The sequence below is a fragment of the Pristis pectinata genome, chromosome 3, assembly GCF_009764475.1.
Source record: "Pristis pectinata isolate sPriPec2 chromosome 3, sPriPec2.1.pri, whole genome shotgun sequence".
NCBI classification, from domain to species: Eukaryota; Metazoa; Chordata; class Chondrichthyes; order Rhinopristiformes; family Pristidae; genus Pristis; species Pristis pectinata.
Window position 1 is genome coordinate 22,192,656 of NC_067407.1, and position 72,089 is coordinate 22,264,744.

The window sequence follows — 72,089 nt, forward strand, 5'->3', positions numbered from 1 at the left end:
AAGACACGTCCAAGTACAGTTTAAATGTGATGTGGATTTATGCCTTTACCTCCTCTTCAGGCTGCCAGTTCCAAATGACTGCCCTACGAGTGAAATGTTTTTCCTCATCTCCTCCCCGGTCCTTCCAACGATTAACATAAATTTAGAGACACAAGAAACTGCAGATACTGGAATCTGGAGCAAAAAAACAATCTGCTGGAGAAACTCAGCAGGTCGAGCAGCATCAGTGGGTGTGGTGGAGGAGGAATTGTCAATGTTTTGGGTTGATACATTGCATTCAGGACTGATACAGGGTCTTGACCTGAAATGTCAACAATTCCTTTCCCCGCCACAGATGCTGCTCGAGCTGCTGAGTTCCTCCAGCAGATTGCTTTTTTACTTTAAATTTATGCTGCCTGGCTTTTGATAGCATTTCTTTTTACTCCATGTGGGCTCTCATAACTTTATACACATCAATTTTAGTCTCCCCTCCCATGTTCCAAAGCAAGTAGCTGGAGCCTACCCAAACCTTTCTTATTGCTACAATTTTTCAGACTTGGCACAAACTGGATCCAAAGGTTGTGATTTACAACCTGTGGAATTAATGAGAACTACAAAAGGGGACTTTGCTGGGATTTCATTTTTATTTTTATAAACCATTTTTTGCCCCTGATTTTAACCACAATATAAACAGGGTGCAATTGCAGCAGCCACCTTGGCCCCAGCCCAATTGCAGACCCCAGCACACTGTGGCCCCAAGCTCACCCAGGCTTGATTCCAACTTCTGGCTCATCCCCAGCCAATTTGCAGCCTGAGACTTGCTCTCAGCCCAATCTTGGCCCACACTCATCACCAGCCCAGCCCATGGAACTCAACTCAAATGTACTCCAGGTTCACTCCAGCTTGGTTCCAGCCCCAGGCCCATTACTGGCTTGTTTGCAACCCCAGGCTCATTGCTAGCCCAGCCCCATCCCCTGCCCCAGTCACCTCCAGCACAATAGTGGCCCTGGATTCACCTCAGCCCTAGGCTCAACTCCAGCCTGATCCTAGTTCCAACTTCATTTGCTTGGTGCATAGTGCAAACATTGTGCAATCATCTGCAAACATCCCCGCTTCTGACCTCATGATGGAAGGAAGTAGCTGAAGGTGGTTGACTCTAGGACATTGTACAACTCTTGTACTGATGCACTAGAGCTGGGATGATTGACTTCTGCCAACCATAACCATCTTCTTTTGTGCATGACTCCAACCACTGGAGTGCTTTCTCCTTGATGCACCATTAATTACAGTTTTACCACACAGTCAAGTGCAATGACTCTCATCTTATCTCCTTTCAAAATCACAGGGAAACCTCTTAAACACTGCCAAGCTATTTGCTAGACATTAGCATACAAATGCACTCATATGCATAGAATTCACAGTCAGTTTTTACTATCTTTTAAAGAAAGGATGTCAAAATATTAATTTTTTTGTGACTTCACATTTTGTACACTCATTTAGCACACCAAAAAATATGCACAGACCAATTTCTAGCATTAATATTGTATTTTGAAGTAAAGCCAATTTGAGCAGAGCTCTCATTCTGCTATAACTTGCAACAATAAAATAGAATGGACTAGAATGAAATAGAATGTAGACTGAGCATTTCAGCATTCTCTGTTTATATCCGATAGAAAGGTTTTGAGCTTCTGCTCAGTGTTGGCCCTTGGTGAACCACACACCCACTCACTCACCCCAGGAAATATTGTATTTACTAGGTTAACGTTGTGGCAGTAAAGCTACCACTGGCGTCTGAGTAAAGTATTGATTGTGATGTTAGGATTTATTTCAACATTTTCAGTGTTTATCATATTAAAAAAAACAATCTTGCGTGGAATTCCCTGGAGCTCCTAGTAATCTGAGGGTTAAGTCATACCTATGAGGTCAAGTGTAATGAAAATAACGTGTGGTGTAAACTTGTCACAAAAGCTTCGAGTGATTACACAATTTGATCACAGGAGAAACAATGGTGGAAAAGATGTTGGAAAATGAGTGGCAATTAATTTGGGAAGATGTTAATAAAATGATTGCAATTTCTCTTCATTAAGTGGCATCTATCATGACTTGTTGGGCGTTATGTTATGGCAGAGTTATCATTCAGTCAGTACTTGCAACAATAAAATGGAATGAAGTAGAATATAAACTGGAATAGAATACAATAGGAAGTCCTGTCTGAAGATTACTAAAGTGAAATGGTAACTCTGTTTCTACCTCCACATTTTCTGCTTGGCCTACCAAGCATTTCAGCATTTTCTGTTTATATTTAATTAGCTTTATGGTTACCATTACTGAGACCACCTTTAAAATAAAACAGATTTATTTAAATAGATGAGTCTAAATTCCCCATGGCATGGTGGGATTTGAACTGTACCTTAGACTATGAGTCCAGTGATCTAACCACTATGCTACCAAACCCCAAATTCACTCTCAAACACATGTCCAATTGCTTTCTGAGACTTCCTACATCACTGGACTTCTCAACCCTTTAATAATTTTGAGCATTTGCTCCTTCGTAGATATTGATTATGAAATATTCATGAAAGGAAAGCCTGATGTGAGCAACTTACTCAAGCTAGCCAATTCCCTGAGTCTGAGGATTTGCATTTCCTATTCAAAAAACTGAAAACAAAATGCTGCTTTTGTTTGCATATATAAGTGTGTATTCAGTTGCAATACTCCCCAGTGAATTGGGTTTTCCTAGTTACTATGTAGCTGTAAGCTGTCTAGCATTGTTTGCTTTTCATTCTTAGGAATAAATTGCATAAAATTGTGATTTATTCATTAGTGATTTTACAAGTTCACATATTTAGCAATTTTGACATTTAATTCTGCACTTTGTTTAATGCTCCTCTGGGAGCATGGCAAAGATTGCCTCAAAGGTATTCTGTTTAATAGTCATTCGTAATTAAATCATCTAAATAATATGATTCAAAGCCACTTAATAGTTTACAGAATAAATAGATGGGTAGCTTTCTTCTGACAAATAGGTCAGTAAACAGGTCAAAGATTTAAAATAATGAGAACTAGAAAAAAATGAAGAGAAAATACTTCACACAGAGAGCTGATAAAGTCAGACTTGCAATACTTGGAAGGATAGGGGAGTCCAGTTACACAGGAAGTCTCGGAAGTCAATTGGACATGTATTTGAGAGTGAATTTGGGGTTTGGTAACGTAGTGATTAAGTCACTGGGCTGATAGTCAAAGACACAGTTCAAATCTCATCATGCCATGTGGAATTTAAACCCAACTACTTAAATAAATCTGGCTTACTTTCTAAAAAAAAGTGGTGGTCTCAGTAATGGTAACCATAAAGCTACTGCATTGGCATTACATTCCACTGGGTTCATTAACAATGTTCAGAGAAGAAGTCTGCTATCCTGACCCAATCTGGACTATATTTGACTGCAGAACCAGCATTGTGGTGAACACTTAACTGCTTCTTCAGTTTAGGGGGGGAATTAGGGATGGTCAATAAATGTCAGCAAAACCAACATCCCTTGAACTAATAAGTAAAATATAAATTTTCAGTGTTATGGGGGAATATGTTCTAACTTAAATTGGACAGCTCTTTCGAAGACCTGTTAGTTTGAATGATTTCTTTCTAGGTTGTAAAATTCTATCACAAGGATTAATACTTCATACTTTTGCTCCTGAGTCAAAGCTTATGAGTCAGAGAAACTGAGAGCAGAACTTGAATGGACAGAAAACCTTAGGGAGCCTGCAGGCCACGATTTCTGATTTTCTGACCAATATTCCAGGGAGTGAGCAGGAAGGTCCACAGCAGTGAACATTGAAAAAAATTTGCACAGTAGTGTTTAAACTTATCCCAAAATATGAGACCTGAATCAGAGTGCAAAAACAATGTTCACCCTTTCTGGGCTGCAGTCAGACTTGCCATAATGCAACTCCTCACCCCAGAACGCAGGGACTTTCATTGCCCATTGCAATAGCTGGACTTTGTCCAGGAGGTAAAGAATCAATATTTAAACCAACTGTAACATGTACTTCAAAAAATTGCCCTACATTTAGTATATTTGTGTAGCCAACTGTTAAAAGTAGTTTGTGTTTGTATAGCAACTTTCTTAACCTCTGGACCTCTCAAAATATTTTGAAGCACATGAATAACAGGAACAGGAAGAGGCCATTTGTTTCTTTATGCCTGCTTTGCCATTCAATAGGATCAAGGCTGATATTTCACTTTAACATCACGTCCCTGAACTAACCCCATGGACTCAATAGTCTGAATCCCCTTTTTTTGTTGTTATATTAGAAATATCCCTCTATTCCCTAACTATTCCAAAACCTATTGATTTCTGCTTTGAATACACTCAGCAATTGAGCCTCTTTGGTAGAGAATTCCAAAGATTCATTGTCCTTTGGATGAAGAAATTTAGTCTCATCCCAGCCCTGAATGACCAGCTGGCATTACAGCCAATGAGGTACTTTTTAAATGCAAGATCTGTTATACAGAAGAATTTTAATGTGCTGATATGTGCTGGGGGCCCATGAGCTGGGGAAAGTGCTGTTTGCATTAGGGTGTACTATATTAACATAATTCTCAAATGAGATAGTACAGATGTATTATATTTAAATGATCGAACTTTTAGAGCACCTGAACAACAATTGGAACACTTGTTTTTTACGTGAGACATGTGTTCCTTTGGTAGTGTTTTCCAGAACTAAGAGCGTAGAGGGTGGAGAGCTAGTATATAGAAGTGAGAGGGAGGGGTGATACAGAGGCTGATAGATGGAACCAGATAAGGAAGGGATGATGGGCAGATGGAACCAGGTACAGGTGGAGGAGGAGATAGGAAAGGTGAACTAAGGAGGAAGAAACCTAGATGGATAGGTATGTAGGTGATGGGCAGGTGGGCAGTGTAATTAGTCCTTGGTAACAAGGGGGGTGGGCGGAAGGATGGAAAAGGTAAACAAAGGGAGAGAGAACAAGGGATGAACTGGTGGGAAAGGAACACAAGGGCTGTAGGTTACCTGCAGATGGAAAATTTAATGTTCATATCATTGAATTGTAGGCTAGCCATGTGGAATATAAGGTGTTCTACTTAGTGTTTGGCCTCATCGTGGCAGTGGAAAAGGCCAAGGACAGCCAGGTTGATGTGGAAATAGGAGGGACTGAAGTGACCTGCAGCTGAAAACTCAAGATGGCTGGTGCAGACAGAGTGCAGGTGCTCTGCACAATGGTTGCCTAGTTTATGCTTGGTCGCAGAATTCCTGCTCCACAAATACAGGTTTTGTATCGTACCTTACTCTAGAAATGTATATGAAGATGTTTTCAAGAGTCATGAAGGAAAAAGTGGAAGGTATTCATGATATTCTTTGGTCTGTCACCTTAATAGGGCCATTGGCCCATCAAAGGCAGGCAGAGAATACTCACATGCATAGGATGACTGCCTATAAATTGCCTCCAATTGTTACTCTGCATCCAACTTCCATGATATTAATTTTATGACTGGCATTCAACAGGTCAGATTTTCTAATTACAACACCATTGAATTGGCTGATTAGGGATGTTGTTTTGAATGACAAAAGAACTGGAGCTACTAATTAGTGGAGGCTGGCGCTACATTTGCTGATTAGTATAGATAAGATCAAGTTGCTAAATAATATATGTTGGTCCTGGATTTGCAATTAGAGTGGATGATTGAGTGGGTGCAGTGTGATGACTGATTAGAGTAGTGAAGCAGTGGCTCCACAGGTTAGAGTGGGTGGGTAGGGCAGTATTGTTGATTGGTAGTAAAAAGTTCAGTGGAATAGCCCTTCAGATAAAAGTGGCTTGCATTATTTATAAGGTACAGATTGAATAGTTCTGCCATGATCTGTCAAGCTAGACATTTCTTGGATGTAACAAGCATATGCTATTACATTAGCTATGTCTAACATGAAGACACTTTACTCTGTACTGTTATTGTTTTTACCTGTACTCCCTCAATGCACTCTGTACTAACTCAATGTAACTGCACTGTGTAATTAGTTGATCTGTACGAAGGGTATGCAAGACAAGTTTTTCACTGTACCTCGGTACAAGTGACAATAATAAACTAATACCAATACCAATACATTTCCAGAGGAGCTATATCTGCAACAATATTTACAATCTTTGAGAATATTGAAATGATTAGTTAACATGCTCTTGTAGCAGCCCGTACACACAGGACTCGAACTGTCATCGGCAGCCGCGGGCAGACGCGCAGGAGCGCATTGCAGACCAACCGCGGGGGGGGCCTTCCGGCAGGAATCTTACGTCACGTCCGCCAGAGAGGCTCTCGGGTACTTCTGCGCACGCGCGCGTTTTGCTTGTTACAGTAAAGTGTGCTGCGGTTCAGCCTCCATGTCTCTGAGTTTTCCTTTCAGCAACGTGTCGCGTTCTGCTATACTCTCCTATTTGTCCTGCTCAGTCAGTTTCCATTTGTTTCCTGGAGGAGAAAGGATTCTAATTACTTGCTTTAAAAGGGAAAATGAAAATTATGTATTTTTGTAGCACTCTTTCACAACTGCAGGGCATCTAAAAGCATTTTACAGCCAACAAACCACTTTTTGAGGCAAAGTCACTGTCCTAAGGAAGGAAACTTGGCAGCCAATGTGTGTGTGGCAAATTCCCATAAACAGTGATGTGACAATGAGCAGATAAGTTTTTGATAGTGAGGTGTCTGGTGTTAACTCCTCTGCTTTTCTTCAACATGATGCCTTAGGGTCTTTTACTGCTACCTGCAAAGGCAGACAGGGCTCCATTAACCGCCCCATCAATTCAAAAGGATGACAAAAATAGTCAAAATTCCACAGATTCAGCAGAGATCCTGTATTTTTATTTATCTTCCTCTTAAGCAGATCCTTGGGATGAAGGACTACTGTTGTTTCCATGCCTACATAGCTGACTGATGTAGTTAATATGAGAACCACAGATGTGGAAGGAGGTGCTTGATAGGGTGGATAGGTGGGTAGTTTGTGAGGTAGTACACTCCTTCCACAGTTTATGCAAGGTTTCTGTGTGTTCCAATGCATGGAGCATCCTGAATGCTCCTTATCCATTATGAGCAGTCATGGGCCAAATATTCCCAGGAAACTGTGGGGATGTTGCATTGTTTCCAAAGAGCTTTGAGCATGTTCTTGAATCCGTTGCTCTGTCTACCTGGCAATCTCTTCCTGAGACAGAGTTTGGTAGTTTGGTGTTGGTCATGTGAATGACGTGGTCCGTACAATAGAACTGACTGCATGTAACTAAGGTCTCAATACTGAAGATGTTGGGCTGAGAAAGGACACTGACATTGGTTCCTGTCCTTCCAGACAGTCTGAAGAATGTTGCAGGGCCAGCAATGGTGGTATCTTTCCAGATCCTTGAGGTGCCTACTGTCATATCTGAGAAGCATACAGGAGGGCAGAGATCACTGCTCCCCTGAAGACCATGAGTTTTGTGCCAGCTCTAATGTCTTGATCTTCAGATACCTTTTTCCTCAATTAACCCAAAGGCTGTGCTGATGCATTGAAGTGTTGAATTTTAGGGGCCACGCCTTGGCAAAGGCAGACGTTGAATTTGTTCTACAGCTCCAGTAAATTGTCTGATCTGAATGTTTCAAACAGATGAAATCCAAGCATGAACTCCATGGGAAATGAAGTTGCAGTAATGATGTGGCAGAGAGATTGAGGGAATAAGAGACAGTTGGAGAAAGGGCAAAAAGACCCTAATGCATTTACCTGTTCCTGCAGTTAACTAAAACTCTTTGCAGCATCACCCTTCACCAATATTGTTTGCAAGTGAAGTAAAATTCAACCGATATCCTGTGGCACAAAGAACATATATGAGCAATGGGCAATGTTTCAGGGATACCTTTTGTTAGATTTATAAGGCTTGCTCAAGCTAATTACAAGCTCACACTTTTTAAATTAGCTAACTCAATCTAACAATGTCTTTATTCTCCAGGTTTGATCATTTCCATATTTCCCTTTATCCGGACATGGATGGAATACAATCGTGTTCTACCGTTTCTGGGTAAGACTTGTAGAACAGCTACAGTATCATATTCTCATGTGCTCATTCATTATCCTTCTTAATTCTACTGACAGTAGGTGCACTGTGACAGGAATTTTTGTTTACGACTATATTGTTGGTGTTACGGCATCTTGTGTGATGTAACACACACAAAATGCTGGAGGAACTCAGCAGGTCAGGCAGCATCTATGGTGGGAAATAAACAGTCGACGATCCTGATGAAGGGTCTTGACCCAAAATGTTGACTGATATATAGACGCTGCCTGACCTGCTGAGTCCTCCAGCATTTTGTGTGTGTTGCTCCAGATTTCCAGCATCTGCAGGATCTCGTGTATCTCCATCTTGTGTGGTGCACCAGGTTTGAAAAACAAACTCATTGATATCATCATTTCTGCTCCAAAATGTTTCTTTCTAGATTTTATTTAACAATGTATATGATTGTAAAGAATTAACTAAATGTAAACGGCTGTACTTTCTTAGATATGACGAGATATCAGTTTGCACAAAATTGTAAATCTCAAACCGGTGCAATGAAGTTCATTATTAAATGAACAGCTTGAAATTGCTTTTAATTGATGTTCATGGCAAGAAGCTGATTTGCTTCTGAACTCTGCCTGCTTTGGATGAGGTTTTGAAAATAGAAATAAGATTAGTTGCCTTTGAAGACAGTATGGTGCTGCAGTACTTAGTGCTGCTGCCTCACACCTCCAGAGTGCTGGATTCGATCCGGACCTCAGGGGTTGTTTGTGTGAAGGTTGCATGTTCTCCCCATGAGTCCCTATCTGGGCTTCTGCCAGACTTCCTTCCACATCCCAACATGTGCTCGTAGGTTAATTAGCAACTGTTAATTATTCCTTAGTGTAGGTAAGAGGCAGAAGAGTCAAAGGAGGGTTTATGGATACATGAGAGTCAATGATGATTGATACTGAACAAAGCTAAGATCAACAGGATTCAAAGGGAAGGACTGAGTCACACCTGATGAAGGGAGCCATGGTTATTGGAAACCAGTCACGAATCTTCACAAATTTCTCAGGGAAGAGTTTTCATGTTAACCTTCATGAGCTTTTCTTTCAATGGCCTTCCCTCCAACATAAATTGGAGGGATTGGACTGAGGATATCTTCAAACATTTCTGCCATAGTTGGCTCGAGCTCCTGTAGAAGCTTGGTTTACATGTGGGATGTGACATTAATGTCACATAAGTATCAACTAAAGGCTATCTCCCCTTGATGTTTAATAATATCAGCAGCAAGTTTTGCATCATTAGCACCTTAGGAGTCAACATCTTGAACAGAAGTTTAACTGGAGCAACCATATTATCACAATGGCCAACTGTACATCAGCTGTGTTCCACAATAAGTGGCTCATCCTTCAAAGCATTCCCATCAACTTTAATAGTCAAGTGATGAGTTTAATGCAATGCTCAGTGTTTCCTTGAATGGGTACAGCTAAAGAACCATAACATCATTTGGATAAGGTAATATGTTTGACTGGCAATCCTGTAACCAAACTCAAAGTCTTCCACCTTTGGCACATCTGCTTCAATACTTGCTGTCTAAAAGTTGCCACTTACCAAGCTTACCAGCACAGTATCTCTCTGCATTGTGACCTCTATCACTGACAAGAACAAGGGCATCAAAGCTGGAGGAATACAGTCATCTCAAAATTCCCCCCAAAATCATACACCATCTTAATTTTTACATATCACCATTCCTTCATTGTTTCTGGGTCAGCATCCTGAATTTCCATACCTTGCATCAATGTGGAATCAGCCTCCATATGTAGAATGCACTGGTAGAGAAAACTAGTTCATCAGCATCTTCTCAAGGCAGCTAGGAATACATAATAAATGTGATTACTTTCTAGAACACGTTCAAAAAATAAATCATTCAAAACTCAAAGTAAAGCCCAAGGAGTTATTGGAACCCTAACTATAAGTTTGGCTTGGAAACAGAAAGCAGAGGAGTGGTGAATAGTTGTGTCTCTGGATGAAGGGCAATAAACTGGATTGTGCCAAGGTCATTGTAGGATCCACTGGTGCAATCAGTAACATTTTATCCCAGAAGCTGGCCTTCTCGTGTGGTGCTTTCTTGGATGGTTGAGGTATTTACCTGATTTCGTCAGTGCTCTTAAGAACATATGGTAATTAGATATTGTATACTGAAGATATTGTAGAAGAACTTTGGGTTTGCTCAGTTGAACCTACTAGGCGAGAAGAGGAGGTTATCTAGCGATTAGTATCTAAAATTAATTTTGTGAGAGTACACAGCCAAGAAAGCTGACCAGCGCCTCTACTTCCTCAGGAGTCTAAAAAAATTTGGTATGTCCCCTTTGACACTTACCAGCTTTTACCAATGCACCATAGAAAGCATCCTATCTGGATGCTTCACAGCTTGGTATAGCAACAGCTCTGCCCAGGACCGCAAGAAACTGCAGAGATTTGTGGACACAGCCCAGCGCATCATGGAAACCAGCTTCCCCTCCTTGGATTCTGTCTTTACCTCTCGCTGCCTTGGTGTAGTAGCCAGCATAATCAAAGACCCCACCCACCTGGGTCATTCTCTCTTTTCTCCTCTCCATTCAGGTAGAAGATATAGGAGCCTGAGGGCACATACCACCAGGCTTAAGGACAGCTTCTATCCCACTGTGATAAGACTATTGAACAGTTCGCTTATACAATGAGATGGACTCTGACCTAATGATCTACCTTGTGACCTTGCACCTTATTGTCTATCTGCACTGCACTTTCTCTGCAGCTGTGACACTTTACTCTGTACTGTTATTGTTTTTACCTGTACTACCTCAATGCACTCTATACAAATTCAGTGTAACTGCAATGTGTAATGAATTGACCTGTACAATTGGTATGCTAGACAAGTTTTTCACTTTACCTTGGTACAAGTGACAATAATAAACCAATACCAATACCAATGCACCTTGGCAAATTACGAACACATGCTTTACAACCATTCAAATTAATTTAAAATGACCACTTTTTGAAATTAAAACTGGATAAAACAATGCTGAATTCTGTCACTTAATTAGAATGAATTACATATCAGTTACCATAGCAAAACTTCAAGGCTAAATTTTGGAAAACAAACATTTTTTCTGCTTTTCATCATTTCACAAGTGACGTTTGGTCAAATTAAACCAATGCCAATTTAAAATGCAATTCAACTTTTTTTCCTGTTCCTAGATGCACAGTCTTGAATTGAAATGAACATTCTCAACAACCATTTTCACACTTCTGCTTAGAATTATTAATCCCTGCATTGAATTCAAAGTGCCAATGTTTTCACATGAATACAAAAGCAATTCACGGTTTAAATCATATGAAAGCCTCAAAATTGGCTCAAATCAACTTAGAAATAATGCCTATTGTGTTTGTACAAACAAACATTAAACAGTAAGGGCTTGTAGAAAAGACATACATTAAAATGGTTAAGATAAATTCAGCATGAAAGATATATGTACAGTAATTTAAACTCCTTGTAGGTTTGCAGACAGAACATTAAAAATCAAAATTTTAAAGAAAATCTTTCAAGCAAAGGAAATCATATGAGATGTTAAATGTTTGCAGGTCAGACATAATTCAGTCTATTATACATGCTTTTAAACTGAAATTAACAGACCTGGTCTGATCTAATTTTTCCCTAAGTCACTTGGCTTTGGACCCATATATAGACATCTTCTCATGTGATTTCCCATTTCTGTTTCATTTAGCTTCACAAATATCTTAGTTTGATATCATTTGTATTTGCTATTGTTAATGAGCAATTAGTATTCTATTAGGATGTCACAAATTCCCTCACAGTCCTCAAGGTTCTCTTCTTTAATGAGCTGGATGATTAGCAACAGTAGTCTTGGGATCTGAAGCAATGCACTTCCATGTGTCTCCAGTCTTGGGATCTCACTTTCACCAATATATATCAATATATATGGGGCGGCATGGTAGCATAGAGGTTAACACGATGCTATTACAGCGCCAGCGATCGGGGTTCGATTCCCGTCACTGTCTGTGAGGAGTTTGTATGTTCTCCCGTGTCTGCGTGGGTTTCCGCCGGGTGCTCCGGTTTCCTCCCACATTCTAAAGATGTACGGGTAGGTTAATTTGGGGTTTAAAATGGGCGACGCGGACTCGTTGGGCCGGAAGGGCCTGTTACCACGCTGTAAATAAAATTTTAAAAAAACTCTTTGTGGATTAGAACAGAAAATGATGGAAATACATAGCAGGCCAGGCAGCATCCATGAAGAGAGAAACGGAGATAGCATTTCAAGTCAGTCAGAATTCATAATTTTCTGATGAAAGGTGATCATCTTGAAGTGTTAACAATCATTCAGTATTTCTAGCAGTTTTTTCAGACTTTATTTCAGATTTCTGCCATCTGCAGTATTTTGCTTTTGGCTAACTATTTGTTAATGTTCTATTCTCGGTGCTAAATTGTAGTCTACTGGGACTCCTTGTTCAATTGTTTATTGGTGATATTATATCGGTTATTACAAGTTTAAGCAAATAAACTCACAACTATAATCAAAATGGTATCAACAAGATTAAGCTATAAAAAGTAGTTTAAATCTAACAAATTAGAAAGAATTCTTTATTAAAGGTGGAACAAGAGAATACATGACAAGATAACAGATTTCATGTCTGTATTCCTTTCGAAGTTTGTGAATCTTGAGCCTTGCAGTAAGTGAGGCAAAAACAGTTTACTTATAATATAAGATATCTTTATTCGTCACATGTACATCGAAACACACAGTGAAATGCATCTTTTTGCGTAGAGTGTTCTGGGGGCAGCCCGCAAGTGTCGCCACGCAAGTTCTGAGTGTAGTAGTGTAGTAGGTATAATTATAGGTTTTATTTGTGATCACTTTTCAAAATGTACGTTCACTTTCAGAATTCAATCCCCGAGCTTTAAATTACATTCTGGAGTCTCATCTGTCTGGCTACATGATGCTAGAAGTTTCAAATACCTTTTTGTAATTGAATGCTATGACCCGAATTTGAAACATTTTTTTATTATTGCAGGAAACCTGAGAATCCATCCACAGCAAACCAACGATAATCCAGAGTTGGCATCTGTCAGTTATGCAAGAGAAGGTGATTTTACTATTCTGGTGTAGCCTTTTACTGTTGTTGCTGTTAACAATGCTCTATAACTTACATTTATAAGAGGAACAGTTCTTCGTGTTGGCTTTTGCAGAGGTGTCCTTAGACTATTAAATGAAGATTTTTTTTGTTCACTATTTTTAATGTCATTTTTGAACATACCTTGTTTGGGGACACATTTACAAATTACTGTATTTATTAGTCAGTGGGATTTGCATTTAAGTGGTGAATGAATTGTTGTGGAGATGGGATGTTATTATATTTGGTGAAGTGAAGATGGACACCTGATACAAACGTCTTAAAACTAATAAGCAGAAAGTCTCATGTCTACTGACGTGAGCAGCCCATTTACATCTGATATTGAGACATCCTTTAAACAAAATATGCCAAAGAATACAATTTGGAGAAGGTCAAGAAATGAAAGAAATGGGTGTCCTCCGCACAAATCCCTGAGGGAGGTAACGGTTTAGCAAAGCAGTTAATAAGCTGTTTTTTTTAAAATCCTGAATCAATAAAGACACAGAATTCAAAGTGAGGCAATTATCCTAAACCATTACAAAATACTAGATTGGCCCCAGATGGAATAAGGTGTCCAATACTGGCCACAATCCTTTCGGAAGGACACAGGAGGCTGAGAGGAGACTGAATGAAGTATACAAAATTATAAGGAGCATTCACAGAGTAGGTGTTAGGAAACTTCTCCCTTTGGCAGAAGTATCCAAGACTGAGAAGCATAGGTTTACAGTAAGGAATAAGAAGTTTAGAGTGAAACTTTTGAAGATTTTTTTCTCAGAGGGTGGTTGGGAACTGGAAGGCACTACCAGAGAGGGTGATGGAGGCAAGTATTCTCACAATATTTAAGAAGTATCTAGTTGACCACTTGAATCGCCAAGGCAAAGAAGGTTATGAGTCAAGTGTTGGATAATGGGATTAGTGCAGGTGGGTAATTGATGGTGACTTGTCAGGACAGTGAGGTAAACAATCTCTTGCAGATGAGGGTGAGGAGAAACAACAGGAAACCCATCAAGAACTGTGGCTGTAGCTCAAAAACCAGAGAGAGCAATAAAAATAAACGCAGCCTTCATCATCTTCCAAACATACAGAAGAAAGTTTATTAATTTTCGGAAGATAGACAGGGAAGCTTTGCTTTGGGATTCTGTGCTGATGATACACTATGGGTATCTGCAACTTTATCTGGTCAATGGCAGAAGCGATTCCCTTGACATGTCTCCAGGCAGATTTATTTCATTGATATCCATGCATTTTCTGTCCACAGAAACTTCAAAACAAAACCTGTCAAAAAAAGTTAAACATTCAGAGAAGAAGATGGCAGATACCAGTTCACCATATGAAGGGTAATCAAAAGATTGGTATCTTAATGTGGCCACATAAGAATGTTTTAGGTAGCAGTGCCACTTGTCCATTGAGGTTACTCTTCCAGACTCCCTATCTGGTTCTGTATTGTGACTCACCACCAATGGAGGAGATATTTTACTTCCATGCAGGAAACCGAATGGTATGTGGTTGGTAGTGCAACTGGAATGCTCACCTGATTTTAGTAGCCAGGCCTCACTAGCATGCTGCAGACTAGCTTCCTAATGTTGAAGGAAGATATATATTCTGCACAGACAATACTAGCTGAACTCGAGATGCTTTCAGAGGGGGGAGGGGTTTCAAAATTCGGTGCTTGGGAGGAGAGGAAGGACGTGAAAATTTTGGAGCAATGCACACAAAATGCTGGAGGAACTCAGCAGGTCAGGCACCGTCTATGGAGGGAAATAAACAGTCGATGTTTCAGGTCGAGACCCTTCATCAGGACTGGAAAAGAAGAGGGCAGAAGCCAGAGTAAGAAATTTTGAGGCAGTCAAAGCTGGTGCTTTACATGTGACAATCAGAGAGAACATTCCTCCTCTGCCAGTCCTCACAAAATAGATCCAATTCTGCCCTGTTCCTGTTCTGAGCTCTCTTTGCTGAGCCTCTTCCACTATTTTAATGAAGTTCAAGGAGCAACACTTCTTCCTTCAATTAGGTGCTTTACAGCCATAAGGGCTCAACAACAAGTTCAACAAGTTCAGAATGTAATCACTCCATTCACTTTTTTTTCTGAGAGCAGGTGTTGATAATGTTACTGCTGTTGTTGTTTACACCTTCTCTAATCCCATCTTAGTTTCTATTTTTTCTCCAATACTGCCTATTTCTGCCTTGCATGCACAAAACCTTTTCTCATTTAATATCTCTTGTCTTCTTCTGGGTCATGCTCCTGTTTTTCATTCTTTCCTCCTCCCCCTCATGCTTTGTCTGCCTGCCTGATTGCTTGAAACACATTACATCTCTTTTCTCTCACCACAAATGCTGTATGAACTGCTGAGGATTTCCATCAGTTTCTATGTTTAAATATATTTGCCTCGAAGCAGCCTCTGGTTGCTCACTGGGAAAAGTGCTGGTGTTTTCACATCCAGGTTAATAGTAACTTGGCAGTCCTTCTGCTGATAGTGTCTTTGGGACCTGATTTACATAGTTAATGAAGGGCCCATGATTTTGGTTGGCATCCTTGTTGCCTGCCATTTAAAATTGCAGTTGGCAGAGCTGATGCAAGAGTAGCATTCTGTTTCATTTTTATCAGCCATTTCATCTGTTTTCCATCAGGTGGGGTGATATACAATTCTATCCCAAATCCTGAATTTTATTTCTTCTTTATATTTATTTAGTTTTTTTAAACAATGACGTGATTTTCTGTCTCACCATCCACTTGCTTTTCCAATAATCAGTTGGATAACTCTACCACTCTTTCACTAACAGACTTTCTACATATCTGTTTCACATCCTTGACTTCAAACCTTAGGTTCTGTCCCCAACAAAGAAAGTTTTGTGAATCTAATTTAAACTGTTTATTTATTGTTGAGATGTCTAAGTTCAGCAAAATCTCCTCTGGACTTTCTCCAAAAATTCTAAAACTCTTCTGGAACATAATATTCCACATAAGGTTTTACCAGGGCCAGGTACAATCTCAAACTTTGATAGACCCTTACCCATAGCTGCACATCCCAACTTTTCATTTGCTTTTTTGACTATGTTACGCTAAACTTAAGTTTTAAGACTAACTTGAAATTAATTGTATTTTCCAACAAAACATTTTTCTATGCATTTGTTCCTTGTGACTAAATTAAGTATTTTTGCAGAATGTCTAATTATGATGCCTATTTATTTCTCAGACAACTTTGATCCTTTATGATTAGGAATATTATGATCCATTGTTCTGTTAAGTTTCTACTCTAGGTTTATTTAGCTCTGGGACTGATACTATGTCTTGTTAATTGTCTCCTCTCCTTTTGTCTTCCCTCTGAAAAAATTAGTACTAGAGTATGAATTCACATTACAGAAAATGCCCATTCTTGACATCTGTGAGTGTTGTCACTCTCTCAAATTAACTGCCAACACAATGAAATACTGATTGACTTTCAGTGGCTGCACTGTGATAGGGGCTGGAGCACAGTGCAGGAACGCTAACTGGATCGTACCTCCATTTGGTCCAGGTTACGAAGTTTTTCTGTATTGAGCCTCTGCATGATGCAGTTACACCCTGTGCATGAGAAAGCAGGCAGTATTGTTATGATTATTCAGGTCACTGGCTATGCTATTGGAGCATCAGTCAATTTGTTTTAAATTCTGGATATGGCCCAGATAATCAATTAAGTTGTTAGCAACTTTCTGTGGTGTTGTGAGACTTTCATATGTCTGGATGTATGTTGCATTCAAAGTAACATTTAAACCAACAGAAACTGAACTGAACAGAAACTTTTGGAAAAATTGCAAAACAAGACACCTGAGAATAAACTGTCCTTTTTTTATGGAACCTGCCCAATTTAAAGAGATGATGGACATTCTGTGTGACTAGGTCACCACCTGGGGTGAAGATAGAAGTCTACTTCAACAATGGCTGAGCATTGGAATTCATAAGCAGTTAAGATAAGATAAGACAAGATAAGATATCTTTATTAGTCACATGTACATCAAAACACACAGTGAAATGCATCTTTTGCGTAGAGTGTTCTGGGGGCAGCCCACAAGTGTCACCATGCTTCCGGCACCAACATAGCATGTCCACAACTTCCTAACCTGTATGTCTTTGGAATGTGGGAGGAAACCAGAGCACCCAGAGGAGACCCATGCAGACACGGGGAGAACGTACAAACTCCTTACTGACAGTGGCCGGATTTGATCCTGGGTCACAAGCGCAGTAAAGTATTACGCTAACCGCTACACTACCATGGTACTAGAACTGTGGATATCTTTAGAGCACAGTCAGTGCTAAGTGACCTGAATCTTGTAGAGGAAGTCTAATTCCCTTCAGAATTAGTTCAGGCTTTCGCAGACAATTTGCACTTTATTAGGGCTGCATGAACCTGAAAGCATTTTGTCATTACGCTAACCTTATGGAGTGTGAATGCACCATTTAATGCCTATTATAATAAGGAAAAGGATATTAGACAAATTGTAAATGGCAGCAAGAAGAATCAAAAGGAAACTTTTAGCTCTACATCAGATACCTGTCAATCTGTCAGGGAACAATTGATATACAAAAACGTTAGGAATAATTTGAGTGTTAAATTTGTTCATTATGCTTGACATTACATTGTCTATATATCTCTTTTTATTTCTTGCAGCACTTCATCTGAGGATCAACAACCAGATGTCATTCGGAAAGCAAAATTTACTCAGCCATCTGGAGAGTAGACTGAATCCAAAATATAGGGAAAAATAAGCACAAATTGTGTGTGTGTGTCTATGTGTCTGTGTCCATCTCTCCTGGTATGTATGCAAGTGTAAGGATCTGTAAATGTATAGAATTTTTGATCAATGTAAGTCTGTAAATGGGACTAAGTTCTCTGAAGTTTAGAAGAATAAAAGGTGATCTCATTGAAATGCATATATTTCTTAAGAGGATCTATCAGGGTAGAGATTGGGAGGCTTTTTCTCCTAGCTTTAGAACTAAGAACTTAAGGTCATAGACTCTGAATAAGGAGTCAACCATTTAAGTCAAGGTGAAGAGAAATTTCTTCCCTTAGTGGGTTGTAAAGCATTGGAATTCTCAGTCCCAGATGACTAATGTTCTGGATTGTAGTTGATCAAATTGTTTCTGGACAGTAAAGGAATGGGGATAAGACAAGAAAATGGAGGTGATGTGAAAGTTTAGTCAAGGTCCTATTAAATGGTGGAGCCAGTTTGAGGGCTGGTCTCACTTCTATTTTCTATCTTCCTGAACCTACTACAGACACACTTATCTTTTCCGTTGGCACTTTTTATTAAATATTTATGTCAGGCCTATTAGACCTAAGGAGATGTGTTTAATGTAAGGATTATATTCAAATTACGAAGTCTGAGACTGATTAATAAAATATCTTCTTTTCAATATTGCTCTAAAGGCAAACTTGCAATTTAATGTCTAGCCAGTGCCAGGAGTCAGGGAGTCTTGCACATTTTTTTTCACTGCAGTTTAGTCACGCATAGGTACAAACACTTGGAGAAATATTTTAAAACTGTCAGGAGGACCATGGGTGTGCTACATATAAATGGCAGGTCTCGAAACAGTAAACACGAGTTTTACTGTGGTACACTCACTATGGTTTTTGAGTTGTGGTGCAGTCTGGCAGCAGGTCGTAAGGTAATAAGACTACAAACCACAACAAAACACAGGACAAATCGCTTCAGAAAATACAAGTTGCAGGGGTCCCGACAACAACAATTTGTGGATGGACCAAAACATAAATATTCATTACAAGTTCAGGTGACATGTATTGCAATGTGTACATCAGTTGAATTATGTCAAATGACATTACTATAAACCTGATATAATAAATTGATACTCTTACTCAGCTGGCTTTTAATTATACTGACTGTTGGAATTTACATATGCAGAAGTGAAAGTGTTATGGTGATCTATTCCCAACTGACTGCCAGTGTGTAGCCAAACAGAAAACTGCTTTAGTCAGATTTGGCATGCCTGTCAAAGTATGGGAACAAATAACTAAAAGCACCAAACATCAAGCCTTTCACTGCTTCCATGGCCAGGCTACTTGCAAGCCATGTTATAAAAGTCACTCTTTACAATGTCTTCCTCTTCCTGAATGATCCTTCTCCACTTTAAGTTGTCATAGGCCAGAGATTCTCAGCAGTTAGTGGTGATGTTCCATATCTTCGAGGAGGCAATGATCACTTATCTTCTCATTTACCCACCTTGTAATCTCTTCCTATGACAGAGTTTGAAATGAAGTGTTCGTTTCAAGGATCTGGTGTCAAGAATGTGAATGATTTATCCTGCCTGATGTTTCCAAATGATTGTAACCAGGACTTCATTGCTGGAAATGTTGAACTGGGGGAGGACACTGACATTGGTTTGCATATCCCGCCAGTGGACTTGGAGGAGTTTGCAGAGGTAGCATTGGTGTTATCTTTCCAGTGCCTTGAAGGTATCTGTTGTAGGTAGCCTGGGACTCAGAAGCATATTGGAGGACAGGGATCACTGCTTCCTGGTAGACAATGAATCTTGTGCCAGGTTTGAGATCCTGATTTTCAAACCTCCTTTTCCTCAATTAACAAAAGACTGTGCTGGTGCATTGAAGTTGTTGGTGAATTTCATTTACTGATGTTTGCCTTTGCTGAGAAATGGCTCCTGAGATATGAGAGCTGGTCCATGTTTTCCAAGGTCTTATGGTGAACCTTTATTGTGGGAGGGCAGTGTTGTACAGCAGAGACAGGTTAGTAGGTTACCTTTGCTTTGTGAATTTTGAGTCTGTGGTGTATCCTCTCATGAGCTTGAGTGAATGAGTTGACAATGACTTGTAACCAGCCTTTGAGCATGTGCAAACACAAACACCATCTGTCTGAGTTCTGAAGATTAGCTCCAGTCCCACAGGAAGTTTTTTTGGAGGTGAGATGCAGCACTGAAGCAAGGAAGTTTGAAGATATGCCAGTACACATTGTTTGACACCTGCCTTTGCTGAGATTGGCTCCGTTGTACACCCGTTTGTTAGGATCATGGCTTGTATGCAGTTATGGAGCAAACCTTAACACCATAATGAAGGACTGTGGGATCTCTCTCCTCATATTCAGCCTTCCTCAGACCTTTACAATCTATGCTGTACTTTGTGTGTTATGACTGACTATCGTGTTTGACAATGTGTTGCAACCAAATAGAAAATGTAAAAGATCGCACTGAAAGACCTGGGCCTTTGGCACTGGTGTAAAGGTATAAGTGTACAGTGGTTACACTGAATGACCTTATCTACAACAAACAGTTAAAGCAAAATAAATACATAGAGACTGTCCTCAGAATTTCTACTTATTGTTTGACTGGAACTGAAACTGATAACAGTTGTAATATTTAAATCCCTTTTATATGTACTCAAAACATCAGCTGATGAGAAATCCTCTCAAATTATTACTTCATTGTCTTTCTCATACATATATTGGGGGTGGGGGTGGGTGGGTGGGTTGAAATCTTAACCTGCATCCTTTCATTATATATCTGTTGAAAATTTGAATAATTACAAAGGGCATAAAAGAATGATGTTGTTGTCATGCTGTGCAGCATCTGTTAATTGAGCCCCTCATGTGAAAACACTATAATTTTCTACTGAATATATTCATGGAAAAATATAGACTTAGAAATGTAGAAAGATGCATTAAATTAGTGGCACATGGTGTGGCCATGAACAATGCTTTTGGTGGCCCACCACTGCTACACAGTAATCTGATAAGCCAAGACATTGTGGACAACGGATCGAGCCTTGCACATGTTGTGCTCTCAAGGGTCTTTCCAACCAGCCGTTCACCGATGGTGACTCTGTGGAAGAGGTCTAGTGGGTAGGAGGATGGGGGCCTGGGGACAGGACTGGGTAAAGAAAATGTAAGAGGTAAGAGCAGAAGTAGGCCATTTGGCTCCTCATTTCTGCTCCTCTGTTCAATAAGATAATGCCTGCTGTTTTACTTCAGCTTCACCCTCCTGCTCTAACCTCGTATCCCTTGGTTCCCTTAATTGGGGGAGAAATGCCTGGAAGGCGGAAGATCTAGGCAACAGTCAGGGGTGAGATCAGGACTGAGGATCATGTTGGATGAGCAATCATACTGTGATGGATTCAGGCTCATGACTGGGTGGGGTAAAGGGTTAGGCTTGAGGTGGAGGTCCTCCACAGTATACTTCATCCACCAATTTCTTGCTCACTCACATAAGCTATTTATATTGTTTTGCAGGCATTTTTCATCTTCTTCACAACTTGCTAACCCAGCTATTTTTGCAGCATCAGCAAATGTGGCTACAGTACACTCAGTCCCTTCGTCCAAGTCTTTAATATATGTTATAAATTATTAAGGCTCCAGCACTGATCCTTGTGGCACCCACAAGATAATAATTGCCAATCTGAAAATGAAATATTTATCCTAATTCTTTGTTTTCTGTTAGTTAGCCAAGCCACTGCTGAAATATAGGAAACATAGCAAACAGTTTTTGCAAAACAAGTTTCCACAAAGAGTAATGAGGTTGTGTTTTAATGATATTGGTTGAGGGAGGAATATTGGTCAAGACACCAAGGAGAACATCTCTGCTTTCTTCAAGTGGTGCCATCAGATCTCTGTTTAACATTCCATTTAATGAAAGACACCACAGGCAGTGCAGCCTCCCTTCACACCAGCCTAGGTTTTGTGCTTAAGTGTCTGGAGAAGGACTTGAACACATGACTGTTTGGAGTCTGAGGTGACAGTGCAATCATAAAGTCATAGAGACACAGAGCACCACAAACAGGCCCTTTGGCACACCATGTCTATATATATAGGGTTATCAGTACTACTTCTATGCAGAAGACTGTGTTTATCAGTTATATCTATTGATAATTGTAGAATCCATTATTTAATGGAAAATGAAGTGATGAGGGCCATATGCCCAGGAGTCTAGAGGATGAAATGTGGTATCACTTCATTCACTTGGTTGTAATATTAAAAAATAACATTTAGAGATTTGTGGTCTCTTTTCAAGTGGAGTCAGACATGTGATCACTATAGAAAATATCTTTGTTCATTTTTTTTCCCCTAGAACTTTCTAGTTGAGCTATGAAAACTCTACCCCCATACCCACCCTAAATTGGGATATACCTATTTTCAGTATCCTTACAGTGACTCAACACTCCCTCTGCTGGCCTTGAGGAACAAAGCTACAGGGGCCAAAACCTCTCCAGTGAAAACCTATTCCTATTTACTCCAAGCCTTCCCTGATATCAAATGGGTTCCGTTTTCACAGATGTCAAAAAGTTAATTTGTCCATAAGTAGGAAAGTACACAAAAATCACTTGATATGGTAAACATACCTCCATGGCATTGTAATGAATGGCATCGAAAGCACATAAGACTGATAAGAAAGAGAAAGAGAGGAAACTCTTTCCAGCCATGGAACATGCAGTCAGAAACACCAGCATTTGAAACTTCAGCATGTCCCAGAATCTTTCATTCTGACATGGGCACATCCGAGACTTTCTGAGACATCAGTACCAGTGGGCAGTAATCGGCCCAATGAATGTTTCAATCCAACAAAGGGCAGGAGATATCACAAATAAGGACAAATTCCTTCATAATAGGTGAGGAATGAATGTATGTATGCCTGCTGGATTTTTGAATTTAATAATATTATAGGAGGTCATTTGTATGTACAGGTATCCATAAGTTGGACGATTGTAACCCAGGGATAACCTGTAATTAGTATCTGTTTATAACACTGGCAATGGGATTCTAATTGGAAAAATATTAGTGGCTTATTGTTGAAGAATTTGCTGCTGGTTAACAATTGCTTTGCAACATTACTCATCCATTATGAAGGAATTTATCCTTATTAGTGGTTTCTCCTGTCCTTTTTTGCATTAAATAATGTGATGCTCTTCATGAAACATTCATTGGGATGATTACTGCCTACTGATACTCATGCCTTAGAAAGTCTCAGATGTGCCCGTGTCAAATGGAAGATTCTGGGACGTGCGGAAGTTTCAGATGCCGGTGTTTCTGACTACGTGTCCCATTGGTGGACGCAATACCAAGCCCAGTGATGGAGCAGTAATTCACTGAGGATGGGGTCTGGATGCATTTAGCTGGCAGACAGATGGCAACTCCACTCATTTGCTCACTCTCTGGAAATAGATAAGTGCTTTACTTTAACTAATTGTTAGAGCTTTAATGTGCTTTTAATTAACTGCATATTTTCCAGGGGCTCATTGTGGGGCTCCATTGTTAGAGTGCAGTGTTTTACAATGGGGAGGAGGGCAGGTTGGTTGAGGACCTTTCTTTTGTGGATGTTGAGCATATGGATCATCCTCTCATTTGCTTGAGTCAATAGTGACTTGTAGCCAGGCCTCTGAACACATGCCTATGTAAACATCATCTGCCCACTGCAGCTCACCTGCTCATGTCGGGGAGACCTCAAGTCTAAAGTGGAGACAAATTTGGTCAAAGGGTTTCCTATTAGGAAAGTTCGGATTAGTTTCACTCCAGTGGGAAACAATAAGGTTGAGCCATGAGGTTGAGCATTGCAGCAAGAAAAATTAAAAGGTTGTCAGGGTAATGACTCAGCCTTGCTTGACACCAGTCTGCACAAGCCTGTTGTGGGCCTGTTGTGGGCCTGTTGGTTAGGATCACAGCTTGCATCCCATCATGAAGCAAATGTAGCATGGAGGTGAATTTTTGTGAACAGGCAAATTTCAGGAGGGTGTTTCATAGTCCCTCCCAATTGAGTGAATCAAAGGCTTAAGTGAAGTTGAAAAAGGCCATGTATAGTAGTTGGTGCTGTTTCCTGCATTTCTCATAGAAGCATTGACTGGTGAATATGAAGTTCACTGTGCTTCATATTGGACAGAATCCACACAGTGACTGGGGAACAACTCTGCAGCCACTGGGTGAGGTAACGAGGAGGGCCCTAAGGATGGTTTTCCCTGTGGCAGACAGCAGGAAGACCCCTCTGTAGTTAATGCAGTTAGATTGACCTCCTTTCTTGAATGTGGTCATGATTATAATGTCCCTATGATTCCTTGGTGTACCTCCTCTTCCCAGAAATGCATGGTGAGGTTGTGGATTTGTGAATTAAATTCCTCTCTCCCAAGTTTTAGAACTTCAGAAGGGATATTGTTTGCTTCTAAGGTCTTGTTGTTTCTTTGTTAGCATACAGTATAGCCATTTGACTTCATGTTTATTGTGGCAACAAGACTGGATAATCTGCTGTAGAATGTAGTCAAGGACATTCACATCCAGGACAGAGACAAGCTTTTAAAGTCTTTGGTCTTCTTACGGTGGACACCAATTGCCTCTCTGTCCTTGATAACCTTTCCTTCTTCTCGGCTCCCAGCAAAGTTGGCCCTTTGGTGTTGGGCTGTAAGTGGCCTTAACAATGCTGAAGGATGTCATGGGTGTCAGTGAGTTGCTGGACTTCCCTGCTCTCTTTCCACCCATCGGCTGCTCTTTAGCTCATTGGTTTTCTGCTGGACTTTGCCTTCTGTAGAGTTGCTCCTTTCTTGTTGAGGCAATCAGGAATATCTTCTATTTGTCATTAGTTAGTTCCTGGATCTCCTGGTTATTCTCATTAAACCAATCCTGTTTCTTTCTGGCAGAGAGTCAAATCTATGTACATTTACTAATTATGGTGGGCTTCACGGCAGTCCAGATGCTATAGACACTCTGTGGCTCCCATTGGCTGGGAGTCATCAGGTTGTCTGTGAGACACTGTCTAAGAAATGTTATCTTTGTGGAGTCCTTGAGAATTTCACCATTATTTTTTTCCAGCAATGTTTCTGTTGTCACAGTTGTATTGAAGCCATCACACATTAAAACAAGTCATGCATGGTATCCATCCATATGAAGTTTGGTATCTGAAACATCAGAAATATCATGGATAGCCCCAGTAGTGGCAGAACTAAATATTGCTCTGCTATCAACATTGACATCCTGAATGAGACACAATGGGCAGGAGACGGCCAGCTCAATGTTCGCCTTCCTCAGGAAGGGCAAACTGGACAAGGAAGACAGTCTTAATGGAGTGTGCTTCAGCATCAGGAATGAGGTAGTTTGGAGTCTCTGCGACTTCCCTGTGGAAATTGTAAAAGCCTCATGTCCCACTGGCTTACTCTAATGTGAAACCAACACATTTGAGACACCTGTGCCTTTGTTCCAACCACGGATGCTACACATGAGGTCAAGGAAGACTTTAACTCTGACCTTGAAAAATCCATAGCCTATGTCCAAAGGGAAACAAATTAATCCTCCTGGGTATTTTCCAATGACTGGGGACCACAATACCAACACTTCCCCCCCCACCCCCCTATCCCATATTATGAACCTCTCCACTTAGCGTATCTTAAGAAAAGAGGCAAGTATGACATGAAATGTATTCAATGTCATTCATTTCAGAACCAGGGGTCAGTATCTCAAGATAAAGGATAAGCACCTTAAGAATAAGAAGAGAAGTAATTTATTTCTCAGTAGGTAATGGATCTTCAAAATTTTTATCCCAAAGAGACATGAATGGTGAGACATTAAATATCCTGTCTGAGGACGATAGACTTCTTGACTACAGGGCACTGAATGTTATTGAAATCTGGCAGGAAAGTAGATTTGAAGCTAAATATCAGATCAGCCTTATTGAGGGGCGGAGCAGGCTCTAGTGGCTGCATGACTTTCTCCTAAAATCTTCTTGATACACAACCTCAAAAAATTATTACATGACAAGAAGCAAGTGAGACTCAGCTGTGTTTACAAAGTTGTTTAATAACCTTAGAACAGTGTCTGCTGTACAGCTTCTCCATGGAAAACACTTATAAAGCATAGCATAACAATAAAGGCTATTCAGCCTTTCAAACTTATTTGATGGCTCATCAGTACACCATTTAACCACCTCTGAACTAAATTTCTCACCTAATAAATTTTTAAGGACTTCTATCTCAATTTGGCCCTGTATCCATGGTTTAACAGGGTACAGAGGTTTAATCATTTCAATTAGCTTTTAAGTGGAAAACATATATCGTGATTTTGCTCTCTAACAACTTGACATAATTATAAGATCTGGCCCCTTGCTCTGAATTCCTTCATCAAGAGGAAGCAATTTTTCTGTATTTTCTCTATGTTTTCCCTTCATCGCTCTAAGCATACAGAGTCACTGAAGAAAACAACAATAATACTGGAAGAAAAAATTGCAGTCTTTTCCATCTCATGACATCTAACAAATCATCCGACTGTGGTGCGTAATGTTCAGTCACTTGTAATTCAGCATAAAATAGGAATGCCAGGAGCACTTTACAAAGCATTTTAAACAACACCATTGATACAAAACAAAATGACTAATGGAAGACAGTAGGTTTTATTCAGCAGGAGTTTCCTTGCCCAGGTGTGATCTAAAATGAGACTTCTGGCTTTAGTGGGCTTTGTTACACCATCTTATAAGTCATATTCACTGAACTGCATAATTCATAATATTATTTCTTAAATCGAATGTGATGTGTGACTGGATGCATTGGTAACTTAACTGGACCGCAAAGTGAAAAATTGCTGTCCAGTGATTGAGTGGTAAGTACACATAATTGCTACATGGTCACAATCAAACTACTCTTAATAACTGGAGGGAGGAAAACCTGTTCTTGATGTTAAATGAAAGGCTTCAATATTTCTGCAGTGTTTCTGTATCAATATCATGTTATTAAATATTTTATTAAATTGATGTTTTACTATTATTAAAATAGTTGTAACATCAATATAATGGAAGTTTAAATGCAGTGCAGAAAGGATATTCAGCTAAATTACACCAATATATATTCAAGTATCAATATTTGATTGCATTTGCAACACTACAGGCACCATTTGATTTATAATTGTTGAAATTTATCCAGTGGTTTGAAGCAATATAAATACAATGTCCAAATGCAGAAAAATTGAGCATTTTCTATGAAAGGATACCAATATATTTATCTGCATTTTTGTTACCTCTAAATCTGAGACGTTATCTCCACCTGGGAAGAGGGGTATATGTAAATGTGGATAGACCATTTGGGCACTGTTTGGTTAGGAAAACCGCAACCTAGGAAAAATTGTTGATTTTTGTTTGCAGAGGTTTCCCTGTCTGAAATTTATGATGTGCAGGCATCAGCTTACCAGGACAAACTCACATATGCACAGCAGGTTGCCTGAGGAATGCTTGCACGACGGGCATAAATCTAAACAGAGCAGGAGTTATTTACAGTGAAAGGGAGGATGTATTATTCCATGGTGTGTTATTAAATTTTTCCCACTTTCGTGCCATCTACCACTGATAAGAAATTTCTAAAACATCTGATACAAAGTAGCTGCTGGGTGAACATTTCAACAGCGGTAAAACAGCTGCAAAATCCATGCAATTCTCCACTTTCCTATACTAAGCAACTGCCTCAATTTTTTCCGCCCAGGGAAAGGGGATTCAAAAACTAAATGGCATAGGTTTAAGGTGGGAGGGAAAGATTTAAAAGGGACCCGAGGGGCAACATCTTCATGTAGAGGGTGGTGCATGTATGGAATGAACTGAAAAAGAAAGTGGTTGGAGGCAGTACAATAACATATAAAAGATATTTGGACAGGTACATGGGATAGGAAATGTTTAGAGGGATATGGGCCAAATGCGGGCAAATGGGACTAGCTTAGATGGACATCTTGGGCGAGTTAGGCCGAAGGGCCAGTTTCTGTGTGGTATTGCTCTATGACTCCTAGTCTGTACACTAGATAGCTTCCTTCATGACCTGGCTGTCCCAAAAAAACACTCAGGTAATCTTAATGTTCTTTGAATGTTTGCTGTACTGCACCATGGCTGCAACTTAGAAGTAAACCATTGTTATTCCAGTGTCTTAAAATGGATACACATACCAACTCCTACTAGCTTAATCTAGTTCAAGGATCCTTGCTTATCCATCACCCACACACTATATGGTCTGCAGAATGGGTATTGGTTTTCCCCCTATAACTTGATGAAGTTCTCAGGATTTTTATTAGTAAGACTAAAGGCAACAAGCCAAAATGCGCCACAAAATTTAGAGGTTTTGACAACACAAGAATTTTGCAAAATGTAAGCATCTACATGAGTGCAGACAGTGTAAGGAAGATTGAAGACAATTCTGCTTTTATTATATTTGATTTCACTTGCTCTCTCACACATACAGCAGACTTACACACATAAACCATCTACACCCACACATTCTTTTGAACAAATATACATTTAGTCACATTCTTTGAAAAGGTCTCCTACAGATGGCGTTGTCATAGATCTACTCTTCTGTTTATCAGTTGCTAGCACCACTGGACAAACCTGTACCTTATCACACTCTTTGTCATTCTCAATAATCACATCACTCACCAGCACAGATATACTTATCCTGCAAGATGTAGTCACATTGAGGAGGTAGCACAGCTGAGTCACACCCATGAGGAATCTAAGTAGTTACGTCAATCAAAGAACCAGATGGTCAATTCATTTGATTCTTTAAGGACTGTCCCTAGGGACTGGAGATACACAGAGCCTTGTCAAAGAAGGAGATGGCTGTCTAAGAAGATTAACTGCATGATTAGGAATAAGAGAAATAAAAAATTAGAAATAGATGTAGTCTATAAATCCTACCAATCAATAAGAAAATGGGAGATCGTTGTGGTATATATTTACGATTAGGACTTAAATGTAGGGGCCATGTTCAGGTTGTCTTTAAATGAAACCAAAATTGGCAATGGTAATAAAGAGGACGATGGATTTAGGCTGTGGCAAATGATTGATGGACTGGTCAGGTAGGCAAAGTGTGAGGTAATGTATTCGGCGAGGGCCGCAACCAAAAAGAGAGAACAGTTAACCATTTTGGAAACATTTGCAGTGCTGTGGAGAAGGAGTTTAAGAATGTGACTTAAAAATACTTCCTTCAAAGAGTTGACACAGGCACCATAGGCCAAGTGGTCTCCCTTTGCACTCATCCCAACTATGTAACTACGATATCCACCACCTTAATACTTGAGCCTCCCTATCTTGCATATACAGTATATTTGAACCTGTGCTGATGAATCTTTCGACTCCGGTGTACCTAAGACAATGTCTCATCTCACTTAATTCACTTCATGACTGAAATGTCGGGGTTTTTCAAACTTTCACTCATAACTCTGTCCTCCAAAGCTAGCAATCAGTTTTGGAGGCCTTGTCTACACTTGTGCCTCAAAGAACTAGAACTGAATGCAGTGCTCAGTGAGACAACCTAAACAGTTTTAGTATGATGGCTTAGCATTTCAAGCCTCTATTGTTTAGGAGGTCTTCCTGGTTAGTTAAGAAATAGAACCTGCAGGTCTTAGTATTCCAAGTCACAATTTTCATAATGGTGCCTACCTCTGGGCTCAAATCTCCTTTCTCTGAAAACTATTGCAGAATGAAATTACTGCATGTATCACTCAGTTCTCCACTATAAAAATCTATTGTTGAAACTGACATGCATTATTTGGCAACCCTCGCAAGATGTACAGAAAAGCAAAGCAGTTTTAAAGGTCACTAGCTCCCTGATAACTTCTGTCCTAATACCATCCCACTGGGGTAATGAATCTTGGCACATCCAACAGAAGAACAGCTCGGGAAGTGCCCCTCTTCAACAATTTCCAGCTCCCCCACATAGTTCACATTCTTTAAACTCAATAACTTTTATTTTACAACCTTGCACCCACAGTGGGTTTCAAATTTGAGGGGAACACTACTTGGAGAATTGGAGATTTAACTGATATTACAACACTATCTGTAACCTACTTGCACCAGTGTTGAAAGAATGAGATTGCTGCATCAGTACTAAACACTATGGGATATTGGAGTCTATGATAGACTTGGCACTAGAAAGAGTATCTGTTGTGAAATAATTATTTTTCATTGCACCATCTTGTGAAGATCCTATAGGAAGTCAATAGGAAAGTTATGTATTAAGGATGGAGGAGAGGGATAAAGCAACATTATAAAGAGTGGATGCGATTGTTAAATATTTTCCATTGTGTCACTGAGTGACAGGATTAGGAAGGTAACAATGAGAACAAAAAATTATATTTAATGGTAGTGGTACTTCCAAAATCATCTTCAAAGTTGAAGTTGAGTTTATTGTCATATGCACAAGTACATTTATGCACAGGTGCAATGAAAAACTTACTTGCAGCAGCATCACAGGCACATGGCATCATATAAGCAGCATTCACAAGAAAACATGAATTAAGTGTAAATTATACACATTTTTTACAAGAAAGAACACAATTAGAAAAAAAAACACGAAGTCCATTTTAGTCCAAAGTGATCAAAGTGGTCATAGGTGTTGCTGCCCCTACTCCTTCCGCTGACAGCGGAATCAAAATATCTGCAACTAACTCAAAGTAAGTCACGTGTCTCAATTTATGAGGTTTCCTGCCAGTACATGCTAAATTACAATGGTCTGAAGCGCTCACTCTCAAAGTGTGTACAAGAGATCGAGTTAGAAATTGCCGTTCCTGTGACAAGCTAACCTCTCTTTTTGTTGAAGTGGATTCCATTCACAATCATGGCACTGCAGGTTCCAAGGACACATTTCAACGCTTCTGTGGCACAATATATGCCCCATTAACAATGTGAGGAAAGGAGCACAAGGTTGAAGAAAGACTATAAAACAAAAAGGAACCCATTACATTACATTGAAGAAAGAGATCATTGGTATCAGACAGGGAATGGAGTATTTGAATAGAAAATACCCTGGCATGGTTCTGGAAGACTGGAGGGTTACAAATGTAGTTCCGCTGTTTAAGAAGGGAGGGACGCAGCAAGAAGAAAATTACAAGCCTATTAGTCTGACCTCGGTGGTTGGAAAGTTATTGGAGTTGATCCTCAAGGACAAGGTTATGGAATACCTAGAGGTGCATGACAAGATAGGTCCAAGCCAGCATGGTTTCATGAAGGGAAGATCCTGCCTGATCAACCTATTGGAATTTTTTGAGGTAATCTCAAGTAGGATAGACAAGGGAGAGGCTGTGGATGTTGTGTATTTAGAGTTTCAAAAGGCCTTTGACAAGGTGCTGCATAAGAGGCTGCTTAATAAGATGAGAGCCCATGGAATTACAGGAAAGGTATTAGAATGGGTGGAGCATTGGCTGATAGGCGGAAAGCAAAGGGTGGGAAAAAAGGGATCCTGTTCTGGTTTGTTGCCGGTTACTAGTGGTGTTCTGCAGGGGTTGGTGCTGGGGCCGCTTATTTTTACACTCTATATCGATGATTTAGATTATGGATTAAATGGTTTTGTGGCTAAGTTTGCAGATGACACCAAGATAGGTGGAGGAGCAGGAAGTGTTGAAGAAACAGAAAGGTTGCAGAGAGACTTGGACAGTTTAGGAGAGTGGGCAAAGAAAAGACAGATGAAATACAATGTTGAGAAATGTGTGGTTGTACATTTTGGAAGAAGAAATAAATGGGCAGATTATTATCTAGATGGGGAGAAAATTCAAAATTCGGAAGTGCAAAGGGACTTGGGGGGTCCACGTGCAGGATACCCAAAAGGTTAACCACCAGGTTGGATCAGCAGTAAGGAAAGCAAATGCTATGTTGGCATTCATTGCAAGAGGAATAGCGTATAAAAGTAAGGGTGTTGATGAGGCTCTACGAGGCACTGGTGAGACCTCATTTGTAATACTGTGTGCAGTTTTGGGCCCCTTATCTTAGAAAGGATGTACTGATGATGGAGAGGGTTCAGAGAAGATTTACGAGGATGATTCCCGGAATGAAAGGGCTTACATATGAGGAGCGTTTGTCAGCTCTTGGATTGTGTTCATTGGAGTATAGAAGAATGAGAGGGGACCTCATAGAAACATTTCGAATGTTGAAAGGATTGGACAGAGTAGATGTTGCTAAATTGTTTTCCTTGGTGGGTGAGTCCGGGACAAGAGGGTACAGTTTTAGAATTAGAGGGTACCCATTTAAAACAGAGATGAGGAGAAATTTCTTTAGCCAGAGGGTCGTGGATTTATGGAATTCTTTGCCACATACAGCTGTGGAGGCCCGATCATTGGGGGTGTTTAAGGAAGAGATTGATAGGTATCTAATTAGTCAGGTTATCAAAGGATATGGGGAAAAAGGCAGGGAACTGGGGCTAGATGGGAGAATAGTTTAGCTCATGGTGAAATGGCGGAGCAGACTCGATGGGCCGAATGGTCTACTTCTGCGCCTTTGTCTTGTGATCTTGTGATCTTGTGAAAATGCTGGAAACACTCAGTAGGTCAGGCAGCATCTGTGGAAAGAGAAACAGAGGTAATGTTTTATACCAACTGCGGGCAAAGAGAGAAAACAAGTTAATTTTATGTAGAAGAGATGATGGGGAGGGATGGGCAAAGCAACGAATATTTCTGATAGGGTAAGTCCAAATGCATTAATGGGAACAGTTACCAGCACATTAACATTCTTTGTCTGTGGAATGTGTTTTAAATGGCAAGGCTGTGGGACATATCCAGCAACCTGGACTATACGAATTGAATGAGGCAAAATGATGGCAGAGGTACGACCAGATCCAATACAGACACAAATAAAGAGTGTAAAGCTGGAGAATTTGATATTGAGTCCTATCGGCTGCAATGTGTCCAGATGGAAGATGAAGTGTTGTTCCTCAAGCTTGGATTGGGCCTCGTTATACAGCGCAGTGGGCCACAGTCAAAGATATCAGAATGGGAGTGTGATGTTGAGTTAAAGTGGTAGGTAACTGGAAGGTCAGGTTCACTACTCCAGACTTAAAGCAGATGCTCTGCAAAGTGATCACCCAATCTACATTTGCTTTCTCCAGTGTAGAGGAGACCACATTGTGAATACCAAATGCAGTACATTAGACTGTAAAGAATGCAAGTGAATCGCTGCTTTATCTGGAAGGACTGTTGAGGCCCCTGGTTTTCTGCTTTAATTTCAGATTTCCAGCATCTGCAGTTTTTTTTTATTTCTAACACAGTATTTGAGACGGGAAGGCAGGAAGCCATCCACGGCAGGGTGTTTGGGCATCTTCCCTTTCATGAAATGACATACAAGCTTGTCTTCAAGCTCTGATGACCACAAATTTAATTTAAAAAAAACTTAAGGCCCCCAGTCCTTCAAAGCAATATGTTTTCTGTACACCAGCAATTGCTGAATTTATTAGACTGCACACCGAGGAATGTTTCTTGAATGCCAAAGAATGTGGAGGAGACCAGGACCAAGATGTGGAGTTTCAGTGAAAGGCATTGACACTCTTTTGTCAACAATGGTGTATGTGCTTGCATTCTTGCAGGTTGAAATAGAGGCAACAGTAGCATATCTCATGGATGGTCCTCCTGAAGGTGTGTGTGCTCCGATTTTCTCTGCTTTGGAAAGGGTGATAGACCAACTCGAACAGGAGCTTCAGTGTAAGTATTCCAATGTTTACTCACCTGTGAATTACTTGGAGTGCTGATCCATATCCCGAGTTGTAGTGAAGTCATGCAATAGCAATGGCACTTACTGCCCCTTCTGGAATAATATCATTCCTGGATCCTTGTCATCAACCCCAGTCAGTGCCAGCTTTGGGGCCAGAGATCAACACACATCAGGCTACCTCAAGCAGCTGAGTTCTTCCAACAATTCAGTAAGCATAACGTATAGGCTCACATCAACTCACGATCATTGTGCATAGCCATTTTTGCTAGTCAGTAAAATGATAAACCTTACCAAAATCTCTGTGTGTAGCAACCCTGAAATGTTATGCTATGTGAATGATAATGTTAATTTTTGGGCAAAAGTTGGGAATAATGTTGTCCATGGTTATTTAGGAAGTTGGACAGGAATTGTCTGGTATCCTGCTTCAAAGACCTGTTGCTATTGGGCTTTGGTTACAGGCAGGTGTGAGAGGTCTACTGTTTCTTCAGGGAGTGATACAAGTCTGCTTATGCTAGTTGACAAAGGAATTAACTTAACACCTATGTGATAAAGGAAAAGTGATTCAGAGTAAGACACCTGCACAGATGGGGAAGCAGAGAGAAAGGATAGATTTCAATCTTCACTACCTAGTTTTAAATCAATGGATTGGAAATTGGGTCGGATCTATTAAATCTACTCTGCTAGAACTGACAGTAACGAAAATGAAATCCCGCCTTACAATGTATTTCTTTATTCATATCTGACTTAAAATGGTACAATATAGGTTCAATTTTGAAAACAAACATAGTTTCTGATGAAATTGAGGGGACATGAGGTTGAAGTGAGAGGTAGAAAGAAATACATTGAAATAACCTTTGGCCTCTTGCCAACCACTATTGTAAGAGTGAAAGGTAAGGAAATAGATGGACGGCAAAACTGATGTAAATTAAGTCAAGAGTGAGGGGCAGGATACAGAGGTATAACAGGCCAATTGCAAAGGGGAACAGATGGGATAGAAAAGAAAGGGAGAGGTTGGTAGGAAGATGAGCAGCTAATGTAAGAGTGCAAAGGCATGGGATGTCTTTGGGATTACTAACCCCTTGTCCCTCGAACTCATATCTTCAAATTGTTCCATGTGTTTTCTGTGTCCTAGCCCTAACATCTGTAACTATTCCTCAACAGAATAAAAATAATAATAATAGTTATTAATCAAAAAGCAAAAAAACTTCAGACACTGGAAATCTGAAATAAACACTGATGAAAGTTTATCGGTATGAAGCATTAACTCTGTTTATCTCTTTACAGGTGCTACCTGATTTGCTGTGCATTCTCACTGTTTTTATTAACAACAAATTAGAGTTGACAGGCTAGGAATGTTTCAGATTCATGTCACCTGGTCAATGAGTCAGGGATGAAGTTAATTTGGAAACACTAGGCAGAAACCAGACAGAAATTGCGACTTAAAGTTCACGTCCTGTTTCCAGTCTGATTTAGACCAAGGCCCTTGTAAGCATTTCCATATCCAAGTTAGTCTAGTGTTGTCACCTAATTTATGCCAGTATAAAACAGACAACATTTATAAAGCACCTTTGATGTGAAATTACATCCTGTGGCATTATGAAACTAAATTTGACACAGAGCCAAATAAGGAAATAATAGAGCAAATGTGCTAAAGATTGATCAAAGAGGTACATTTCAGGAGAATTTTAAAGGAGAGAGATAATGGAAAGGTTAGAAAAGGAATTCCCAGGCTTTTGAACTGGCTAGGAAAAGGCACAACTGCCAATTCTGGAGCAATTAAATTCAATTAAAATCAAGAAGACAAAATTAGAAGAATACAGGTACTTCAGAAGACTGAGAAGATTACAGAGAAAGATCACAGATGATTTTGAAAACAAGAGTGAGAATCTAATGTAAAAAAATAAAAATTCTAGAAATACTCAATGGGCCGGGCATCATCTGTTAAAAGAGAAACAGGGCTGATGTTCCAGGTTGATGACCTTCCATCAGAACTGGGAAAAATTTGAAGCAAAATAATTATTAAAATATGGAGAAAGAGGCAGGAGCATAGAAAACAAGGGCATGGTCTGTGTTAAGGTTGAAATTGAATGACAAAAGTGGTGGTGGTGCCTGCAGAAAGATGGTGAATATCTCGGGAAATAGGTGAAGAGGAATGAAATCTGAAAACTGCAAATTGGAAATGTGAAATACAGGATGGAATAGTTGATAATCTTCAATTGTTGAATTCAGCGTTGAGTCCAGAAGGCTGCAATTCATTCAGTCAGAAGATAAGGTGCTGTCTCTTCAGCTTTGTTACAACTGTGTAAGAGGCCAATTCAGAAGTCAGAATGGTGGTTGAGGGGGTGGGGGTGGGGGTGAAGAAAAGAATTGAAGTGAAAAGTGACTGGAAGTTGGAGGCCATCTTTGGTGGATGAATGAATAAGTTCAGCAAAGCAGTCACCAATTATGCACTTGGTTTCTCCAATATAGAGGAGACTACATTGTGGGCACTGGGGGGAATACATTAAATTGAAAGATGTAGGAGTGAATTACTGCTTCACCAGTGTTGTGACTGTGAACTGAGTCACTGAAAACACTGAAGCTGGGAGATACAGAAGATCTTTATTCATCATGACAAGCAGGCATTCTCTTGGAGACACTCTCAACATTCAAAGTACATCAAATTTTTATACTATTGAGAACAAAGGTAACAGCAGGTGGTTCAATACAACTTCAAAAACTACAATGACATCATTTACTTCAATATTTTGTGTCTGACAAATGGTTCCATTGAATTACATATTTACAATGGGAGCACACTGTAACTGACAAGACACCTCAGAAGGACCTTTGCTGGGACAAAGTAATTCTAATGGATGGTCTGAAAGCTTCTGAGGACAGAGAACCTACACACCCAAGATCTGTGTTGTGAGGCCTGACACTCTGGGTACACAAATATCCCAATTATTGATAGACAGAGCAAATATGTCTATGGCCATGTTTGATGTGCTGGTCTGGAAGCTTCCTTGATCCCAATGATGCAAAATAACTTCACTGAAGGTGTCTGATGCCTAGTTTGATGTAGGTCAATTAATACACCCCATTAACTAACATATGCATAAGGCATATGAGAACACCCCATGGTCATGTCAGTTTACAAACCATATCTCTTGAGCAGCCAGCCTTCTACTGTGGACCAGTGCTCGGTAGACAGTATTGTTTACAAAGCTGTTCTTTTAATTTCAAAACTGCTTGCAATTTACAGTAGAACAGGTTTAACTGAAGACTGGTTCTCATTTGAATTAATTCCTGCTATATCCACATAATTCCAGAAATCCAGAATCCCTCACAACCAGGAAGGAATGTTTGTCTCTTTTGGCAATGGGAAGGAAGGGGATATGTGGGCCGGTGTGCATCTCCTGAAGTTTTAGGGAAGTTGCTGTGTGAGGGACAATAGGTATTGGTGGAGATGGAAGAGTGAACCAGAACATCCCAGAGGAAATGGTACTGGTGAAATACTGAAAGACAGGGGAAGATATGGCCAGTGATGTTATCTTGTTGGCGGTTTCAGAAATTTCAGGGGAAGATCCATTGAATGTGCAAGCTGGTGGGGTGGAAGGTGAGGGCAAAGGAACCCTCTCCTTGTTTTGCTGGGAAAGAGGGGATAAGAGCAGGTGTGGGAAATGGAAAAGACTCGTTTGTAAGCCCTGTCAACCACGGTGGAGAGAAATTAAAACGACATCCAAAGAGCTAGTGTGGAAGATGGTAATATCAGAATAGGTGTGTTGGAAACAAGAAACTGGGAGAATGGAATACAGTGCTTACAGAAAGCAGGGTGGATGAAGTATAGTCAAGATAGTTGAAGGAGCCTATGGGATACTGGCTGCTAGCCTATCCATTGAAGTGGGAAAGGTTAGAGAAGAGATGGCCCAGCGGAAAGTGAGACGGCCCAGCGGAAAGATGAAATATTTGTTTTCTATAGGAAGAAGCATAAATAATGTCATTAACATACTCAGATCAGAACTGGTAGGACTGATAATGGACTGCCCTACATATTTCACAGAGAGACTAGTATAATTTACATCCAAAGAGTTTCCCATAGACACACTTCCAACTTGAAGGAGATGAGTGGAATTAAAGAGAAGTTGTTCAATGTGAGAACATGTTCAGCTCAGAAGGAGGATGGTGGTGAAGGGCGATTGGTTGAGCTCCTGTGCAAGGAAGAAACAATTAGTCCTCAGGGCATCAGGAGAATGGAATAGAGATGTAGAAGGACTGGACGTTTATGGTGAAAGTGTGCCGGATGGAGCCAGGAAACTAGAAACTGTTAAAGAAGCAGAGGGCAGCAGATGTAGGAGAGGAAAGACTGGCTGAGGGAAGAAAGAATAGAGCCAAGGTAGGAAGAAGGCAGTTCTGAGGGACAAGAACCTGTCTGAGAATTTCATAGTTGAGGCCTTCCTAAACTGGGGGCCAGTGTGGGTCAGCAAGCCCTGCATGAATTGTGGGTGGAGACAGATTGTGGTAGAGAATGGAAGCCAAGTCTGGATAGTAATTCAGCATGTGACTCAGAGATACAGATGGACGGCACAATAATATATGAATCAGAGGTACATGCTCGGGCAACTTGTAATGGTTGGTGGGCGGTTTAACCAAAAGCACTTTACAGAGACCACTCACGAAATGGTGAACAAACTATCTGAAAAACAACATACTACATAGGATGAATTTTTAAAAATGAAAATACTGAAAACAGTCAACAGGTGAGGCAGCGTCTATGGAGCAAAGAAGCTTCTGGGGGAAAATAATGCTCGGTCATGTCTACGTTTCTATTTAGCTAACATCTCTCTATAACCTATCCAGAAATTTGCGCGCGCGCGAGCACACACACACACACACACACACACACACACACACACACACACACACACACACACACACACACACACAACCAAGAGGAAGCGTGTGTTTACGTACAGGAGAGGAGAGAACAACGGATTAATAATGGACTATTGCCGGATGCATAAACAGTAGGTGGGATAGGTTATCCTGCGACAGGGTGTAAGAAATAAGCAACATTAATCTCAAAAGAGAATGTCTAATGTCATTCATAAATGGATGTCTAATCTATGAATTAGACATTCATAGCCAGGTGATATTGTGTGAAGTATCACAGAAGCACAAAAAAGCAATTTCCTGCGGATAGGACTGGTCACAGATCTGGACCCAGTCACTCATTCGGATGGCAGTGTGATCCGGTTTAACACGCTCCGGGATTGAGAAATTACCGTCGTCCGCCCATCTCTGGCGGTGAATTTCCCGCAGCTATTTAAACGCGATGGACCCCGTGCTTTTGAGACCATCGACTGGCGGCAAAGGTTTTGCAGAACTTTGCTCTGACCAGGACGGAGAGAAACTGTCCGCAACACATCATGCAAAGGTAATGATGTTTCCCTCTGGGTGCCGGCACGGCTGCTGTCCGTACTGTGGCAGTGAATTCACCTCACGCCTGCGGTCTGCACTGACACAACGCGAGAGAAGGGGATGGCAGTTTGGCAGTTTTGCTGATCAGTCCCCACAGTGGGGAAAAGGGAGAGGATGTCTGTGTGTGTGTGTGTGTGTGTGTGTGTGTGTGAGAGAGAGAGAGAGAGAGAAGGGGGAAGGAGGGTGGGGAATGGGGGAACGATATAGCACCTTCTGGGGATATTGCACCTTCTGGGATCTACGCCAGGGAACTGGGTTCGCGCAGTACCTCCTTCCTGGCAGGAAGGGAGTCCTTAGTTTTGTTGAATGAAGATGTTTCCGACACTGTTCCGTAAGGGCACTCACTGGAGGAGGGGTTGGAGACTGTACTGAACCCTTGGCATATGGATTCAGTGCCTTTGTGGACTTCCTGGGTTGCAATAGTTAACTGAATTTAACAATGTCGGCCAACTTCTGAGCGCAGCCGTATCGGTAAACCACGGTGCAATCCCTCTTATCTTATCTCATCTTTTCGCCTCAGCCACGGAACCGGGTGTGAATCGGACCCCTCTGCGATTTGACTGATCGATTTATTCCTCCCTCCCCATCCCATTCCCCGCCCTCACCGTCTTACTGGTGTTGTCAGTGTGGATGCGCCTGGAACGGAAGTCCTGTTGTCTCAAAGGAGGAGTTGGGGCTTTGCGGGGTGTGATCTCAGTGTGATGAGAAGGGTCCGCGATAAAAGGTGAGCGGATACTTTATCCCCACAGCAGTGCCTTTTATATACCGTGCCCATTCTATGTATGCAGGCAAATCTGAGCGTTCGTTCGTTTATTGTGTTCCGGGAAGCCCACATCTCAACTGAATATCCTTTCTATTGCAAATGTTATGTTATATCGACACTTTGTGTCGGGGATCGATTCACGTTCACGAACCAGACTCTGCAGCAGTCTCGGTTCCTCAGCCAACCTACCTGGTCAGTTCTGCAGTGCCGTCGCCCTGAACGCACAGCTCCACAAAGCGGGGATACGAAAACAAACAGAACTGGGCGACTGGTGCTGCTGTTCCCGGAATGCGGGAGGATAAGAACAGCGTGGTGTCTGTTTTGTGCTGCTCAGGGGATGGCTACTGACTGAAGGTGGTCGCCGGGGTCCCAGGTATATTCCAGACGCCGCATTCCCCTCTCGATTTGGATGAAAAGTAAAGGTTCTGTAAATGGCAGCTCCGTATGTGGACGAACCTCGTCACGGCGCTGTCTCATGTGGTCTTATGCAGCTCTTTGCAGAGCTTTGCGGGATCTTTGAAGTCTTGAGCTTTAGGGAAGGACAACGTTCTGCTGCTTTTAAGTGAAGAACCGCAGCATTTCTCTAAAATATTGCTTCAGCAGGCTGGTACAGTGAATGTATTGTGCGCTGACCTCAGCTCATCCCGCTCAGTCGTTGGACGTTTTCTTCCTTTCACTCTCAAGCTCTCTCCGGACATTCTTTCTTTGTGCTTAACGGTTTTCATTGTGCCCACATTTATCTTTGTTTTTATTTCTCCTATTTTTGTCCGCTCTGGGGCTTTCCCATATCCATTGCCCCCCTCTCGGCCTGTGCCTCGCTCCTTTATTGTTACAGCTCCCGACCAGCGGGTCGGTGCAATACTCTTAACGTTTGCTTCAAAACATATAAAATGATCTTAGAGATCGCAGTGGGTCCAAAGAAAGAGACAATTTATCTCTTTTTTTATATAAATCTCCCACCATATCGATGAAGTATATGCAGGTGTATCGTGCTTAATAGTCAGGCAATAACTTTGCGCCCAGTTTGCGACCTTTTTATTGCAATATGTGTTGATTTCTACCCTTCGTGCCATGTCCCACCACAATGATATTTTTCTTGTGACAGGGCTCTTCTGAGATCGTCCGAAGTCTTAGAGACGCCTCGTTACATTAGCCACACGCATACGAGCACGTAAGGGTCCGCTTGTGAGTCTGTTCGATGGAGCGTTGTCTTGTCTCAACGAACAGTGAAAGAGGTGTCTGAAGGAGCTGGCGTGTTAGAGGAATGTGGTGAGTGTTGTTATTGCGGGGGGACGGTAGTCTGTCTTGCTTTTCAGCTGTAAGGAGCCCACTTGTACCTTCCCTCGAGAGGAATGCATCCGACGGCCCGAAATGGCAGGTCAGTGAGCTATATTTCAGGGACAGGAGTTGGTTGAACCCTTAACACCAAAGGAGGACTGAATTCGCCATCACTTATTGGACAGCTATTGGGAGAGGGTTGGATCACTGGGGGGAAAGCATGAGGAACGGCCGGTTAGATTAATGAAGCTAATTACTTAATGGGCAAGCTAACGGCACTTACTCTAAGTGCCCGAATCCTCTATCATTCGGGGGTAAGTTTAATCAGTAGAGGAATCGCTGATCGCGCGACGAGGCGAAAGGCTGCTTATTTATAATAGTTAGGAGGGGCTTAGATATTCTCCACATTATATAATCGCGGTATTTTGTATGACTGTCAGAGTCAAGCTGTTTTTGGGAGGAAGAGATGATGTTTAAGTTCCAGCCTCGAAACAACACTGAGAACACACAAGAGGACTGGGCTGCGTGATCGTCACAGCCACTGAGATGTGCCATGCAGTTCAACATGCTTTTGGCTTGCTGATTTACGTTGTCTAGACCGTGCCTTCACTGAGTGTAATACGTCCTCGGGCTGGGTTTTGATTAGAGTCACCCCCCCCCTCCCCAAAACACACCTCTGATGTCGCCCTGAAACCAGCCTGTTTCTCTGGGTCGGGGGATATTTGCCAAGTGGGGACATAAGAGACTGCAGTTGCTGGAATCTGGAGTAACACACAAAATGCTGGAGTAACTCAGCGGGTCAGGCAGCATCTGTGGAGGGAAATCGACAGTCGACGTTTGGGGTTGAGACCCTTCATCTGGACTGAAAAATAGAGGGTGGATAGCCAGTATAAAGGGGTGGAGGGAAGGGGTGGAGCAAGAGCCAGCGGGTGATAGGTGGATCCAAGTGAGGGGGGGGGGGGATGGTGATAGGCAGATGGGGAGGGGGAGAGTGGGAATAAGGGAGGAAGCTGAGAGGTGATAGGTGGAAGTGACAAAGGACTGAAGATGATGGAATCTGATAAGGTGGAGCATGGACCAGGTTACCAGTTCCCTGTTAAGAAGAAACATTCATGGTGATGTCATGGCAGCCTGCAAGAAATATCAAGAGGCTGAGAGCCAGGAGAGCCTCGACAAAGTACTGAGCTGCAGACTTGTAGACTCGGCAGGGAATGAGGCTTAGGGTAGAGGCGGCGGCTTTGTCATGTCACCCGCTCCACCTTTCTGCCACCGGCCACCCAACAAATCCCTGCTGGTGACCCATCACTTTCTCTCATCAGCAGCAAAGTGTAGTGAGTCTTTAGTCAATCAGATGTTTTTGGTCAGTCAAAGAAACCTTGTCTTTATTTTATAAGTGATAACTGAAAATTGAAAGCGAAGCATTTTAAATGAGACTCAGGGATTTTCTTTTGTTGTTTGCCGTGATGTCCTGGAAATTAGCTTAATTAATTTTCAATTTTCTAGAGAATCTTGACAGATTTTGAATGATTGACAGACATGGTCCGGAAAATTAGTGCTGAAGACCAGATTGGTGGAGAGGAAGCCCTTAGCACTTGCACCAAGCAGTTCCCCCATCCTGCACGAGGTTACTGCTCTTTGTGTACACGTGAAGTTTGTGCTTCTACCATCCTTTTGAGCAGTGTTCAGACCTCTAGTATCCATTATTCCTTTCTCTCCTCCATACTTTAAATTCATGCTTCCTGGACTTTGAGCCTTGTCTAAGGAAAATAGGTCCTTTTTACTTACTATATCCAGGCCCCCTTGTGATTTTATCAGACCAAATCAGATTAGTTTATTGTCATATACACCAGGGTGTCATGAAATTCCTTGCACACATGAAGCTTACGGAGTATACAGTATAATAAATAATAATAAATAATAATAAATAAATACAATAGTATTACAATGACAATAATAAATACAACAATAAATACAGCAACGAGTGCATAACAGCAGAATGGTGCAAAGATTGTAGCACACATGCAAAATGTCGACAGTCTCTGGCACCATTTTTGTTTTAACCTCCATTTACTCTTCCCTGTGTTCCAAAGAAAACAACTGTAATTTATCCAATTTTTCCTCAAAACTAAACTTTTTCAGTCCTGGCAACATCCCTCATAAATCTCCTTTACATATTCTCCTGTGCATTGACATTGAAATATGTAATGCATCATATTTTTTTCTCTTTATGTATGGATTACATTAGATTGTTTTGATTATACTATGTTATCAGCATGGAGACTTCCATATTTTATTTAAGTTGTGGTTCAGCTTCTAGGCTACCTCTTCTAACTTCATGATTTTTCCCAATCCTAATTTGGTATAATCTACAAATTTGACTGATTTGCTTTTGGTTTGATTGAAGTTGATGACCTAAACTAGGAAAGGCAGTGTTTCCAGCAGTATCAACCCATCCTCCCCAACCTCAGCAATTTCCTCCATTCCCTTCTTATCATACAAGATGTTTCTTACCCTTCTGCCAATCTCCTGCTTATTACCAAGTTTTACAATCTGGGGGTGGGGAGGAAGTGGAGTGTGGCTGAACTTCTCAATCACAACACTGTCCATCTGCCCAAAACTCTCCTTCCACAGACTTTAAATAAAATCCCACACAGGTTGGTCAACAGAGTTGCAGCACATGGAATCGGGTGTTGTATGCTGACATAGATTGAGACTTGGTCAGTAAACAAAGAGTGGGAGTAAATTCAGTTTGGCTGCATTTGGGATCTATACTTGGGACCCAGCTGTGCACAATCCACATCAACAATTTGGTTGCAGAGAACAAATGTGGTGTTTCAAGTTTGCTGATGATACTAAACCAGGTGAGATTGTAGGAGGACATAAAGAGGCTTCAGGGGCTTAGGTACAGGCTGAGGGAGTGGGTGAGAAAAAGGCATATGGAATATAATGTAGGAAAATGTGTAGTCATCCATTTTGGTGCACATGACTTAAAAACCAGAGTGTGTGTTAAACAGAGAGAGATTGAGTAGTGTTGGTATTTGAAGAGATCTGGGAGTGCTTCTACATGAGTCACTGAAGGCCAAAGTAATATGCAGCAGGCAATCAGGAGGGAAATGGTATGTTAGCCTTTATTATGAGAAGATTTAATTACAGGAGGAAGGAAGCCTGATGGCAATTATATAGGACCATGATGAGACCACACCTGGAGTATTGCGTACAGTTTTGATCTCCTTATCTAAGTAAAGATGTACAGTATATTATAGGAGTCCAGGGAAGGTGGATTTGTTTGAGGATAGATTGTGTAGATTGGGACTGTATTCTCTAGACTTTGGAAGAAAGGAGATCTCATCAAAATTTACAAAATTCTTGAAGAACTTGCCAGGCTGGATGGTGGATGAGTGTTTCTCCTGACTAAGGAGCCTAGAACTAGAGGGCATGGTTTGAGAATAAGGGGAGGCAAATTAGGATTGAGATGAGGAAAACTTTCTTCACTTGGAAGGTGGTGAACCTTTGCCATTCTTTTCCCTGGAGGGCTGCAGAGGCTCAGTCATTGGGCTCATTCAAAACATTGATCAATAGCTTTCTGGAAATCAAGAGAATCAAGAGATCTGGTGACAGTAGTGGAAAATGGTGTTAAGATAGTCTGATGAATGATGGAGCAGGTTCCATGTCATAAAATTATAGAGTCATACACTAATACAGCATGGAAAGAGGCCCTTCAGCCCAACTAGTACATGCTGACCATGGTGCCCACTAAGCTGGTCCCATATGGCCCACATTCCTTTCAACCCCTCCTATCCATGTACCTATCCATGTGTCAGAAGGCCTACTCCTTTTTCTATATTTTATGTTCTTATAAGGTAAAATCAGAACCAGAGCAGAAATCTAAATTGATGAAAGGCAAATTTAAGTATTTCTTCACTGACAATATAGTAAATATATGTAAGTTTTCAGAAAGGGAGTGAACAAAAAGCTGACACTTTGTGATAAGGGAGCTTCAGCGATGAGAGGACAGTCTTTTATGCCAGTCAGGACTGAGAAACCTACCTCATACAAGGCAGCCGTGTAATATTATATAGTATCTTTAAAGTGTGGGATGTGCTTCCTGCAATGCACTTCAAGAAATAGAGAGCATTCCCTGAAAGAAAGTGGATTTAACCAGAAAATAGACTCAATCATGTTTTTCTTGGTTAAATTCACAGGGAAGTTTATAGAAATATAGAAACACAGAGCAGAAGTAGGACATTCATCTGTTTGATCCTGTTCTGCTGTTCAGTATGACCATAGCTGATTCTCTATCTCAGCATCAACTCTTCCCATACCCCTGGATGTCTTTTGTGTCAATACATCTGCCTTTTCAGTGATTATGCCTCCATAGTCTTGTGTTAGAGATATCCACAGGTTCACCACTCTCTGAGTGAGGAGATTTCTCCCCATCTCAGTTCTGGATATCTGACCCCATATCCTGAGACTGTGAGCACTGAATCTAAACCCACTGGCCAGGAGAATCATCCTCCCTACATCAAGCCTGTTGAGTCCTGTCAGAATTCCTGGTTACTGTGTGCATTTCATTTCATACAATTGCTTGTTATTTGTACTTTTTCCTCCAGTGTTGCATAAAGAGCAAACTGATTCAGTCACACTATAAATTAACCCTGCATGTTTTATATACAAGATTATGTCAATTGTGACATGTTTCTTATTGCCAAATGCAATGTTACATCACTGAACAGTTAGTGCAAAATACTGTGCTGAACCAAAAAAAGGCCACATTGATATATAACTACTAAGGTCAATGAAGTCACTGCATTCTGTTAAATTATCATAAGTAATAAAACTGATTAAAGCACGTTCACATATAAAATATGTATAAAAATTGCTTTACACTGCTCCTGATGCAACATGCCATTTGTATGTTATGATTTGAGCTTCTCCAAATTCAAAAAAGGAAAAATGCTTTCAGTGTTCAATTGTGGAAGTTTAAATTCCACATAAACTGTTCTTGAGGTCTGCCTGAGTGAAGTTGACAGTTTTGTGCTAGGTTATAGGCAATGTGCACTTTCAGCTGTTTGCAACTGAATCAAGACTACAAGTAACTCATTTACTTTGCAGGGTCTCGACTCAAAATGTCAACCACCCCTTTGCCTCCACAGATGCTGCTTGACCAGCTGAATTGCTCCAGCAGTATGTTTTTGCTCCAAGTTCCAGCATCTGCAGTCTCTTGTGTCTCTAACCCAATGGCTGCAAATAACCCACCAACTTGGACAGCGTTTATGTCCAGGAAGAGCAGTGCCTCAGTCCAATAAGCATTCATAGAACATTTCTTTATTTCAACCAATGCTTGAATCTTTTTTTCCAAATTGAAACATTAATTATGTTTAATTCATCCAAATGAAGTCAGATTGTGAGTAGTGAAGTACTTATAGCGATAACTTTTTCTGATATTGATTCAACCTGCTGCTAACGTGGGAATACTGATGGTGAGATTCCTCCTCTAAAACAAAAATTGTTTTATTTATATAAATCCATTCCTGGCAACGACGCTTAATTCTCTCATGGTGAAACATTAGACCTTTGAAACCAATAAGCCCACATCATCCCTGCCTCAGATCAAAGATTCTAAGCATCCAAGGGAACATTCCTTGAACACATCCACTCATCCTTGTTCCCCTAAAGACTCTTTAATAAAGCCTGCTTACTGTCTGTCAATATCAACTGTACATACTGAAAGCAAACAGCAATTAAGGTCAATAAGCATCCAACAACTCAACATGCTAGCAATTAGGCCAGGAGCCAATAATGTGTTCAGTAAAAGTACTAGAATTTTAAAGCAGAAATTGAAGGATTATTTAAATAAAAGTTAAATAATATTCTGGGAGTACTGAGGTTAAAAAAAAGTGACTTAAGACTTGATGTACTTCAAATGGCCAAGTGAAAATATCTGGCGAGAAGGAAAGCATCTGTTATTGACCAAGTACACTGCAATTTTGTATTATTTAGAGGCTCTCCCAACACTAATGAGGAGCCTCAATAAGATGCCAAGAGAACTTGAATCTATTTAAAGATGAACAAGACACTTACAATGCAGCTAGGGTGCTGTCAAAGCTTGCCCAGTGCATGCTTCACTTAGTTTATCTATGCAATTTGCAAAATGGTCCTAAAGCAAACAAAGTCTTGTCATATGTAAATTGATCCAAGGCTAATCTCAAACTATGGTTACATCAGAACAAGGAGGACCAATGTGGTGATGGTCATGTCTGAAGTTGGCATACAATACATCTGTTTGTGCACAAAAAGCAGGCAAAATTCATACCGGAATGTCCAAACAACTTTTGCTGAATGTGCCCATGTCATATGCAAGGATATCAAATGAACCCCACTATACAAAATTGTGTTGATGCCGTTAATTTTGATGAATTTCACATTAACTGGGATTAGTGGGGAGTGCCTGATACTTCTGGGTTCACTGGCACAGAATAGTGACTCTCTGTACCTTCATACTGCAAGGTCCCCTCACATCTTCAGAAGAAGGGTGGAAAGTTTGTCATGATTTTTCAGTAAGACAGGGAAATAGGAGAATGGATCACCACAGCTCCCATGCTCTTCTGGTACATTGAACAGCAGACTCAAGCAATAAAATCTTACAGGAGTTCAATTAACTGTTCTTATAGCTGGAGTAGAGGGAGCTAATAAGGAAAAATGGAAAATAAATGTAATGGAAAGGAGGAGCAATGTTGATAACCATGCAATAATGTTTCCAATGGCAACACAAAGTATGAATGATAGCAAAATGCAAAGGACTGAAAAACAGGGCCTTGGTTTAAACTAAAGATGCAACACCAATGATGCCGCCTTCCTTCAATTCCATGGTGGTGTGTTAGCCTAGATGACATGCTCATGTATCAGGAATGGAACTTAAACAAACACACTTTGACTCAGAGGGGAGAGTGCTGCTTGATGGTGCGAAGACAGCTCACATGTAGAATATTTAGAAGGACGGAACAAAAATTATGCTGGCTTTTTAAATAGTCTGGAAGTATTTCTGAGCCAAGTTATGCAGTGGAAAATATGGCTTATTGCTGATATTGGGTAAAAGGGATGCATAGAAACAATTGCAAGGTGCTTCAAAGAATAGTTGCTGAGATATTCAGAATGATGACCAAAAGCCGGGTGAAGAAATGGGTTTTAAGGAGCATTTTACATGTGAAGAGGATGGTGGGAAGGGAAGAGGTGCAGGCACGGTAGTGTAGCGGTTAGTGTAATGCTTTACAGTGCCAGCGACCTGGGTTCAAATCTGGCCACTGTCCGTAAGGAGTTTGCACGTTCTCCCCGTGTCTGCGTGGGTTTCCTCCAGGTGCTCCGGTTTCCTTCCACATTCCAAAGACATATGGGTTAAGAAGTTGTGGGCATGCTATGTTGGCGCCGGAAGCGTGGCGACACTTGCGGGCTGCCCCCAGAACACTACGCAAAATGATACATTTCACTGTGTGTTTCAATGTACATGTGACTAATAAAGATATCTTACCTTATCTTATGTGGAGGGATAGAGAGGCTTAGATAAGGAATGCTTAGATAGGGCAACTTCATGGCTGAAACCCAGCAGTGGCAAAGGGAAGAGATGTACAGAAGGCTGGTCTGAAGAAATGAGTTGTTAGGAGGGAGAAGGTCATGGAAAAAGGCAGGTGATAGTAACCACCAGACTATTTTCTCTCTTTTGCTGAAGCTCAAAATCATTCTCAGTTTTTCCAAAGTTTGAGAACGTACCCAATGCCCTCAAATTACAGCAGCTCTCCCAGAAAGCTAAACAACACTCCACCTTCCCTGTATTGATAACATAAAAAACAGCTCTAAATGGCTAATCATGCATCCCATCTTCCAATAAATATTAAAAACTGACAACATAAATTCAATTCATAAATGAAAAAAACAAAAAAAAGGTAAATAATTTATCATTTTCATTGAGTATTGTACAGCTAACCCACTCCATGAAGGATACCATTTAACAAAACTGAAGCTAAATTTATTCAATCAGTGTATTACAGAGGTTCCAGCATTAACCTCTATGTGGCATCATCCCTGTTGGACTAAAGATTTGCATCTTCTGCTTCACCCTGATAAAAAATACAGGAGATCTGCTAGTGATTTAAACAATATTTTAAGTCAAATTCAGCCAAGTTTTTGTTGAGTGAATGGTTCTGAGGCAAAATCCCAGGTCTTGTGAAGCTGTAGAAGAGGCATTCAAACACAAGGGATCCCTGTGTAAAATAAAACCCAGCTATCATTTCTAACTAATTTCTTTCCAACAAAGATCCATACAAGTTTGGGAACGTTGGAATTCAAAGTACTCCTGCAATATGCTGGAATTTATTAGTATTGCACAGAAAACCACCAGCTTCACTCAGTTTAGGGCAGGCACAGTAGTGTAGCAGTTAGCATAACAGTCTTACAGCGCCAGCAACCCAGGTTCAATTCCCGCCGCTGTCTGTAAGGAGTTTGTATGTTCTCCCCGTGTATCTGCGTGGGTTTCCTCCAGGTGCTCCAGTTTCCTCTCACATTCCAAAGACGTATGGGTTAGGAAGTTGTGGGCATCCTATGTTGGTGCCGGAAGCATGGCAACACTAGCGGGCTGCCCCCAGAACACTCTACGCAAAAGATGCATTTCACTGTGTGTTTCAATGTACATGTGACTAATAAGGATATCGTATCTTATTGGGATAAAAACACCTGTAGGCTCATTAATCATCCATAAAAGATTCATACTGAGATGGATGGAAATTGGTAACTGGTCACAAGTTAAATACAGTTGGTGAGTTCAATTGATGTTTTCTGAGAAATGATGACTGCAATGTTTTAGTGGCTTAATTATCAGTATTTTCCATCTAAGCTGTGTATCCTCCAATTCACTGTAAACTAGTGTAAAACTAATAAATGTGAAGGTGTAAGGCATGAAGTGGAATCTTATCAAGGTACTATAAGCAGAATATATACCTTGAAGTACAGTGGCACAGCTAATAGAGCTGCTGCCTCACAGCTCCAGTGACCTATGTTTGCTCTGATATCTGTGTAGAGTTTGCGTTTTCATCCTATGAAGATGTAGGTTTCCTCCAGGTTCTGCAGTTTCCTCTCATATCCCAACAATGTAGGTTAATTGACCCTCATATAGGAGAGTGCTGGGATTGATAGGAACGCGGGGAATAGGTTACAAGGGAAATTAGTGGGCCAAATTTCTTCTTTCTATTTCAAAAGGAAGTATGGAGTACTGTATATGGAAGATATGGAAGGAAATATAAACAAACCACATAAATGCAAGCTCTGCAACTAGATTCTAAGAGGTAACAACTCATTGTACTGCTTATAATGGGGACATGGCTATTTGAAATTACCATCATTTCTTCCATGCATGAATAATATATGCAGTGGTTATATTAGTATTATGGTTTACCAAAGCAAAGTTGGGTATAGTGCTAGATTTTATATCTTTTTGATGAGTTGATGGTAAACTACTGGCAAATATACAACACAAGAGACCTTTGTGCTAGTCGATGTTATGGAACATCTTTGGGATCCTCCGTTGTTTGAAGCTTTGTGATATGGTGCTGCTGAGCAATTGCTTTCCTCTTCAGAATGAATGAAATATCATAAAACACAGAAAAGAGAGAAGGAGAATAAAAAAAAGACATAAGATGAGAGAAAAAAATACAGACAGATATTAAGAGAAAAATATGGATATGTTAAAAAGATATTAGAAATAAGACAGAATAATAAATGAAGGATCGAAGTTGATGGATGTTGGGAACTCGGGCTACCAGATTTGCATTTCTGCCATTCCCCCCACCCTCACCTAAAGGTGAATTGCACCTCCATTGACTTGCTACATTCACTACGACAACTTAGCAATGGCAAAGAGTCTTCGCCATTTGGATCTGTTAGACTGAACAATAAGCCAGGTTATAATTGGACTCCAGACAAAAAGGCCTGTTGAACAAAGTGTCAATACAATTAGAGTTATAATAGTAATATTGATGTTCTGTCATAAATGTCATTACACATTTAGAAAAATGACATATTTATTCTAGTTCTAGAGAATATATAGATTCTGAACAAATGAACATCATTTGTTTGTAATTTCCCAATTTTGATCTCCTGAATACCTACTGAATTTATGACAAGTGTAGTCTCAGTGGAATACAACTTCTATATCCTAGCTTCATATATGGATTATGCTTAAATGATTCAGCTTAAACTGTTTACAAATTCATGTGCGGTGGAGATAACCCTGTGCTTTTGCTGTAGTAGTGCCACATTTCCAGCTGAAAGAGATTTCAGCAATATGTAAACAACAACATGGTTTTTCAGAGTTATAGGTAAGAAAAAAAGGCATGGAGTTAATTGGATAGATCTACAAAAGCACTGTCCACAGGTTTCATGGGCCAAGCAGCTTCCCTCTGTGCTATATGATTCTGTGAATCTTTGCTCAATGAACCCATATTCTTATGTGTCTTTTGGCATAAAAGTGCTTCCATGACCAAAGGAAGATGCTGTGAAAGAAGAGTGGGTTTTGGTGGCCTTGGAATAGTGGACCAAAGTGTCACAGAGGGAACAGTCCCTTTGAAGTGCCAGTAGGGGAGGGGATGATGCATCTAGTGATGTCTTACTCTTGAAGGCATAGAAAATTATGGAGGATGATCAGTTGAATATAGAGGCTGTTGGATTGGAACATGAGGACAAGGGGAACCCTATCCTCATTCTTCATTGGAGGACATAAAGTGAGACAGCAATGTGGGCAATTGAACAGTTGTGTTTGGAAGCTCTGTCAACAGTGGTAGAGGAGAAATCATAGTTTGGGAAAAAGGAAACCATATCAGAAGCACTGATGTGGAAGTTGTCAAAAAAGGTGAGAAGGAAACTAAGAAACAAAGTGAATGGAATGGGGTCCTGATAGGAAACACTGTGGGCAAAGGTTTAGTCAAGGTAGCTGTGAGAATCTGTGAACTTGTTGTTGATACTAGGTGGTGCAACCTGTCATTTTACCTCTTCTTTTCTCGTTGCCCAGGGATGTAAACAGTCCCTCTAGATTGTACCACCTCCAATTTGGTATACTGCATTCAGTGCTCATGATCCGATTTCTCTATACAAGAGAAACCAATGCAAATTCAGTGGCCTCTATGAAAAACACATCCTTTCAGTTCTCATGCTTTCAGTTGCCTATCACTGTTATCTCCATCACAATTCTAATTTCTACTCCCACATTTTCCAATAAAGCTCATTATAACCTCAAAGAACAGTATCTCATCTTCCGACTTGGTCCATTGCAGCATATCAAAACTCAGCATCAAATTCAACAAGTTCAGATAATTAGCCATTCTATCTCAGGTTCCCAGCATGAGGTTTCTTCCTCACTCCACCTCTGGTATTTCAGATTTCATTCACCTCATCGTATTTACACCTCCTGCAGATGTATCTTCCTTCAGCCAATACAATCACCACTTCTGTCATTCAGTTACTCCTATTACAGTTATTCCACATTGTTCTCTGCCCCCTTTCCCTATGACTTTTCCAAATTTTATTGAAAGGCCATCAACTTGAAACTTTGACTGTTTTTTATTCTTCCTGGGCCCTACCTAACCTGCTGTGTGTTTTAAGCAATTTCCATTTTACTTCAGATTTCCATCATCTGTAGTGTTGATCTGGATATCATTGCTGTGTCTCTTCTCTACATCTTTTCAAAAGCCTCAATCTCACACCTTTGTGAGTTGATTAAAAATAGACACAATGTTTTAGTTGAGATCGAACCAAAGAATGCTTTATTTTATATCATGTTCCTCATGTGAAAGAACATAACAGAGCACATTTTCCAGGTATTTGTTCAATATGAAATTAAGAGTCTTTGTATGAGGAAGATGATTCAGCACTCTCCTGTTCCAGATCTTAGAGAATGTTGAAGGCAGTAATAAAGGCAGCTGTGGTTCTGGAAGAAGATTCCATTGGGTAAAAATGTAATTACTGAAAAATTACCTTCTGTGTGGAGAGCGAAGGAAGTAGAGAAAGAGACCATGCCAGAGTCAAAGGAACTGAACATTAAGGGAGGAATTTCAGACCGGTGAAAATTTCCCAAGCAGGAAAGACGGAAAGGGAGCTTTAAATCAATTGATTGGGAAAGTCACACATTAAACTGAGGCAGAATCTCTGTTCGCTATGATAGCTGTTTTGCAAAGCTATAGACAGCACCATTCTGTGCCCAGTTTAAATGTGAGACTTAAATAAAAGAGGAAGGACTCAAAATGAAAGACACAGATAACTTTCTGTGCTGAAGTATCTTGAATAAGATAGGATGATTTTGATCCAACATGCAGAAGTGTAAGGGATGGTTGCATCTCACAAGTCATGATAAAGTGGAAATTGACATTGAAAAAAAGCATGTTTATATTTGTTGGACAACCATGGAAAGAGACGCTGACAAGTAGTTAGACATGCAAATTGAATTCTAAAGGTGGGTGAAGGATGGTGTAGAAAATATTAATTATAAAGATAAAATAGAAAGCTTGACTCATTGTAGCATTTTTCAGCTGTCCCAAATGTAATGACTTACCTTTAAATGAAGTTATCATTGTTTTGTGGCTATGAGACATGGACTGAGAAATTTGATGACACTGTTTCTGTTTAAGAGGCACAAACTGAGTGGCTAAGTAGCCAGTCAGCACCTGTTTTATATGGATAGATCAATTTTTCTGGATTTTGTATTTTCATTGGGACACCACCTCATTTGATGCAGGCCTACAACTGTCATTGAGGGTGTCACTTTGCCTTTGCCTGCCCCGTGTGCATGGTAACCTGGGTGACTGCTAATCTGTTGAAGGGGACAGATTCTGCAGCCAATTCCCTTGACCCCACCTGCTTAAAGCTCAGTTTAAGCAAAAAAATGCTATGAGTGATTTATTTTTAGTTGTTATTTTCTTGGTCCAAAATCGTTACCGAACCAAACCATCATAGTGTCCAGATAGAAGGTATAGAGAGCATCTTGCTTGTTTTCCCTGGGGTTCTCTTTAGGGGGTCCAGTAAAAACTCTTGTGGATTCTGTGGCCAGTGTAACAATCACAATCACTGATTTATGATTGTCATATAACAGATGGACATTATTACCTAATCAAACTTTACAAATTTTGAACAAATGAAATGTAGTTTAACTTTATTTGGCCCCACAGGCAACATGTGTCAATGCATCAAGCATTGTACAAAACAATGAAAAAAAATCCTCACAGAACCTGAAGAATGAAATTACAGATTTGTTAACTCACAATGCAACTTTATTGATTTTTAAAATCTACCTGTTATATAATTTTCCATGCACAGCCTACCTTTAAAATCCTAGTTTAAATGTGGGATTGAGTATGTGCTCTTTCTTTACATAATTTTTAAGTGTATTTATGTTTGCTAATTTATTTATCAATTCGTTTTTACCCTGCTATTTATTTATTTTCCATCCTCCTTCATCAAATAATTTTATTTTGGCTATTTTTCTTGATGAACACTTTGTATCTGGTAAACTGTGTGTGCCTTCTGTATGATGATTGTCAATTAAACAGTTCTTCATGAAACTGACATGCATCTGTTAATTAGCTGATGGACATGTTTTCTGTTTTCACAGTGAAGGCAATTAATTGCTGTACTTGACTGAGTTGACACGTCCTCCTGATCAAAAGTATGATGTTTACTGAGAAAAACAGCACTACAGTCCCTCAGAAGCCTGGGCAGAAGAAGACAAGACCACAGGGTCTTCCATCTCCAGCTCTTTGTTGTGCCTGTGGCCTCTGCATCATGTTGGCAGGGATCAACATCACTCTTGTAGGAGCCTTTGCCTTTGGCACCTTCTTGCCAGTGAACAATCCTCCCATCATCATTGGGCCCATTTTGCTGGTGGTTGCTTTTACCTTTTTTGCCGCCTGTTGCATCTGTAGTCGGAGACCCCCTGCCCATGGTCAGAGGAAGTCCAAGCCTGGTTCCAATATTGGCATAATCAAGCCTGGTCATGCCACATTTGAGATTGAAACTAGCGAGCACACAGTGCAAGACACAACTGCAGTCCAGCTCAGTCCAACAAATTCACCGGTGTCTTCTAAGAAATCTACCCCAGTCCATGAAAACCCAAAGACATGTAAACTCTTTACTATGGATGGCAACAACCCTGCAGCCAAGTATACACCTGGAGCCGAAGCAATACAACTGAACTTACCCCAGGACTTGGATTCATCCTCATAGAACTGGTCTGAGCTTTGATTACAAAGCTACTTTCATTATACGATGTCATGACTAAGTCTCTTGAACCTTTCACCAGCAGAAATCCGTGTTTAAATTTGAACAACCTATGTCCAGACAATGATGAACTTCATTTTTAAAATTTGTTTGATGTGAACAGAGACATTTCAATGTCTCCTGCCATCTTATTGACCAAGATCAGATGTAATTCAATGAGAATATTTTTTAAGTGTAACAGTGAGATTTGGAAATGAATACAAAAGCAGCATTTGACTGTGACTTCACTAAGGCCCAAGCTGCAAGTCTGTCACAAATATCTGTGCAAATTACAAGTGACTTAATTTGATTAGCTGAGCAGTGGATGAACCTTGAACCATGTTTGCCAAAAACATACTTTTGTCACCAGATACGTGTTGTTCTACTCCTGAACCCCACTAAATAATTTGGAGCAAAGTACAAGAACTGTCTATTTTAATTCAGATTTAACTGATTTAGTAAAACATTGTTAGTAGATTGACCTTGTTAGCAAATTTTGGGAAAACCAATTTTTCCATGAATGTTTTAGTGTTCATTTTGAAATCCCTTCATTGGCTTACATTCTTTATTGCTGAAGTTATTAAACAGCTGGATTAAGGTAACAGACACTAAGAGGAATAGAGCATGATGTAACATTAAGCATGCTTTCTCCCTTTTTGTTGGTTCTTGGTAATAAAAGTAGTTGGGATATTTTAAATGGCATCTTTCCTAAACACTCAGTTGTCCAGATGGATATTGTGAGGTAATAAAAGATGTTTAAAATGTAAATGGAAAGGAATAGAAAGAGAAGTATTAAGCATCTGTAAATGCCAATCATAGTATATATCATGTATTTAAGATTGAATGGATGAGGTTTTGTGGAGGTGCAGGGAAGTTTTTTTTTATTTAACTAAGCAATTTTTCCAAACTGTCATTGTGTAAGACATATCAGTTGTAATTGTCAACAGAAAGATAATTCCAAATAAATGTTTTCTTGTATCTGTCAAGCACAACTGGACAAATTATTTGTGTAAAACTGCTACATGTCTGAATGGGAGGACTATTATTTGAATTTCCTGCAAAACTGTAAGTAGCAGTACTACTTAGAAAAGAGTTTGTTTACATTGGATAAGGCTGATGCCGGCATCTCATCATGCACTCATCTCAACTAAGACAGGGAAGCATCTGATGGAGGTGCTACAGCTTTTGGATCGGTCATTAAGAATCAAAGTTTCAGAACTGAGAGATAATGGGGCAAGGTCAATGAACTTGGGCAGACTAGATGGCAAGGAACATTGGAAAATTAACTGCATGCAGATTGTTTTTGAAATACAAATGTGAGGGAGTACTCTTACAGCTCATTGCTGACGTGAATGGACTTGAGATGGAGAAAATAATTTGTGCCTTGTTTAAAGATAATGAATACAATGAAGAGAGTGGCATGATGAACATACAAATAATTAAATGACCAAGGGACTGGTCAAGACCTGCGGTACAGAACAGCACCGTGGGAATTATTTTAGATTTTAATAATTCAAAGGTTTGGGAAATTAGCAATACAAACGTGAGAAAAAGGAACTCCCCTGGTTTAAAATTATGATAAAGGGAGTTTTAATGTTCATTTTGAAACCACTTTATTGGCTTACATTCTTTATAAATATTCTGTAATTCATGGAGCAGTCTAATCAATCTTTACATTAATTCACTGGATATGTTGAAATACCTCAAAATGCAATTGGAGTATTTAACATGTTGAAGGTTACCAATGGAGGCAAATCCATATTTTTTTTCATTTACAGCGTGGTAACAGGCCCTTCCAGCCCAAAGAGTCCGCGCCGCCCATTTTAAAGCCAAATTAACCTACCCATACGTCTTTGCAATGTGGGAGGAAACCGGAGCACCCGGAGGAAACCCACGCAGACATGGGAGAATGTACAAACTCCTTACAGACAGTGACGGGAATCGAACTCCGATCGCTGGCACTGTAATATTAAATAGTTTCATTCCACATTGAAGTATTTCAGTCCCAAGAGTTGAACTACCCCATGCTACATTAAAGGCATTTAGTAAATGTAAGTTCTATTTGGTATTCAGAGCCTCAGTTGGAGATTAGGATGGATCTGTCCAGCCATGACACTTTAATCACGCCTTGTGGAAGATGCAGCTTGTTACTTTCAGCTACTGTATGTTTATGTTTAGGTGTTTCGCCTGCAATTGATCTCATATACAACACCCAAATGTATTTTCACTCAAAAGAAGAGTATGAAAGAGCAACAACATTCTCACTGTGAATTACAATTCAAAACTGTAGAGAACAGCAATGCATTATAAAACACTTACTCTGATTTGGTCCATATGTCAAGATCAGGATAACTGTTGTGAAATGATTGTTAAATAAAGAACCTCACAAAATATTCTGAAAAGTAAATGTAAAATTGATATATAATAGATCAGGAAGGACAGTTATTATTACATAAAAATTATGGACAGCACAAGTAGTGTGTTTTTTAATGTAATTGGAGCTGCCTTTTCACAGAATACCTCACACCTCAGCTGGAAATAAGAGAAACACAAAGGACTGCAGATGCTGGAATCTAGATGAAAAAAACAACACAATGCTGGAGGAACTCAGCAGGTCAGGCAGCATCCGTGGAGAAAAGCAGGCAGTCAACGAAGAAGAGTCCTGACCCGAAATGCTGACCGTCTGCTTTTCTCCACAAATGCTCCCTGACCTGCTGAGTTCCTCCAGCATTGTGCTGTTTTCTTTCATCGGTTGGAAATAAACATGGCGAGAAAAGCACAGCAGTCTGCAGTGTCGCTATTACCCATTTGACGCAATCACACGAGCTGAAGCTCCATCTCATCAGGTGTAGATTATGCTGAGGAAATAGGCACACAGGACTCAGTTACAGAACACTTTAAAGACACAAGAGACCACAGATGCTGGAATCTGGAGCAACAAGCAATGTTCTGGAGGAACTCAGTGGGTCCTACAGCATCTGTGGGCAAAGAAATTGTTGACGTTTCGGGTTGAAAGCCTGCATCAGGACTGAGAGTGGTGAGGCGAGGTGGCCAGCGTACAGAGGAGAAGGGAAGTGGCAAGGAAGGATTCCGAGGCGATTGGTGGACTGAGGGGTGTAGCATGACATGCAGGGAGTGCCAGGTAGTGGAGGTGAGTGGGGGTGGAGTTGGGAGAGTGTGGCAGGTGAGTGATAGATGGAGGCAGACAGAGAGGGAGAGGAAGAAGAAAAAAGCAACAGTTGGAGCAATGTGGGGGGAGGGGAGTGTGAAGATACGAGATGGCTGCTGGAGGGAGGTGAGCAGGAGCACAAAGGGCTACCAGTGCTGGATTCGGATAAGTAAAGGAGGTGAGAATGGGAGCCATTAGGGGAGAGGTGAACAACAGTTGGAAATGGATGTGGGGAGTGGGGGGGGGGGAGGGGAAGCTGTGTGGGGGAGGGAGCCAGGAGGGGGACAGGGAAGAAAATGGGCGAAGGGGGACAAAAATGGGAGGACCGAGAAGGAAGTGGGGGAGAGAAGGGGGGGGGAAGAAAAAAAGGGAAAGGGGGGCTTACCTAAAATTGGAAAACTCAATATTCATGCCACTGGGTTGTAAGGTATTGCTCCTCCAGTTTGCGTTGGGCTTCATCTTGGCGGTAGAGAAGGCCAAGGGTGAACAGGTCAGTGTGGGAATGGGAAGGGGAGTTGAAATGGTCTGCAACTGGGAGCTCGGCATGCCCACTGCAGACTGAACGTAGGTGTTCTGTGAAACAGTTGCCAAGTCTGCACTTGGTCTTGCCAATGTAGAGGAGCACCGAATACAGTAGACAAGTTTGAGAAGATGCATGTGAATCTTTGCCTCACCTGGGAGGACCGTTTAGGTCCCTGGATGGTGATGAGGGAGGAGGTGTAAGGACAAGCATTACATCTACTGCAAGGGGAGGAGAAAGTGCCAGGGGTAAGAGAGGGATGGTTGTGGAGGGATAACCAGACCAGGGAGTCACAGAGGGAGTGGTCCCTGCGGAAGATGGAAAGGGATGGGGAGGAGAAGATGTCTCCGGTGGTGGGATCTCATTGAAGCTGGTGGAAATGATGAAGGATGATGTGCTGGATGTGGAGGCTCATAGTGTGAAAAGTAAGGACCAGGGGAACTCTATCTCTGAATAGCTACAGAATGCTTTAGGTGCGTCAAATGAGAGAGCACGGAACGGTTGCTCTGCGTGCTTCCGAGCCAATGGTTCAAATGAAGACCCGAGCATATATCGGTTCCCAGTGAAAGTTTGGCCCTTGAACTTCTGGATGCTTACGTATGGCATGGAATAAGCATTCTGTCTCCCCACTACTGGGGTCAGTGCTCTGACCGAAATCCAAGGGGCTGGTTGTTTTGAATGCAAACCGCAGCGTCCAGCAGCCAATGTGCTCCCCATCTTATCCAACCCTACCCTCATGTTTCAGGTAAGCATAACAGCTGGCATGGAAAATTGAAAAATTGACTAAAACCATTGGAAATGCATGACACTGCCTGAAAATTCAAGTTGTAACCGTTTGTTCAATTTTTGTCTTGAGTACGCTGCAGAAAAGGCATTCTAATATTTCTTAACATTTAAAGACTTGCTTTGCTTGTATATTTCACCATGTATTCATTAACATTTACTGTTATGCAGTTAGCAAAATGTTTTAACTTATAAACTAAAGTTTATTTCCAAAAACCAACATTAATATTTATAGTGCAAAAATAGTCAATATAGAAACAGATATATGTACAGGAGCAGTGATTTCCCTCTAAAGCAATGGTTCCCAACCTTGAGACTCAAATTGAGATTGCAAAGATGTTTGACAATGTAATATATTAGTTTTGTTTTTCCACTTGGGAATAGTAACTGATTTACTACTGGCATAATGGCATTTATCGATTCAACAAACATTTTGTATTAAAGCATTTATCTGCAATATAGAAATGATTATAGTTATTATTGCGGGTATTATTTCAGGTATTGTAAAGCCTATTTATGATGCGACGCCTACCCGCTCCCCCACTGCATATGACCAGCATCATCTGGGGGTTGGAAAAATGTTCTCTTGTTTCAATAGGGTAATGTAAAGGAAAAGGTCCATTATTTGTCCAAAAGTTACCTCAATGGCCCCTTCCAAAATGTCACTCAGCTGTTCAAAACCTCAGCATTTTGCAGAGTCACTCTCTCCTCCCAGAATCTTCAGGCTCAAACTGGCTCTCTCTTTCTTCCTACAACCCACCACTTTGGCCTGTCTCACAACCCATTGAAAATGGCAATCCCTTTCCCTCTCAGTTCATACTTAATCCCCTTCCTCCAACTAAAGTCAAGCTGGCATTCTCATCCCTTCCCATACCCCACTCTCTACCAACAGAAAACTTGACATTCTTCCTTCACCCACCTCTGTTCACCTGGCATTTTCATTTCTCAGTTGATTTTACTACCAACCAATTGAAATGGGCTGTTTAATCAATGTCTGATTTGCTTGCACACACTGTGTTTCTCTGCCAAAATGAAATTTATCCAGAATCTCTTAAAAGCATTTTCAAAAGAATGATAAGAAATACTGTTTGTTCAATTTATTCAGCATGACAGGGAAGTCAGTAATATATAGTGCTTCAGATTCACTGAGGCAATTTTAAATGTTATCACTGGTCAAAAACAAGTGACAGTGAATTGACAGGCCATTTGATTTCAAGGGAGAATACAAGTGGGGGTTAAAATACACTGCCCATTCACTCGTACTTATTTATCACCCAGTGATAAAACTTAAAATTACCTTCACCGTCTCTGTGTTTAGTAAAACTGAGGGGATTTAATCACATTTCAACATTATCCATTAACTCTGAAGGAAGGTTGAGGCATTAATGTTTTTGTGTGACAGCCTTGCAGCATTTAATCACTCCTCTAGAAGCATTATTCAACTACTTGACATGGTGTTAGCATAGGCTGTAGTAATCACTCTGTTTGACTTCAACATTTTCTCTTTGATATTACACTTCAAGTGCATTTCATGAGAAAAGTTTGAAGCAAATTTATTCAAGTTTGTCTTTCATGTGCCAGTGATTCATCAGAAGATTGATTAATACCTAAGAGGATTTCATGGAAATATTTCAGGTTTAACTGCACAGTGGAAGCATTTAATGTGCTATGATTATTTATATTCAGAGAAGTCTTCAAGAAAAATAATATTTCTGGAATTAAGAAGATGTGTTTGATTACACCTGATGTATGATTGTGTGATGTAGTCAGTTAGTATGATGCCTTTTTCTCTTTTGGGTCTGGATTCTCAAGTTCCACAGATGTGGACAGGCAATAAAGATGTTTTGTTGATTTTGGACAATGTTGTTCAGTAACCAAGAACATTGTTTCTTTATCAGCAGAAGCAAATTTTAATAACAATCCAGACAGATTGGATATAGTACTCTTGTTACGAACCGGCAACAAAAGAAACACTCCTAGTCATGTGATAAGTGTTAAAAACTACTTTATTAATAACTACTTACGATAATAAGAAAAATAAAAGTAAAAATGTTAGAATGTTAGAAGTAAAAATGTTAAATCTTAAACATTAACCCCAAAAACTAAACTCATAGTGTGTGTGTGGCAAACTCCCAAACTCCAAGTCCGGGAATGGTTATTAAAGTTCAGTTCAGCAAGCCATAAGGTGAAACATGAGCAAAGGCTTCTTCAACAACCACCGTTGTCTGAAGATAAAACGTAGATGTAGAGAGAACATAGAGAGTAATTATGAAATCCAACTGTTCCACGATGGAACCCAAATGACACCTCAGTGTTTACTCGGTAGTGATTTCCTCACCCTGAAAAGCATCCGAATCGTGGCCGTCCACACAAATACCTGTTTCCCTCTACAGGTCAGCAACAAAGTGAACTCCACCGGATTACTCCCAATTTCCATACATGGATTGTAGTAACAGACACAGTTGTTTCTCATCCATCGATAGAGAAAACTAGCAGGCTGGTGTCTCTCTCTCTCTTTCTCTCTCTCTCTCCTCTGACTGACTTCGACTGACTTCTTCAACAACGTTATTACATCCTTTATCTTCTGTTGACGTAAGCATGCCCCACACACACACACACGCACGCACGCACGCACGCAAACACACACACACAGACGCACACACACGCACACACACAGACACACACACACACACACACACACACACACACACACACCACTATGCTCTATCTTAAAGGGACATTCACCAATAGTAACCTAGTCCATAACACTCTTGTAACTATTTTGTAAAGTATCTAACTCTATTTTGTCTCTTGTGGGCATAAATCAATAGCACTAGACAGTCACATTTACTCTCCTTGTCAGTTCTCTTCCCTCCTGCATGATTTCTAACCGTCACTCTGTCTGTTCAGAATACAAAACTAGGTAAGTAGAAATTTCTTCTGACTGAACAATGAGAAGACCAAACTCCCTAGCAATTACATGTTTACAACCTTGGTTTTGTATTTTGGCCCAGAGTTCAATTTAGACCTTGTACCTGTACTGCCACCGGCATAGCTTATTTCTTCCTCCTAATCTTTGTACATCTCTGGTTTGCCTTAGCTCATTCTGCTGCTGAAAATGTCATTTCAACTCAACCATTCCAAATGCATTCCTATTCAAACCTCCATGAGCTTGTGGTCAATGAGAATTTTGCAGTCCTCATGCTAATTTATATTGTTCTATTCATGAGTTTAGCAACTTGCATTTGCTTCTGATGAGCAGTGCCCTGATTTTAAATTTCTCATGTTTGTTTACAAAGCCCTCTAGGCATTCAGCCATCATCTCCACTACCCTCTTCCTGCTTCTCACCAGTCCCCCAATCATTGTAATGCCTCACAGTTCTATAATACATGAAGAAATCTAACTTACTATTCTGATTTTTTGAGCATCTCCAAACTTAATCACTCCACCAATGGCAAATATGCCTTCAGCAAACAAAGCCCCAAGGTCTCACTGGAAGTCACTCCTCAACTATTTCCACCTCCTTTCCCCTATGTCTTCCTTTAAGACATTCCTTAAAACCTGGCTTTTTGACCAAGCTACCTTCATATCTCCTTTTGTGGACTGGTGTCAATGTCTTTTTATCAATGCTTCTGTAGAGCTATGTGAATAGAAATTGTTGTCAAAAAGCAAAATAAAATCCAGTAATTTTATGGAAAATGGTTTCAAAATGCGGGGCATCTGAGCTAATTATAAAGATAACAGGTAGGCAGTGACTGGTTATACAAGAATGAAGTTACTATTTGAAACATTTCCATCTTTCTTGATGAGGATAAAAAGAAAATTTAGCAGATAGTAAAACACTAAATGGTTGCAATAAAATAACAGCTCCTAAGTCTACAGTTTTTCACCTGATGTTTACTTGTATAAAGACACAGATGAATCATTGGTGCATTCACATGAGTGCTATGTGTGACAATGAAATGACTGTGATTTCCAAGCTGACATCAATGTTCTACCACTTGCCAATCTACATGAAGAGAAGTTGAACAATAATGAAGCACAGCCATACTGTACAGTGGAGAAATCTTTCAATTGTACTTAGTCACTTTATAGACCTCCCATTGTATTTGATTAGCCTGTAAACTAATTACAAAGTTAGAACTTATTGCTCATCCCCATGAAAAGAAAATATTAGGATCCATATTTAAAGAAAAAGTAGTAGCAGATATGCAGAAAATCACAACATAATGAAGCAGAGTCTATATGGTGTTATGAGAGGGAAATATGTTTGAAAATTCTTAAGAGTTCTTTAAGGATGTAACTGACAGGGTGAATAAGGGGCAGGCGTGGTAGCGTAGCAGTTAGCGTAACACTATTACAGTGTCAGCAACCCGGGTTCAATTCCAGCCACTGTCTGTAAGGAGTTTGTACGTTCTCCCCGTGACTGCATAGGTTTCCTCCGGGTGCTCTGGTTTCCTCCCACATTCCAAAGACTTATGGGTTAGGAAGTTGTGGACATGCTATGTTGGCACCGGAAGCGTGGCAACACTTGCGGGCTGCCTCCAGAACACTCTACGCAAAAGATGCATTTCACTGTGCGTTTCAATGTACATGTGACTAATAAAGATATCTTATAAAGAGGAACCCGTAATTTACATCCAGAATATTGAGTATAATTTTGATCCCCTTACCTAAGTAAAAGGGCAAATGGGATTAGTGTAGAGGGGCAAAAAGGTCGGCATGGTCATGATGGGCCAGAGGGCCCACTTCTCCACTGTATATCCACCCTAAGATATGCTGGGTACAGAGACTGTGCAGCAAAGATTCACTAGACTGTTTTGTTTGTGATGGTGGGTCTGTTGTAAGAAGAACAATTTGAGTAGGCTAGGTCTTTGATCTCTAGCATTCAGGAAAATGAGGTGACCTCACCGAAACATGTAAAATTCTCAGACATCTTGACAGGGTGAATAAGGGGGGATGTTTTCCCTGGCTGAGGAGTCAAGAACTAGAGGTCACAGTCACAAACCAAGGCTAGGCCATTCAGGACTGGAATAAAGAGAAATTTCTTCACTCAGAGATTGGTGAAGCTTTAGAATTCTCCATCCTGGAGGACTTGCTCACTTTGGAAAAACTTGGAGTTATTAGGGATAGTCAACATGGCAATGTGTGTGGGAGGTCATGTATCATAAACCTGATTGAGTTTTTTGAGGGGTGGCATGGTAATGTAGCGGTTAGCGTAACGCTATTACAGAGCCAGTGACCTGGGTTCAATTCCGGCCGCTGTCTGTAAGGAGTTTGTACGTTCTCCCCTTGTCTGCGTGAGTTTCCTCCAGGTGCTCTGGTTTCCTCCCACATTCCAAAAGACGTATGGGTTAGGAGCTGTGGGCACGCTATGTTGGCGCCGGAAGAGTGGCGACACTTGCGGTCTGCCCCCAGCATATTCTCAGTAACGCAAAAAGATGCATTTCACTGTGTGTTTTGAAATACATGTGAGTAATAAGTATCAGATGGTGAAAATGATTGAGGATAGGGCAATGGATGTTGTCTGCATGGACTTTAGTAAAGTATTCGACAAGGCCCCTTGTGGTAAGCAGATCCAGAAGATTAAGGCAAATGGGATCTACGGTGACTTGGCAGATTGTCTTTTATAGCCAAACCAGCTTTGAATCCAGAGGATAGTGGTGGAGAGGTGTTAGTCTGACTGGAGGTCTGTGACCAGTGTTGTTCTGCAGGGGGTGGGGGTCAGTGTTGGTACCTTTGTTGTTTGCGATACATATAAATGATTTGGATGAAAATGTAGGTGGGCTGATTAGAAAGCTTGCAGATGAAACAAGAACTGGTAAATTTGTGGATAGTGAGGGAGATTGTCAAAAGATACAGCAGGATATAGACCAGTTAGAAATCTGGGTGGAAAATTGGCAGATGGAATTTAATCCAGACAAGTGTGAGTTGTGAGAGGTCAAGTGCAAGAGGAAAGTATACAGTAAATGGCAGAACCTTTAGGAGCATTGATGTACAGAGGGATCTTGGGGTTCAAGTCCATAGCTCCCTGAAAGTGGCAACATGAGTAGATAGGGTGGTAAGGGCATGCTTGCCTTCATCTGTCGGAGTGTTGAGTATAAAAGTTGGCAAGTCATGTCGCAACTGTAGAAAACTTTGTTTAGGCCACACTTGGAGCATTGTGTGCAGTTCTGTTGCTTACATGAAGGATATGGAGGTTTTGGAGAAGGTGCAGAAGAGATTCACCAGGATGTTGCCTGGATTAGGGTATTAGCTATAAGGAGAGGTTGGACAAACTTAGATTGTTTTCACTGAGGTGTTGGGGGGTGAAGAGTGAACTGGTGGAAGTATATACAATTCTGAGAAGCATAGATAGGATAGATAGTCTTTTTCCCAGGGTAAAAATGTCAAATACTGGAAGTGAAAATTTTTAAAGGAGATTTATGAGGTAAGTTTTTTTTTACACAGAGAGTGGTTGATGCCTGGAACATGCGGTCAGGAGAGGTGGTGAAAGAAGATACAATAACAGAGTTTAAGAGGCATTTAGACAGGCACCTGAACAGGCAGAGACTGGAGGGATATGGACCACTTGCAGGCAGATGAGATTAGTATAATTTGGCACCATTGTCGGCACCAATGTTGTGGGCCAAAGGGTATGTTCCTGTGCTGTACTGTTCTATGTTCTTTGTCACTGTAGAGGGTCAGTCTTTGATCGCTTCAAAACAGAAAGTGAAAGATTTCTGGATATTAAAGAATCTAGAGACATGTTATTGGGCAGGAACATGGTGCTGAGATAGAAGATTAGCAATGATCTTGCTTCAAAACAGAGCAGCCTCAAGGGGCCGAATGGCCTACTGTTCCATTTCTTTATGTTCTCATTTTCTTAAGTTAATTGCTTGTTTTGCATAACCAAACAACACTGGAGTCTTAATGACCAGTCAAGCAATCTTGCGACTTAATTGGATTGTGCTGTTAAAGTATTTCAACTGATTAGCAATGTTGGAAGCTGGGGGCCTGAGATGAACACATGATTAAAGAGATAGATTTTGCTGTGATTAATGTCTGTGCTCATTGATGCTCCAGTTATAATGGAAGTGTAGTTTGAGTGGATAACTTAAAACTGGATTGAATGAAAGCAGTATTCCTTCAGTTGGCAATGAATTTGGTGTTGTTTTGACAGTAGCCTGACAAGGCTCCAGATAAACATGAGGGCAAAGGCAAAACTGCTGGGCTTTGATGCCAAAATCTGCAAACTATGATATTCAGCTTGAGGCTCCCCTCTGTAAAACCAAGTGAAGGTGACAGAACATCAGGCAGATGTGATTGTACGAAGTGTCAACTCTGATGAGGTTGGGAATATTCAAAACATACATAAATAATATGCCTTTCATTATTTTTCTGTCACTTGTTCTGTTTCAAGTCTCGACCCCAAAAATACATTAAAACATAAAATAAAGAAACAGGAGTCAGCCATTTAGCTCCTTGTGCCTGCTCCAGAATTCAATAATCTTTTACATATGATAATACAGAAGGAGGCAATTTGGTCCATCTGAGCTCCCAAGGAGCAACTGTCCCTATACCCCCTCTCCTTATTTTCCTGCACCCCTGCAACTTATTCCTCTCATTCATTTTCAAAACTCCTTTTTGATCACAGCTGATCTCTTACCTCAATGCACTTTCCTATACTAATTCCATATCCCTGGAATTCCTTATTATCTAAAAACGTGTTGACCTCTGCGTTGGATATACTCAGTGACCGAGTCTCCACAGCCCTCTGGGGTAGAAAATTCTAAAGATTCACTACTTTCCAGGTGAAAGAAGTTCCATCTCTGTCCTAAATAGCCAACCTCATATTTTGAGACTGTGAGTCTTGGCTCCAGGCAGCCAAGCCATTAGAACTGTCAACTCCGCATCCACTCTGTCACACCTGAAGAGTTCTGTCTTTGTCAATCCACATACAGTCTCACCAAAACTCCTTATAAATAAACATTTTTGGTTGGATCGATTGCTATGGTCCCTAGTGGCATGCCATAGCGTAGGAGATGGATCTGTGCATCTAAGGTATCCATTTCAGAAACGATGAAGGGTGAAAGAAATGCCAATCTGAGATAACTGTCTTTAATCCAGTTTGTTGTAATCTGAGATATCAGTTAATTGACAGATTAGATTGGATAGCAGGGCACTTCAGAATCTGTATTTCCCTGATTGTTTAAGCAGGAGAGGGGAGGGACAGACTTGGACTTTCATTTTTGACTTAGTTGAAAATTGAAATGAACATTTAAGATTTACTGCTCATTAATGGCTTGCTTCCTTTTATACTGTAATTAACTTGAATTGTGATGTCAACTCTGCCTGTAACCTCAGCAAAATGTATGGAAGGTACAGAGAACGTTGCAGAAACAATCACTATATCCTTTACTCATAAGGGAATATTCAATTAGATTTGACGTACAGAAGGTAAAACATATCAAAATCATGTAAGAATACCAGTTTGTTTTGATAGCCATCAAGGGTATTGATAAAATCAAAAAAAATTCTTAATATTGCAAGTATTTAAACATGACCTCAGTGTGCAAAGAAATCATGTATTTGTAAATTAGTTACCATAGCAACAAAACAGACTGCAGACACATTATTCCAGACTTCATTTAGAAAAATCATTATTTGTGAATTTATCTCTTTAGTATGAAACAAGAGTTCCTGTCTGACACCCAATATGACTCTAAATCTTTCAAAAGTCTTTGCAGTTGTGTGAACAAGATTACTAAGATCTCAAAGCTCTTTGAAAAGGCACACGAAAAGAAAGAGGCAGAATAAGGTAGAAGAGATAAAGCTGCTTGCTGAAAAGATATATTGATGACTGAAGAGGAAATGAACAGCAAGAATTATATTCACTGCAAGTTCACTTCTTACTCGGTATTGAGGAAGTGTGGCCCAGTATTATACTGGAGTACGAAGATAATGCTGTCAAAAAGTTTCAGTATCAATTCCATGCGATGGGATCTTATCCTCCACCATTCAGTTTGAGCTGTCCTTGCCTGATTTAATTGTTATCTCCCCAGTAAAAACAGGAAATTGATTCTCTTCTTGCTCCCATGCTGTCACACAGTAAACTCAGGGGATAATTTCTCTCCCAGTTCCCATGTTATTATATATTAAATTTGAAGAATATTTTCTTCCCCTCCCTCCAATACGGTAATCTTCAAAGATCTCCAGGACCTCTTCTTGACACTTTCTATTCTTCATTTTTGTACTCACCAATGGTAACAACAACTGATTAGGCAATGTCAGGTTCCACATGCATGATGATTCATTACAATACCTCTTTGCTATCCAGTCCTGGAGAACAGGAACATCCTCCAACTAAATACCAAATTCATAATTTTCAATCCTCTCACTAAGATTAGGGGCTGAACCTTGTAACATTGGTGTTGTATTTTGCTATAAGATGAATCTGCCCCATCCCCTGCTCATTCACTGCTGAATCCTCTACCTTTGTAGCTGTTTATTTCAGTGCCCACCCATGAGAGTCGCACCAAATAATCCATTCAAATTTGAGCTGCTTCAGAATTCTGCACACCAAGTCCAAACTGCTCACCAAGTCCAATCTACCCATCATTATATCCTTGCTGGCCTACAACTGCTCCTGCTTTAGTAACCCCCCAATTTTAACATTCTTCCCTTGGTTTTCAAACTCCTCTGTGGTTTTCTTCTCTCTCACTCTACACCCTCCCCCAGCCTTGCAGCTTGCCATGCTCACTGTGCTCTTATGATTTTGTTAATTGTAATGAAACTATGCATTGTATTTGTGCTCTTGAATGTCTAGGTTGGAAACTCTGGAAGTTGCTCCCTCAACATAATGGCCTTGCTACCTACCTTCTCGCAGAACTAATTAAACAAATTTTCTTTCTAAACTGGAATTTCTAATTTTACTTGATATTTTTCCTCTAATGAATGGTGGGACAGTTTAACATGCTAAATACATTGTACAAATGCAATTTGCTGTTGTTGGGATCAGCAGCAAGCTTCACCAGGTCACGTACAGATATGTTTAGACAGCGGCTAATCCTGCTGTTCTGCTATTATTAAAGTGCTTTACTCACAGCTTCAGAACAATGCCCCTTGCTGAAATGTCAGTGTGATGTCTGCAGCCATCTGTGCCATCTGCCTCTTAAGGGAATGTCACACGAAATTGCTTAATACTTATAGTGGTGAAGATTTGTTCCCAATTTGATTGAACTCCTGCCATACATTTGGCAAGTATTCCAGCTTTCTAGGATGGCTTTTTGAGATGAAACTCCCACCAGCTTCCTCCAAGATCATCAACTTTTACACTCCCACTGCGCATTGAGACCCATTATAGAGTCAGCACTGTCTGCCAATGTTGTGTTGAACTGGGCTCTTCTTCTTCCAAAAATATACTTTATTCATAACACATGCAGTGAATATAATCAGGACATGTCTTTCTCTACATTTACTGTACCATCTCTTGCATTCTCCAACAATGCGTCAATCCCACTCATGTTTCCTCCTTAAACCATGCACCTACAGAGCTTTGGAGAAGCTGTTACACAGGGTCCAGTATCGCAGTGTTCATTGGCAGCCAGACCCTAATCTGTGGTCCCAGCTGCCTGTCATTTTCTGCTGCCAGATTTTCAGGTCCATTTTCTATTTATAATGTTATTATATATAATGTCGCTTACATCTCTAACTTCTACTCAGTTATTGGGGTGAGAATAAAGTGGGCGATAACCATCGTTACACTATTTCAGTTCTGGACACTTTGAGTGCCCTTTCTACCTTTGAAACCACTTCTCATTCTCTGTCTATATTCCAGCGAAGCTCTTCTTTTTGTCTTTATTTGTAGAATGTAGTATTTCTCATGATTTGGTTTTTTGTTACCATCTTTTAACTCTGCTAGTTGTTAATTCTGTTCTAGATCTTATTCACAGCCCCTTCTTGCTGCTCCTTCATGGAGTGATGAATAAAATGCTAAATTACAGAGAACTCCCAGTGAAGCAGAACTGAAGGTCAGGCCCTGAGACACTTGAATACACCACCTTCAAGTATATATACTTCATGAAATAATGTTGTCCATGTGGACTGCAGTGGTCCCTTTTATGAATAATGTGGGCCTGGTTTTCCTGAATGCCACTTCCTTAAAGACAAGTCAATGATGCAAATGTACCCTCAAATAAGTGTTAAAACCTTAATATGTATCTATGTCTGATTCGGACATGAAATCTTAATGATATTCTTTTGGCCTAACCGTTCTTTGGTTGAATGCCTAAACCAGTATCTCTGTGGTTCATTAGAAAGTTTTCTGCCTGCACTATACCAGTCTCACAAAAATATTTTCCTCTGCTGTTTCAGTAGCAAATATTTCCTTCTAAATCACTGAAGCAATATACTCTTCCATCCTCTGTAGATACCCCTCATTTGATCTCTTTTTGCTGTGCATTTTCTTCTATTTTAACATTAATGTTAGCAGTTCAATAATTATTCATCTCTAATATTTCTTCCTTTTTCACATTGCTAATCAGTTCCTATTCATTGCCCAGAACTAAATCCAATACTGCATTTTTGATCCTTGTATATTAACAAAGGAAATGCTGTTGACCATATGGTATAAATCCCCTCCCACTTAAGCTCCCCATTAGAAGTCCATTCTTGCTCTTGAGTCACCTCAAATTACAGCTGTTTTATTTCTTTTTCCTCACCAGACTTCAGGTACTTTTAAAAAATCCAATGACCTTTGAATGATGCCCCATTTTCTAGTTGCCCTTTAGACATTTTAATTGGGATTTAGTTCTCTGGTTACAAAGCCATTGGATATATGACAAAGCAAGAGGACCTTTATTAACAAAGATATGGCTGCTAGCTTTGGAAGAAGAAAACCTGAAATAAACCATAGCCAGTTGATGATAGGAAGGAGAAATATTGCATGGATGAAGACCCAGTAATGGCAGCAAGGTGGGAGATAGGTGGCACAAACACTAGGTCATGGAATACTTTGTCAACCATGGGTCTTTCTATCAATAATGCAAAGCATGATTTCTTTAAATATTTTCTGATTTTGTTTGTGTGATATTCCCAATCAATGGGAAATTGCATCCAAGGAGGAGAAATAACTCTTAAAGCAGACATAAATACAATTTATTGTTCCCCTGCACGGTTAAAAAGGTAATCTCCTACTTCTGTTAAAATGTTTTACATTTTAAATCTTTGCACACTGACAACAATCTAGATGTATCATGGCTTGGTACGGCAACTGCTCT

General features: G+C 40.4%; 1 protein-coding gene across 1 annotated transcript; it reads left to right on the forward strand.

The window, feature by feature from the left end:
• Positions 1–39,663: 39,663 nt before the first annotated feature.
• On the forward strand, positions 39,664–55,323 carry tmem275a (transmembrane protein 275a). Its single transcript, XM_052012808.1, has 3 exons — positions 39,664–39,750; positions 40,895–41,058; positions 54,713–55,323. The coding sequence occupies exon 3, from the start codon at positions 54,769–54,771 to the stop codon at positions 55,321–55,323; it is 555 nt and encodes a 184-aa protein (XP_051868768.1). The 5' UTR covers positions 39,664–39,750; positions 40,895–41,058; positions 54,713–54,768.
• Positions 55,324–72,089: the final 16,766 nt, after the last annotated feature.

Bases quoted from the DNA above. Each gene is read 5' to 3' on its own strand.
- tmem275a (XM_052012808.1), top strand. From the start codon at position 54,769: ATGATGTTTACTGAGAAAAACAGCACTACAGTCCCTCAGAAGCCTGGG.